Here is a 72089-nt window from a genome sequence, read left to right as displayed (position 1 = left end):
ATCTTAAAAAGGCCACCCATGCAGATTCTTAAATATAAGACTTATCTTCTACTTCCAATGAAGCATTAAGTAATGGAAATCTCTGTAGAGGTATTGGGTTAGCTGAAAAAAAGTTTCCCATAGGAACCTTCTGAATAGTTCTTAATTATATCAATAGTCATTATTATATCAATCATATCAAATTTCTTTTTTCTTTTTTTTTTTTTTAAAGCAACAAACAACCTTAACATTTGCAAAGGAATGACCAGGGTTCTGAAGTTTGATTAAGGGTGAATTGCCTTGAATTGCAGGAGAACGTTAGAGAATATTCTGTGTATTGTATTTCAAAAAGTGCATTCATGATTTCCCCACTATGTTGCTTTCATATTAAATAAGAGATGAGAGCATAATCCTGTGTCCCTACTTCTCATTTAAGTTAACATCCTTCTTTCATGTGCTAGCAAATGGAAAGCATTCAGATATATTCTGTTGAATACAATGCTGGGAGACTGCAAATGTGATTTGGTTCAGCAATGGTATTGCTGCTACTTGTTACTGTGACAACAGAGCTGCAGCGCTCTCTGAACGGTAGTAAATCTCCTAATTTTAAGTATTTAGAAATTGTATGCCCTCTTGGGTTCTTTGCTAGTTGTATCAAGTGTCCAGGTGAACGTTTTCTCTGTGTGCACCTTTTCCCAGTTGAATGTCATGGTAATAAGATGTCATTGTGCTACTATATGAAGCCTTTCGTCCCACTGAGTTGCAAGCGAAATCTTCAAGCTATAATGTCCGTCACTGGTTCAGTGTAGGACAGTATGCTTCAGGATTTGAGAAGGACAGTACTGCTGTAATTTCATGGTAGGTGATAGAAGCAGTAGGTAGTGAGAAACAGCACACATTGAAGTCTGGGTGTACAAAGTATAATGAAGTGCACAGGAAATGGCTCAGACTACAAGGGCTAACAAAAGCACATTGGTTGGAAGAAGGATACATGAGAGTTTTCACAATCACGTGGCCTTAAACCTTACTTTGAGCAGCAGAGAGCCCCCATAACTTTAGAGTTAAATGGGACAATGATTAGTTACTCAGACTCTCTGTTTTAGGATGGAAGGAACTGCTCATGATCTTTCTTGAAAAAGATAATGCCAGTGATTAATCACCCTCTTTCTGATTTATGAAACATCTGAGATCTAAAGATAGACCTTCACATACATGGAAGTCACTCAGAAAGGGCCAAGTCTTACATAGTTTATATATGTCTCAGCCTTTTTCCTAGTAGGGTGCATATAGTTCAGCATATTTCTTTGGCACAAAGCAGAGTTTTTAAATTTAGTAGCACAGTTTACTGAGAAGATGTGAATTTCTTAAATTTTCCCTGCCTTTATGTGCTACTGTAACAACAGCTTTTGAATGTGGGAATCGTTTACCTCAAAATAGGGAACAGATTACTGCTATTATTGATGACTGACTCTGGTGTCCACCCACTAATGCAACAGCACTGTACAAGCTCCATGTACAGATAAGGAACCATTAGATTCAGCTTTCTGAAACTGGAGCAAATGCTTCTAGGTCAACTGATGACCCTATTTAAAGCCAAAAGCAAAATATCGATTAACCTTAGTCCTTTTAATCCAGGGGTCAGTTTTTTCATGTAAACTATTAAGAGTCATCTCTGTTTCTTATAATACTGCTTTTCTTGGTTTAGGATGGAAGGTACCAATGTGGCTTGTCTAGGTAGGAAGTGTAAGACAATATTAGACCTGGGGGCTTTAAAAAGAAGAGCGCTTCATTCTGTTCTGAAAGCCGAAGCAGGATCCAGTCCAACAATACTGATACATTGCTGTAGTTTCGGATAGAATTCAAAGTAGAGAGAAACATGTCACATAATTTTCCTAAAGCCACTGGCACTCTTTTTACATTAAAGACTCCAGTGTTTAGCATCTGTAAACTTGATAAGTACACGTAATGTGAAATGTTCTCTAAACCCATATCCCATTCTACTCGACTGCATACAGCAGCAAAGGAGATGTATGAAGACTCTTAAATTCAGAGATATTTTAACTTGGATGAACAAAATGCTGGTTAGCATGGGTATCCCTCCAGATGTGAAGGGCATTAGGAGGAGCAGATTATAGAAGGACCGCTTTTAAACTCAAATTTCCATCTGCTTGATATAGTTTCCTGCTGCTCCACTTACAGCAAGCTGGAATATAAAATAAGTTAGATTAAAGCCAAGCTCAAATGCAATTTCCACTTAAGTCAGTGGGAATTTTTGCTTGGACAAGAACTACAGGATTTAGTACACAGGATTTCATAGCAATTATTTATTTTAGTGGGAAGTTTAATAGTAAGTGTAATGGCAAACAAAGGGGAAATAAGTTCGGATAGGGGATTTGTCAGAAAGTTCCTGTGTTTGCATAAAAAATTATCCCAGTTATTTTACCCTTTTTTTCCTCTTGTAACACCTGTGTTGTAATAATCAAAATAAAAAACAATGTTGCATTTTAAAGTTAGGTCCTTTAAATTTTTTCTTCTTCCCTTACTACTCACATTTCTTTTCCGTTTTTTATTATCCTGCCCCAATGGGGATTTTCTTTTAACTTTGTTATAATATAATTATTAGTGTGTATACATGAAAAGACCACTGACCTTTTACTGACTTGTGAGTCAGAGAATTAATAGCTCTGCATACGACCACCTGAAAATAGTGGAAAAATTTCCCTTAACCTGCTTTTCAGGTGAACAAATGGTGAAAATCTTACTCGGTATTTTTTCCTCTTTTATTACAATGGATTGCTTCTCTTCTATAATTGTCTCAGATTTTCAAGTTGTATATTTCGATTACTAATCTATAGAGTTATACAGATAATAATATAGGTAATAATATAGTCATATGTTCTATATTGGTTTTAAAATGCAGACATTTTGTGCATTTTGGAGGACATAGCCTCCGTAATTGAAGTTATTTTGAACAGATTGGTTAAGGTCAGTCTCTGAAGTTGTGAATATCTTCAGTTGTGAATAGTTTCAGCGAAATACCACAGGAAATCCAGAGTCAGTCATTCCAGTGGTCATGCTGGTGGGAGCATAACAGAGTGAGGGAGAGGATCTTGCAATTGTGGGCACAAAATAGGTAAGCATATATGTAAACATATCTGGAGGAAGAAGGAGGTTATGGCTTTCCTCTGTAATTTATCCAGCAAATGCCAAAACCAGCATGAGGACTTTGGATTTGCCTCCCACAGTGACCTTTAGGGTAAAGTGGATTAGTGAAAATTTTCAGAAGTAATTCCTAATTTTAGAAATTATGACCACCAATAGCTTTCTCTGAACTTCATGGGAACTAAAAACTCCATCCCCAAGATGTCACTAGTTTCAGGCACGTATGGAGACATCCAAAAGTGGAAGTCACTAGGGTAAGTTCTGGCCTTAACCTCTGTGTCTCTGAAACCGTTCCATGTAACAAGTAGAGGTTATGAAAAGTGAGAGGGACAGGGAGATATCGTGGGAGAAAGATATTTGGCAGTGGCATTTGCTGCAGAGAAAAAGAAAATAAGAAAAAAAGGGACACAAATAGCAAGGAGCTGTTTGGGCTCAATAGAATGGGGAGCAGAGCGGTAAAAACATCACTTTCCAAATGGAACAACGTCCAGTCTGTCTCGGCATCCATTTTCCAGGTGCATTATGTAGCCTGTAGAGAGCACTTCCATAATAAAGCACCCTACCTGGTGTCTGGGACTGAGTTTATAAAGTAATATTTCATTTGCATGTTATTGATTTGATTTTATTTTTAACCCTTCTTACATTGTTTTCAGCAGTGTAGGGCTTTATTTACAGACAGCCAGACTTCTTGTGAGTCAGACTTGCTGAGAACATAGGGGTCTACCAAGGAAGTGTATCCCTTAGCAACAGAAAGCAAGTTAGGGTTCTTCAAAACTTCTCTATTCATGTTTTCTCCCATTGTTAATAGGTCTTTTTCAGAGAAATTGGCTCACACTTCATTTGGAGTGCTTTAGACCCAAATGTTAGTCAGGTTTAATGAGACAATTTTGTGAGTTTCATTTGACACCAGACAGTTACTGAAAATCATGTACAGGGTTATATCAATTGTGCCAAAGGCATATATCTCCTCAGGAAAAAGGTAGGGGGTGAGAGTTACGTCACTATTTTTGTAGGTATGAGCTAATCTACTCAACTAACACATAAACTGTGGGCAGAGTACACTGTAATTTAACTTGTCTTCATATGGTTTGCATTAGTCAGGCTTTAGGCATTAAGAAACAGGTTGTCCTGTCAGATGTATCAGTTAAATGATTTTAGCCAGAAAGTATTCTAACACTACAGCAGTTACAGCAGCTGGGCATATTACCTTTCTGTTTCAGTGACTGTTTTACTTCAAGCATACAGCAACACACACATGGCAGTTAAAAGCAGGCATGCCATGGCTCTCAGGTCTTATATCCTGAGATACTGTGTGCCTTTCTTTAAGTGACCCTCCCCACTCGGCTCCTCATGGTTGTCACTGCCACCATTCCACCCTTCCTACAGCATCCCCTGTACTTCTTGCCTGAAGTCCGACAAAGCCAATGGGTCCTGACAGCAAAGGATGAGAGAACTGGTTTCCACTGGTGCCAGTCTCCCAGAAGGTGGCCCAAGGCAAGCCAGTCTTAGAGTATTCCCATAGATTTCCCATGCAAGGCAGTGGTTGTTAGCACCCAGAGCTCATACCTTGAGCTGCCTGGCTTTTGACATTGTGTGTTTCCACACCGATGGTGGCTGATGAACTCCAAACCACTGTCCCCTATTCATATTTATTGTGCCCATAACCCAGACTCTTAGGTACATGTTTAATGAAAAAAACCCAGACAGTTAAAAGATAACGAGCGACTTCATTGTCCCCTGTGTATAATAAATCATGTGGCAAAATCACTAAAGGATAAACTGGCTGAGTAGCACTGATAAGAAAGAGAGAAACTGAAGAGGAAAATAGTTCTCATAAATGGAAATAAAAAGATTATTTTGGGTGCCTTTTCTTGTTGGTGGCATAATTCACTGCACTATTTAATTGTTTTCATTCTAAATAAACCTGTTAAATTTTAAATGGTAAAAAGCAATCCCAGTAAGCTAAAGAAAAACAAGTCTTTATCTAACTATATTGCTTAGTTAAATGAAGCATGCTACATATTCTGACTTCAGACCTTTCTTTAAGTGTCTTTTCTGGGTTGTTGATTCAGTGAATACTTAATTTATTTTCTGGCACTTTTCCTGAAAGGAAAGCCAAGGAACATCATCTGAATAAATAATTGTGGTTTATTTTGGCAATATCTTGTAACAGCTCAAGTGGTCAGGTATTTTGTTTTTTAACTGAAGCACCCTATCATCTTGGAGCCTGACCAACGGCTTTCTGCCACTTCACATAACTTAGTTGTTTCACTCTGCTACCTGACCAGATTTTTGCAGTTCATGCAGAGGACTTTTAGCTAAATGTTGCTGTTTATAGTTTAAGATGTCTGTCTTAAAAGCCATAAATCTAGCATTGGAATCATAGAATGGTTTGAGTTGGAAGGGACCTTAAAGATCATCTAGTTCCAGTCCCCAGTGTTAGGAAGAGTAATGTCTTTGTGGTCCACTGAGGGATGTGGCTGATATACTCACAGGCATTAACTTTCTGGCAAATCTGGAAGTGATTTCTGTGGAAAACCTTTTAAAAATAATAGGAAAAGGAAAGAAGCCACAATACTATCTATTCAGGTAGTTTTCTGTAAAATGATCCTCCCCAAACCCTCAGATTTGTGTCAGTTTTGAGCCAAAATGCTGATTTGTAAATTTATTTCACCTGAACTTGGAAAAAATTATTTCCAGCAAGAAATGGCAAATCTTTTCTTCGAGAAATTCTTTGTTTTCCACAAAGAAAGAAAGAAAAACACATTCCTGTTGCAATATCAATTTTTTATTGTAGAAAAGTTTTCATTAAAAAAAGTAAGTAGGCTTTTTGGTTTATGCTTGTGTAAGTGCATTTGTAAAGGTAAATTGTAAAGACAATTCAGTAAGCAAGTGATTGCATATAAACAAATAAAAGTAGGCTGAAAATCTGTCCTGCTGCAGACCAAAGCTGAAGATACTCTTGAGGAAGATGGTTGTTCTGAGTTCCAGTTCTGGCTTCTAACATCTGTGGATTTTACCTGGACTCTTGTTATGTGAAATGAATCAGCCACCTCTGGGACTGTGTGGGGGCTGGGGGACAAGGTTTCACCCAGGATCTCTTGGCAGTACCAGGCCTAAGAAATGGGAGCCTTGAGCTGAAGGGACACAGAGTATTCTTGCTGTAATCTTGCCATAAACTAAGAATTGTGCTAAGACTTCTTGGTAGAGCCAATTTTTTAAATGGAGCATCGGCAGAAGCACCACTTTGCTATCAATGTCCTTCCTTTGCTTCTATTTCTGTGGAGAGCCTTGGCAGAAAAGTCACAGCACAAGAGAATGTAATGATTCCTTGGGCCTTGTTTGTTTTCCCCTTCCCATCTCTATTTTTTGCTTTTCAAACAGAGAGCTATAAAATGTGAAACTGAAACTGTGTACTTTCAGAGATTTGTTAAAGAAATCCGAATTTAATTATTGGTGAGTTCCACCCTGGCATAGCATGAAATGTGACTGCCTGCTTAATGCAATACAGGTCTGTTTGGTTTTGCCAAGATGAGAGTTCCTACGTAATAAAACCACCCATTTTCATAAACAGGAGGAGTAAAATGATCTGAAGTGATATATGCTAATCTCAGTGGGTGAGAAGACCAGCAGGCCTGATCTTGGCAGTCAAAGGAGTTGAACTCCAGGTCTTTGACCCTTTGCAGGCTGTTTTGCAGAAGTATGCCTGTGCTGACCATGATCATACACAGGATGACTTTGGTTTGTGTTTACTTTATCCTTAAGTGGAAGTGTTGAGAGGCAGCTCCTCTAAGTTGATGCAATGCTATTCAGAGATGCAGGAGGGGATACTTCGCTACTAAGCATGCTGCTTGAACCTCCCCTCCCCACCTCTGCCAAGAAATGGCTGCAGGTTGGATGCAAACACCTGCAGGCAAGAGTTGGGTGGGGAAGTACTAGGTGGGTTGTACTGACCCAGCTGACAGTGTACTGAGATGCGAGTCTGGAAGTCTTGGGCTCTGGTTCCAGGTCAGGTAGAAACCTCCTGGGTGAAATCAGGCAAAACACTAAGGCTTTGCCTCCAAAATAGACATCACTGTCCTTGCTGGTTTTGTTGCTGGTAGTGGTTGGGGTTTTTTTGGTTTTGTTTTTAGTAAAAGCCGGGGGTGTATTTGGATGTAAAGGACTTTTGGGGAATAAAGAATATTTATTTTGGAGGCTGGGGCTGGGATGCATTTTTTGATTTTTTTCTAATCCCCTGAGTTGGGAAACTGAATCTTATTTTTCCTGGAAGACAGGGGGAGGGTGGCAACAAGAAGCAGCGTGTTAAGCCATTAGTCACCAACTGCTGGAGTACAAATATTGACAAGTGCAAAGGTTTGGTGGTCTTGCTTTTCTGCATGAATATTAGCAATCTATCACACAAAGCCTGCCTGTGCTTCCAGGAGGCCTGTCCCTGGGTGACACGATTGTTGCAGTGTAATACGGAGGTAAATAGTTAGACATGGATAGCACAGCTTCTACTGAACCTACATTACCCAATGTCTGGTTATGAAGAGTTTTGCCTTGCAACACAAATATAATAAATGTTAGGGTTCTAAAATCAGCAACTTGCTTTCCTGCATCATACTTCCCCCTAAGGACAATCTTGTAGGTTCACACCTGATCATTTGAGTGTGGTTCTCAGGTCTCCAACTTTGCTTTAAAACATTATATTCTCTGAGGGACGTCCCCCAGGAAGAATGCTGTAACTATGTTGTTCACATGCTAGGAACAGAATCACTGTGGGAACAGCAGTTTTCAAAACTTAAGCACCCTGCAGTGAGATCTGTGAAAGGGGTAGTCAGTGGGCTCTGAACAGGGATCTGTGAGCAGAGGGGTAGATGGTAGTCTCAAAAATCTTGTCTGTAAAAAAAAAAAAATCTTGAAAACTTTCCACTGTTGCTAAGTCTGGCTAAGCTCCATCAGCTTGCAACACTGAGTCATTATACAAGATGAGTCACTGGATGCCGTAGGCAGTTTCAAATTGTTATTGATGAGACCTGCTCAGAGCAAGGTTAGAAGCCCTGGTGTTGGAGATGTTTGCAACCTGGAAGACAGGTACAGCCAAGGAAAGAAGTATAATCTTGGTCCATCATACTGTATACCCTCAGCCAAATTGCATACTCATAGTCCCTTCTGCCCATATAATTCCAAAGCTGAGCATCCTCTTCAAATATTGTGCTGTCACCTCCTTTCTTTCTGAAAAATCACAAATCCCTTTCTGCACAAATCTTAGTTTTTACCAGACTCTGAAACTCTGGAACCACTGCTTTAGTCTCCCTTCCTAAAAGCAGTACTGCTGTGACAGGTATATACATATCTGCACGTAGGTAAATAGCTGCAGAACAAGGAAGAACGGCACCGATTAAGACTTCCACTGACAGCAGTTAAAATCACAGTTCTTGTTAAACATAATTCCAGCAAGTTCCATTCCCTTTTGGTGTTAGCCTCTTCTGGAAGCCACACTACATATGCTTAGCTGGGCAAATAGCTCCTTGGTGTCTCCATCTTCCCAAGCTTGAAACTTGGATATCCATGATGTGGCCAGATTTCCTGGTTGCTTTTACTTTGACAGTATGCATTTGTTATAGATGGTTTACCTAGCTATTTTAGGTACTCCTCCTCAGGATTGCTATACATAACTCTTCTGTGTCCTTAAAATCTAAGGAGAGTTTTCTGGTTTCAGCTAAACTTTTCTAAATAATTTAAAATTGCCATTCTTAGAAGCAATCCCAATGAAGTTAATTGATCTTCTCTGAGTAACAGAGAATTTAGCTTGTTCTTGTGCAGGTTGTATGTTACATTCTTGTCAGCAGAAGCATTCAATAATGAAAACATCCATTCTTCAGTAGGCCTCCTGCGTTTTACTGGGTTTTGATCCATAAAGTTAATTCACTCCATTTAATTTCTTTTGCGAAAAAATGTCTTCTTCAATCAGCTGTATTACATCATCTGTTACCTATCAGCTTTCTGATAAATGTGTACTTAAGGGCCATGATCTATCTTTAGGAGCAGTGCAATGACTCTTGTGCTTATGGCCTTCCCTTGTGAAAGTAGTCACATTAATATAAATGGAAACTTTGCCTGAAAAGGAACTGAAAAAAACAAGTGAAGAGTCAGGATTTGGCTGGTGGGATGATTCGTATGCATTGGGTCCTACATTTGCATCCATTACAGTTGTATCACTGGAATTTAGGATATTGTCTCAATCAATTTCTGGTGATAAAGAGCTGGAAACATGCTCCTCTGCATGTCCTTACAGTAACAGGTAATTAGATTTGTGTCTGCCATCTGTGAATATCCCTGGAATTATTTTTAGCATGACTTAACTGTTTAGAGTTGTGGTGCTGAGAATCAACTGTTTCCAGTATATCATCCAGTGCATTTTTGTCTTTGACGCATCAAGTTTTAGACTTGGTGCTAAAAACATGGAGCAACTTTGCTCATAGGAGCAACTTCGTTCATGGACGTGCAAGTCAGGTATACAGTGACTGTTCCTGAGATCAGGCCCTAGGTTTTTCAGACCCAGATGGGAATGAAACTGTTTTTCTCCAGTGAATCTACTATGCTGTCCTACCCTGGGCAATATTACAATACAGCATATCATAGGGCACCATCCTGAGGTGGGAAGGGACTCTAGTTATGGAATTTTTGCCTGGGACGTACATCTAGAAATGAATATCTTGGTCATTGAATCTTTCTAAGTTTCTATTTCTATAGTGTAAATCAAATCCTACTGCTCATTCTTAACCCCTGACATTTGTTGTGAGGCATGTTCTATACAAAGCAAGGTTGTACAAGTTTGAGGGCACTTGGGTGCAAGTTCTGTCAAGGTGGCTATGAGGCTTTTCTTTATGAGCAGGCAGTAGGGTTAGTATGGTTTAGTGGTGGACTTGACAGTGTTAGATTTACAGTTGGACTTGGTGATCTTAAAGGTCTTTTCCAACCTAAATGATTCTATGATTCTATGGTTTAATTTTTCTTACTACACAGTGGGTTGAAGCTCATAATTTTTAATAGGTTAAAAGACCCTGTGCATTTGGAGCACTTGAAATATGTCCTTACACTTCAGATCTGTGCCCTTTCTGGTTGTTCTAAATCTGTTCTACACCATCAGGCTCTTCTCCCTGGGATTACCCTAGTTAGAGTTCACTGTTGATTATATCGTGTAAGCACATTGCACCAGGTAACTCCCACCCAGAGGGAAAAAAAACCCCAAACCCACACAAGGTTTTAAAGTGTAGAATTTGCTAAGGCTATCCTATCAGAAAAGGGACAAGGACAAGGTTTCTAGGGCAATGAGCTGGGGTTATTACTGAGACTCACTCAGCAACAACAGTGATAGAGCAATTTGCTCATTGTCTGATGTTCCCCTTCTGAAGCGAAGCTAGTAATACTTTTTTACCTCATCCGTAACTCTGAAGGGAGGAGCAGTCTCGAGGATGAAATCCCAGACTTGCTGGCAAAATTCCTGCTCAGTGAGTAGAATTTTGCACCTGTGCTGCACATTTTGCTGTGGATAAATTCTGTATATTTGCACACAAGTTCCTACAATTACATACATGCCTTTCCATAGCAATTTTAACAATATCTGGCAATATGAAGATGATGAATGCCTCAGGAAAAAAAAACCCCAACATGTGGATAAGTAATATATTGCTAGAACACAGACCACCAGCTTTGAGACCACTTCATTATCCAAGCCACATTCTCCCAGTGGAGTTCCAAAAGGATTTTCACGGAAAGCTCTGTGCGGCCTCAGCAAACTTCATCATTTTAGAAATGACACTTGCGTCTGAGTGCTTTGCAAATGAAAGAAAGCAGGGAACAAAGTCTCAGACATTTTGCTTACGTGGTACATTATGGTTAGTTTTGCCCCTTTTCCTGCATTTTCAGTTGGGCAATCAGTTTCTTGGGAAGTTTTGTGGCTTTTTCAAGAGGCAATATCATGTGTTGCTATTTATAACTGCTCAGGGTTGTGAAAGCAGAGGATTTATCAGAGAACACAGAGGCTGATGGAAACTATTTGCAGATCATAGCATTTGGTAGAGGGACAGGGGAAATGTCCTTCTCTGTACTGCAACATGTAGATTTTCAGACCTGCAGAGGACACAAAGCATTGTGAAATGAGACAGTAAGAGCATGGAACGAAAAGAGCTATACATGCAATGCACAGTATGGATCACATCATCTATTAAAAGTCACAGCATCTATAAATAGATCAGATCTTGAAGCTGAGGTAGACAGTGACCAGTGGCTATTGTGTCAACATAGGTCAGATGTTAACAGCTAGGGAAAATTCAGATCTGTTTAGCTGTGGTTTAGCTGTTTGGCTCTGCCCTGCAGCAGGGAGAGGCAATGGGTGACCTCCTGAGGTCCTTTCCTGCCCTTATTTCTGTGATTCCAAAAGCTACATGTAAATAGTCCGTGCTGAACTCAAAAAGCCATCAGGAGAAAGATAATGGCTGTGACAAGACCATTCATAGCTCACATACTGGTTTTTGTTAGCATAACTACGGCAAAGCTAAAATAAAGTCAATGATGCAGAGCTTTATTTGAAAGAAAATCTCAGTCTCACAATTATTTCCTGTATTAGTGAATGATAATGGAATAAACATGGAAATGGATGCACTTACATAAAAGAGGAAAAATAGAAAGGTACTTAAGTGAAATACTGCTGTTTTGTCAGTTTAGCTACTTACCATACCAATATGAACATGTACTATAAAAGCAGCACTGCTATTTCCCTCATTGCTTGGGTTCTCAGGCTCTACAAAATAAGCTTGTCATGAGGTCGTTATTACCTATTACTGCTTATGTATCATTGCAGAAAACTGCACTCATTGAACTAAAATGTGAGCAGAAGCACTGGCTACTGTAATGTCCATACAAGTAATGGTGTAGGACATAACAAGCAATTCTTGTCATTTGCTAACCTTTATGAGTCACTTAATAAACATTAAGATGACTGGCACCCAGTGCTATGCCCCATAGCATACCTTACCGAAAGTGGACAGCGCAGAAAATATATCTGCAAAATAAGGTATCTTATGATATAAGGGACACCTCTAATGCTGAAGAGGGCTTGACTGGACTAGCACCTGCATGGAAAATCCATTAAAGCTCCTGTACATAGGAATATTTGACTAATCTGAATGATGCTCCAAAGTGCAGTGGTTGAACATTATTTATCCTCCTGCATGGATACTCTTACTCAGAATGAAAGTAGGTTAATATAATTTCTTCTCTTAGGGCTAGATTCAAGCAGGGATTTAGGAGTGTATAGCTCAAGTTATCACCAAGGCCTGTGTCCCAAGTGTAAGGAGCATTACCTGCTAGACAGGGATATCTTTCATTTAACACTTAGGACTGAAAAGATTTGGACTCCTTATAATTTGGACCATTTTTTTTACAAGTACTTGCCCTGGCTAAATTCCAAGTAGCAGTTACAAATAGATTTAAGGAAGAGGGGAAGGGGACTTGAAAGACATGAAGGATGTCCTCTTGTGAAGACTGTAGATATCCTGAATTTAATTCTCTGCTTAAACATAGCTTTCCTTCGTCACCTTGACACATCAGAGTTTCCGTCTCCTTTCCTTGGAGTTTAAAGCAAAGAGAAGGATTGGTGACTGGGAGGTAGGTATTAAGTGTAGTTTTCAGAGAGCAATCCTATGAAGGCATCTTCAAGAATGTCAGGTTTCCAGAGGTTATGTTGGGGTATTAAAATAAGGACCTGAGAGAGCTGAAAGGCCAGGCTGTATGAGAGATGGTAGTGCAGAGATGATAGTGGAAAGAAAAAAATTGCTAATGGAGCAGTGTGGCTCAACAAGTGTTTGGACTGTATTAGGGATAGAAAGAAAAAGTCTGCAGAGGAGAAGAGACTATAGAAGTTGACAGGTGACTGCTTGAGGTCCTAAATGATATTAGGGTTCTTCCAGCAGGCGTGCTGGATCTGTCTCCTCCTCTGCCATTTGTAGCTCTGGAACTAATTTTACAGATTAAATAAAGTACTTTGTCGACTTGGTGTGTCTGGCACTGAATTTGTAAATCCATCCTTTCTATTTCAGTCAGGCATGACTGGGTGAACAACCTCTATAACTAAAAGAAGTGACATGAATAATTCTTACTTGAAATAAGGTCAATGTTATCCTCATGTGACTTGAGCTGTGTGGAAGGAACAAAGACCTACATCAACTGGGTGCTATTAGCAACACTGGGTGCAGACATGTTTTGTCGTAAGTCTCAGCTAATAATTAAAGAGTCAGTATGATTATCTCAGTTTTTACAAGAACCACAGTATTCTTCACAGAAATGTATTTCAGCATCAAATTCACCTTGGGGTGAAAGAAATTTTGTCATTACAAAGCAACTTTTGTGTTATGCCCAAAGCTCTGCATTCATAGTGCACATTTACTAAAAAATTTGTTAGTATTCATATTCTGCTTGGTCTTTGTCATCACAAAGCCTAATCTTTTCTTGTCACATTAGAATGCAGTTTATGGATTTTTTTTTTTTTTGGTTTTCTATTCCTTTATGTACTTCTGACTTCCCATTTCAGTATGTAACATAACTGATTTAAACTACTATTGTCAGCTACCTTTGCTATACATATGATATTTTAAATGTAAAGAAAATGGTAATGGTTGGTGCAGCCTGCTGCTGTTTTCAGATAGCATCAGAAGGGAATGCTTTTTTAAAATATACAATCTTAATCTAGCTTAATTTAGTGTGGAAAGCTTATTTTGTCCTTACCACAAAAAGAAATGGACAATTCCGTAGATTATTTTTTTCTACAGAACGACAGAATAGCACCGGTGGCCATAAAATAGCAAAATGCAGTATGTCTTGCTAGTAGAAAATGACAGTATCTTTAGCAAAATGAATTTGCATAGATTTTTCTTTGATTGTTAAAAGTATCCTGCATTAAACAGTAGGTAATCTCTTTAGAAATGCTTAAGTTCCCAGTTTCACTGCCATATTATACTTCTGCTTATCTGTCAATAGGGGTTCATGTTCTGCACTATGTCTATCTAAATCTACTTAGAGAAAGGAATGATAAGGCAGGTGTATTACATTGGAAGACCTACATTATTTTCTTCTCATCTTCCTTACTTAACTGTAACCATTCTCAGCATAAATTAAATAGCATAGGTAGGAAAACTTGTCTTTCTCATATATACTGATTTTTCATTCTATGTATATTATTAAATCCATGCTATACAACTTTTACAAACATACCACCAGCTTCAAAAACACAGCTTGTGGAAAGCTTATGATCTACTATCCAATTGTCTTGAAAATTCTCTCTACCATACAGTCCCTTTTGTTTAGCATGGAGAAATGTTATGTAAGAATTTTTTAATCAATTGGTGTTTTGCTTCAACTCTTTCAAAATCTGCAGCTATTAATGGTATCTGTTAGCCCAATTCTTAGCCCTAGCTGTGTGCTCAGTACAGGACTTCGGATATCGGAGAAAAATCCCTTGTCCATTTACTGCCCAGTCCAGATGGATGGTGAGTTAATCTGGATCCCAGCCCTGGGACCTGCAGGGGCTGCCCTTGACTGCAGGGGCTATGGCAGGAGCTGAGGATAGTGACAGAGCAGATGCATAAGGAGCACGCCTTCCATTGCCCAAAACAGTGTTGGGTGACTCACAAAAGCAAAATCACGGATAACCTATGGGAATCACAAAGTCTGCCTAAATTTTCATGTTACAAAACATTGAGGACATGCACCTTTGAAAGGCCTGTGAACAGATTGCTGCCAGTTGTGAGCAGCAGTGGGAGGCCAGGTGCTGTGTGTGCTGGAGCGCTGCACTACAGTTATCTCAAACCAGAGGATGCAGTCACTCCCTCCCTCCTCCTCTAAGGAGCTGGGGTAAAGCAAGAAGGCAAGATCTGCATTAGCCTCAGTGGCTCCAATATTTAAGTGGTTTGGCTGACACTGTTGTCTGTTTTTTGTACAGAGGAGACTATTGCCAGGTAGCAGCCAGCAGGAGGGAGGAGGATGTTATGGTTATCAATCTGTCTGGAGTTCAGAGGACACAATGCTATTTTTGAAAGTGCTACCCCCTCGCATCAGTGTTTATTAGCATATTCAAAGGTTATGCTAAGTACATATAAGGCATCGCAAGGCCTTGCAAGAGAGATCAGAAAACGGTATTCTGTATTATAGGTTTAGTGAACCTTCTCAGATTACCCAAGAGAAGACATCTAAAATATCAGCTGGTCTGGCAAACGTGTGGAGTAATTGGTGCTGGTTTATTATGGGAACCGCTTTCTATAACTCCCAGATTATCTTCACATCATCATATTAGACTATTTTGGTGAGTTTACCAAGGCTGGATAAAAGAAAGCAGACGGAGATATGGGTTTGTGTCTTTTGCTGATTTTACAATATTTGTTGATGAACTGTTTTCATTACTGGAATCTGGCACAGGTCATAGAAGACTGTATTTGAGTAATCTTTTTTCTTTATTATTGATTTAACTGTCTTTTTCCCTGGTTGCATAAATACAGCTAAAATAATTACTTTTACATTCTGTTTCCCAGTGGTAGCCAGCTATTTCCAGTGACAGTACTTAATTTTTTTTTAAGTCTAGCAGATTGCACAACTCTGGCTTTACTTCATAGTCTTTCTAGGCATAGCTGTAGCCATTAGCAGCAGATTTCAGCTCTTGTATTCTAAAGGCCAGAATTCTGGCCAAACTCATCAGTCACTTCAGTAATGTGGGAATATGACCAAAAGGCAATTTTGTATCCATTGAAAATAGGACAGGAGATTAAAAAGTTTTGAAGAAAGGCAGAGAGCCATTAATATGGGTTGGAAAGTAAATTCTAGATATAACAATTTATAAAATTAAACTAAAGTGGGACGTATTTGATTTTAGGGAACTACAATGATCTAGATCCTTTGCACCTTTTGATTTATATAAGCCAGTTTACATAAACTGGCTCCTTTGAAGATGTGGGAATTAAACTTACATGTAAGCTCTGTTTTTCTGAAGAATTCAGTGAATGTACTTTTCCTTAAAGCAAGTGGTACTTTTTAACACTGCTCCTTCTTCTGGTGACAGATAATATTTTAGTGATTGGAGAATTACAAATGAAAAACTGAGTTAATGTCTTTTTCTTTTAAGAAAGCTACTGCTCTGCTAAACGGATTGTTCTGCACTTTCCAGGGTCCTGCCACCAGGGTCCAATGCAGGGTAGTCAAAAGTGGAACTTGCACACCCTAACTGTATTTAGACTGGTTTTCCAGAAAAGAAACCGAGTCTGATCTCTGAATTTAACCTCACATCTATACAATACAACATACTGAAGCCATTAGCTCTTTAGTGCTAAACTTAGCGATGAGGAATTCCCTAGATGATTTTTGCATTCCAGGGATGCTACCACACAAGATTCATGGGGATGTGAGGAACATTCAAGATGCTTAACAAACATATATACACAAAAATTACATTATTCCCCAAACTGCCTGGTGAACTAACATTCTCTTCTAACATCACTAATTAGGTCTTGAAAAATACTGTGGTGTCACAGATGTTACTGCAGAGGAAACCACACTGGCAAACAAGGAGGAAATAGTAACAGCACGTTTGTTAATTTAACAGAATAGAAGGCTTAACCCTTTTAGTGTTACAACAGGGTCTGATGTTTTACGCTAAATGTTTTCACCCATTTCAAGGTGTTAGTACTTTTCCCCTGGAAAGAGGTTTGGCAGAGACTGGCTGGACATTTCACATAGGCTCCGTTTCATTCTGTCCCCAGGGCCAAATGCAGCTGTATCAAAAGGTGGATCTTTGATTAGCAGAAGAACACCAGATCACAGGTTCTTTGGAGTGATCTGGCTTCAGAGTCTACTGATAAAACTCAGAGCAAAGTCTAGCTCCCCAGACCTGAGGGAAAAAAAAATCTGTGATACAAGTAAAAAATAGTCATGCAATATCATTTTCAAAAATATATGCAAGAAGTCCTGGTGGCTACCACAAGTTTGTTTCACCGCTCCATGACCCACTCAGTCTTGTCTGTTCTCAGAATCACAGAACCACAGAATGGTTGAGGTTGGAAGGGACCTCTGGAGGTCATCTGGTCCAACCCCCGGCTCAAGCAGGGCCACCTAGAGCTGGTTGCCCAGGACTGTGTCCAGACGGCTCTTGAATATCTCCAGGGATGGAGACTCCACAACGTCTATGGACAACCTGTGCCAGTGCTCAGTCACCCTCACAGTAAAAAAGCATTTTCTGATGTTCAGATGAACCCTCCTGTGTTTCAGTTTGTGCCCACTGCCTCTGGTCCTGTCACTGGGCACCACTGAAAAGAGCCTGGCTCTGTTCTCTCTGCACCCTCCCTTCAGGTATTTGTGCACATTGATGAGATCCCCCCTGAGCCTTATCTCCTTCAGGATAAACAGCCCCAGCTCTCTCAGCCTTTCCTCATAGGAGAGATGCTCCTGTCCCTTCATCATCTTCATGGCCCTTCGTTGGACTGTCCTCAGTATGTCCATGCCTCTGTTGTACTGGGGACCCCAAAACTGGAGGCAGTACTCCAGGTGTGGCCTCATCAGCGCTGAGTAGAGGGGAAGGATCACCTCCCATTGCCTTTCTCTTCTGTTTTTTTCCTTAAACCAGGATCAAGGGCATTGTACTTTCCGACATCTTTACCCCAATTTGATAAAAGATATTTACTCTTATATAAAAATAAAATAACGTTTTATTGTCAAACTCCTGGGGAAAAAATTATTTAATAGCTGTAGATTGACATCTGGAGCAGCCCATTGGAAGTATCTTCTCTGCCCACAGGTGTAGCAGAAACCATTGAACTTTCACAGTGGCACTTCGTAGTTTAGTCCCTAGCTTGGGTCAAGACAGAGGACATTGGAAACTCTCTAATGCTCATTTATGTACTTCAAATGGTGGAAAATTTGTTTCTGCGTTTGGTAAGTTATTCCTTTTGCTGTGCCCCTTATTGGTAATCTGAAATTGAAGCTTTGGCTTCTAGCCATTGTATTTTTGTTTATGTTTGTATACCAAATTAAAGACTTCTCTCCCTGTGAAGTAATACAGTCTCCTCAGGCTCCCTGTAAAGCAGGTTTTCTGCCATTCCTATCATTCTCTTTAGGAACCTTTCAATTTTATTCCTTTGAAATATGGACACTGGGCTGTACTATTCCAGTCATGGTCTGTCTGCTGTTGTGTGTGGTGGCATCAAATATACCTGTACTAGCATGAGCCACAACCCAATGCTTCTGTCTTTCCAAATCTACCCAGAAGTTAGCTAAAATACAACTGCTGAGGCACAAGATTTTGCTCACCCCAAAAATGTTGTTGGTGGGCTGGCTGACTCTGAGCCCCCTTGTCGCGTCCCAGCTCTCTGCGTGTCAGTGTGGAAGCACACCACACATGGATAACCGATGTCCTCCATCTTGCTCCCTGCAGCCGTGCCGCATTAGAAACGTCAGCAGTGTGACCACGCTGTGCATCAGGGTGGTGCAGGCGGCCGGGGTTCCCCCAGAGCAGGCTGGGCAGGGCCTCCCGGACAGGACCAGCCCACTGCCCCCAGCCCGGGACCAGGGCAGGCTGGGGAGCACTGGGACAGGGATATGGCCAGGCTGAGATGTCAGCCTGCAGACGGGGGCCAGGATCAGGCCTAATGAGGGGAACCGGGCTTAGACAGCCCTGGGATGGTCAAGCTCAGGTGGGAGGCAAATGGCAGAGGCTTGGCTCAAAGCAGCTCCCACGGAAAGGGGGGTCAGCCCTTGCTGAGGCCCCCAGCAGTGCTGCCTGGCAGCCTCTTCCCGCAGCCACCAAAGGGACCCTGAACTCCCAGCCAGGTCTCCGGGAGCAGGGACGCTCTCGGGGCTGTGGCAGCATACCAGCTCTCATCATAATAGTGGGAGCTGAGGTTCAAACACTGACTTTTGCTTTGTTTAATCTATTAATTTATTTGGCTGTCTCATTCCTGAGCCTATCGTCACCTGCCTGGGTGAGGACTGAGTAATTACGCCTTTTCCCATTGTTAGGTCAGGATATACCCCACTGCAATGGGAAGGACGCTGGAAATCCCTGTGCCCAAGGGTGGAGAACATGCGTGAGAGGAATTAAGCTTGTGAATGCTGTGTTTGCAGGGCAGACATACAATTTGGTGAATCTGGTTGTTATATTGGCCAGCAATGAAACTAAAACCTCAGGGCACGTCATGCCCTTGGAGCTGTGGATTTTCAGCGAGAAAATGTACAGGGAGACTATAGTGCCCATATGCTCTCATTCCAAGTTCTTAATTGATCGTGGGTGCTATTTTTGTCATCCACACCCACCTGCCAGGGAGATAACCAGGAATTAGTAACTCCCATGTTGTAGCAGGTCACTGGGAATGCCTAAGTGCCATCAGCTTGGGCTGGAGAAGAACATTAGGCAATTCAGGAAACATTTGGCAAAGCTGTTAGTAAGGACTTCTCCCTTCCCCAATCACCTAGTTGATATTCATGATGCTAATCAAGATATTAGCTGTACCCGACTGTCTTGTCTTTTCCAGGCTGATGAAATGCAGTACTTTCTTCCTGCTAAAGGAGGCAACAAGTGACAGGTTGTCACAGAGGGTGTGGAGTAGGTCTGTGGAAGCTGACAGGCAAGTCAAGGTGTCTCATAACATGGCTTAAGCTCAACAAGAAAAATGCACTAGACTACCTCTCCTATTTGGTTTTTGGTACACAAAATTTGTGAAGTTCACTTTTAGCATGTGGGTGTACTGCCATTTTGGGTAGGGGTGGGGAATGCAGTGCTAACTTATTTTGAGAGTAGGTGGTCGTGATACAGTATTTCCTTGTCCTTGATCCAATCTCCTTGATTGTAAGGCTGCACCCTGGTGCTCATCTCTACTGTCTCTATTTTTCATCTCCTGTCTATTGTTATGGCTATCACTTACAATAAAAGGACATTGATTTACAAAACACTTGAACTTTATTAACAAGGTATTGTTGTGGGATGATGAAGTCAATTGAGAGCTCCATAGGAGGAAGAGGCGACTTGATGGAGTGTGATGTACATATGGGCCGCTGGCAATGGCTTGCATGCCTCTGTAGTTCTGGGGTTATATTTCCTGTGGTTGCTACCGTATTCCCTACTATTGTTTCCAATAGTTCTGTCTTGTGTTTCATTGTCTGGATTGCACCCAGCTGCATGTCTTTCAGTACTTCTTTGCCATTCCCAGAAGGATGGCCATACTAGATTTGAGCAGAAGTCCAGTTACTTACCATCCTCCTTGTGGCAGCAGTAGATGCTTCAGGAAAGTCCATAATAATAAGACACTTCTAGAGGTATGTTTTCCTGGGTATACCATCCTAACTTGCCACAGTCAACACCAACACCGTAGGATTTCCTGTTTCTGTTGGTGTATTGTTGGCCTCTGGACATAAGCTCGCAAAATACACACTCACCACTTTTTTTTTCCTATGGTTCAAACATTCACCAGAAATTTTGCAGCGGTGTAGAAAGATATTGCAGAAATTTACTCCCTGAGGTCACAGGTAAACTGAAAAAACAAAGAACAGATAATTGTTCCTAGTCCTTTTATTTCCCCACTTAAAAACATATATTTAAACCTTAATTAGAGTCTTGAAGCAAACAATCCTTTTAAGGCCTTGGGTGCTGAGTATTTTTTCCCTACTGTGCAAGATCAGCATCTTGTAAAACTTCTCCTGGGAATACTGAAGTAAAGGGATAGTAAGCAGAGGAAGTGTTTAATGAAGGATGTTAAACTATTCCAGGCAGAATCCTTGAGGGAATATCTTTCAAGAGGAATCCCTAAGTGGCAGGAGACAAGCTGGGAAAATATGCAGCCAATATCTTTTACAGCCTTCTGAGAAGGGCTGGTGGAATAATAAGAGGAGCATTTTCCTTTCTTGCCACATTCAGTTTCTTCCTCTGTGCTGTGCTGGCAAAGTGTTAAGTATCCTGTAAAATACTGCTTTTAAATACATGAATGCTAACAGGTTTCTATGGCTATAAGCCACAGGACTCAGTGTGGCTACCTCCAGTGAGTTTTTATAGGCTTCTGCCAAGTGACCGCTCTGGCTCCCTCCCCTCCTCTGCCTCTCCAGTGGTGGCTCATCACCGTGTGTCTGCACTGGGAGATCAGACAAGACCCTCAGTGGCCATGGCAAGCTCCTTAGAGCACCGTAACATTACAGTGTAGATGTTGCTGCTGCTTCCCATGCCCTAAATAAATACTGCCTTTATAAGTCTTCTATCACATGGCAAGATAGGCAGAGCATAACCCGAAATCTGCATGGCACGATCCACTGCTCAAGTCTGTGTCTGAACAAAAAAGGTGGGTTTCTGATACATACACAAGACAAGTTTACGGATCTGTGACTGAGTTCGTAGCAGAAAAAAAAAATCCTCTTCTAGTTCAAAGCCACATAAATTAGCTGGGAAATAATGTAATTTAATTTCTGTAAGCTATCTTAGGTGTCTTTTTCCTTAGTTGCTTATATGTGTATATCACATTTCATACCACACATTCATTCATGTAACATAATCAATAAGTGTGTTTTCTGTGTACCTATCATATAATTTGCTCCTCTACTTTTCTATATAATGTCATTACAGTAAATTAGTTTTGTCACACAAATACTGCATAATACACTTCATATGGTTTAAATATGTTTCATTGATGGATTGAATCCCATGCTTTAGAAAGATCAACAAATTGCCTTGTACTATATCACTGACGTGAAAATGCTGCCATCCCCAAGCACTGTCTTCTCCTCTTGCATTTATCCTATGCTTTTGGCAATAATAAAGGTGCCTTTGGGGGTTATGTGAGGATAGAGGACACCACTCGCTAGAAATTACTGAACAGCTTTAAAAGAGGATTTTAGTGAGTTTGAGGAACCTTATGATCCATTTTCAGGAAACTGTTTCGGTTGGTTTGGGTTTTGGGTTTTTTTTTTGGTTGGTTGGTTGTTTTTTTGTTTTGTTTTGTTTTGTTTTTTTAGGTAGTGGAGAATCAGAAAAAAAGCTTGCCAGAGAGGAAATGGAAGATGATTTGGAAGCATGTGAATGAGCTGGAGGAAGGACAGGATCCCCACATTTTCACTCATAGCTGTTTTCATCAGCTGGGAAGGTAGGGGCCAGAGATGCTCACTCAAAATTTAAGTACAGTAAGCATTACTTTGAATTCAAGGTTATTGTTCAGGAATTTGACAGAAATTAGTGTAAGTATCAAATGTTTAGCTGAGTTTTGTTTCTTGTAGAGTAATAAAAGTTCAGGCATCTGAGTGAGATTTTGGGCTCCATCTCTGTGTTAGGGCTGGACCTGAACCAATGCTGGGCTTTCAGACAATTCATTGTACTTCTTCTTTGCATCTCCATCCAAGACAATCCATGGCTTCCTCTCTGCACCTTACTGACCACATAGTTCATGTTCATTGACAGGGAAAAAAGTGGGAGTCTAGCAGCTCACAGTATAAAAAGCCTTTTAATATCATTGGGACTTTGAATTATGGACAGCAGCATTGAAAAAGTTTACCAGACACTTACTTGACTGTTGAATGTGAGACCTGCATTCAGATAGCTGTATCAGTGAAAGTCACCATTTCCACTGCTTTGATGTGGCCCACTTGGAAGGATTTGCACTGCTAGAAAGGAGGATACCAAATTATCAGCTGGATGTGTCAGTGCCAGGTAGATATGGGCATAGGGCACACGTCTCAACTAGAGCAAAGTAAATTCTCAGGGTGTAATTCCTGTGCTTAGATCAACATGTCCGTTGTGATTGCACCGCTTTCTCAGCCGTGACCCTGCAAAGCAAACTTATTTTCCCTGTTGTTTAAGGCCTTTAGAAAATCACTGTGGATCCCAAAGCACAAAATAATATGTAGTTTAGATATTATACATCTAAATACACATGCACACAGAGACCCTGATCTTATCTATGTTCTTTTCTTCTTAGTGCATAAGTTTACTTTCATCTGCACTAAAATGTGTGTTGTTGATACGAGACAGATTAATGGGATGATCCACTTTTCTCTGTAAAATCAGCCTATCCTCATCATTGATGCTGTAAGTACTCCTGGTCACATATTTAATAATACACATACCCTCAGACAGCTTGTTGCTGAAACAGCACCTTACTTATAAGATGATTTTTAAAATGTCGATTTATCTTTTCTATATTTCATGGAAAAGGCATAGGATTTTTTAATAGAAACATCAAGAAAAAAATCAACACGAATCAATCTACTCTATGTTCAATGTATTATAATCTATTGAGATTCTGGCCTCTAGAAAAGCCATAACTGCCAGAAGAAATATACATGTTTTTCCTGAGACTTTACTGAGGTCACATGCAAGATTTCAATGGGCTTTTCATCAGGCAGTTTGTTCTTACATTTAAAAGGCATAGTAGCTCCTGGGATATAACATGGCCTTAAGGATAGACTCCTGGGCCCCCAGAATAGACTTGTACCTAAAGCAAGCCTAGAAACCCCAGTGTAATCAACTTTTCAATGTGGCACAGATCTCTTCAGGTCATTCCCCATCCTCAAGCCAGAAGGCATAATCATGTAATAATTCCTAGTTAAGTGAGGGTGCGGTCATTTGCTAAAATCTTTGTTTGCAAAACATAAACAAGTTTTTCTTCCTCAGGGAAGAGACAAAAGGAACAATTTTAAGGCTGTTTTTTTTTCTTATTCATGTCACAACGTCAGACCATTTAGAGCACAGCAGTGCAGATAAGAGCCCAGATGAAGTTTCCATTCACCACCACACAGTGGGGAGACACGCTTAGTCATGGGTGTTCTCAGAGGGTTTTTCTATTCCTTCCATACACCCAGAAAAAAAAAAAGATATTTTTCTCTGAAAATTGCTGAAGAATTAATCATGTAGAGGCTCACTTTCCATAGTCATAAAGCCTTGAACATGTGCCTAGCTGCTCCAATCTCTGGATATGGCAATTACCTGGTATCTGCTCAAATTATCTTAAGTCAAGGTAAGTGTTCACTGAAGATATTAGCTGCTCCCATCTGGTTTGGGCACCCACATTCCCAGAAGTGCTGTTGCTCTGTGATCTCCAGGCTTGACCTCCCTTGAGGTTGCCATTGAACCTCCACTGGCTTTTTGGCAGTACATAGCTACTTACCCTCTGACTCGTAAATCCCCAGAAAGGCAATGGAGGAACTGCAAAGTGAGATTGATCTGTTGTGATGGGTTAACCCTGGCTGGATGCCAGGTGCCCACCAGAGCCCTTCTATCACTCCCCTTCCTTCTCAGCTGGACAGGGGAGAGAAAATATAACAAAGAGCTTGTGGGTCGAGATAAGGATAGGAGAGATCACTCACCAATTACTGTCACGGGCAAAACAGACTCAGTTTGGGGAAACTTAACTCGATTTATTACAAATCAACTGGAGTAGGGTAATGAGAAATAAAACCAAATCTCAGAACACCTTCCCTCCACCCCTCCCTTCTTCCTGGGCACAACTTCACTCCCGGATTCTCTACCAACCCCCCAGCGGCACAGGGGGACGGGGATGGGGTTTACGGTCAGTTCATCACACGTTATTTTCTGCCGCTTCATCCTCCTCAGGGGGAGGACTCATCACACTCTTCCCCTGCTCCAGCGTGGGGTCCCACCCACGGGAGACAGTCCTCCACGAACATCTCCAACGTGGGTCCTTCCCACGGGCTGCAGTTCTTCACGAACTGCTCCAGCATGGGTCCTTTCCACGGTGTGCAGTCCTTCAGGCACAGACTGCTCCAGCGTGGGCCCCCCACGGGGTCACAAGTCCTGCCAGAAAACCTGCTCCGTGGGCTCCTCTCTCCACAGATCCGCAGGTCCTGCCAGGAGCCTGCTCCAGCGCGGGGTTCCCACGGGGTCACAGCCTCCTTCGGGAACCCACCTGCTCCGGCGTGGGGTCCTCCACGGGCTGCAGGTGGATATCTGCTCCACCGTGGACCTCCATGGACTGCAGGGGGACAGCCTGCCTCACCATGGTCTTCCCCACGGGCTGCAGGGGAATCTCTGCTCCGGCGCCTGGAGCATCTCCTCCCCCTCCTTCTTCACTGACCTTGGTGTCCGCAGAGTTGTTTCTCTTACATGTTCTCACTCCTCTCTCCGGCTGCCGAATACCGCCGTCCCAACTTTTTTTCCTTCTTAAAAATGTTATCACAGAGGCGTTACCACTATCGCTGATTGGCTCGGCCTTGGCCGGCGGCGGGTCTGTCTTAGAGCCGGCTGGTATGGGCTCTCTCGAACACAGGGGAAGCTTCCAGCAGCTTCTTACAGAAGCCACCCCTGTAACCCCCCCCCGCTACCAAAACCTTGCACACAAAACCAATACATCTGTTTATTTAGTAAGAATGACATTTTGAACTGAGCCTAATTACTGCAATTTTTGTGCAAGAAAGGCAGCTCAAAAGGTCCCTTATGGAAAAAAATTTATGTTGTGGGACAAAAATGTCCCTCTTCAAAAGCAGATTATGGTCACCAAGTCTAGGGGTTTTATTTGGACATACCAGCATCCTGACATGCTAACATTTCATAGTCAAACAGACAGTGAAAGAAAGAATTTAACATCAGCCTCTATGGACAGATGATGAAAAACATGAATTAAGGTCAATTAATCCATTGTGACAATGAATTAGGAGTAACTGGAACCTTGCTTTGGCCACAAGATGAGTTGTAGGAACATTGGTTTGTCTACCAAATTAATGCTTTAAATGTATATGAATTAAATCATACAAAAAAAAAAAATCAGCATTTTAAATAAATGGTGACCTCCTTTAGTTATAATGTTTTTCACTCCTTTTGCTTTTATAACTAATCAGGCAAGACAGTCGTTCCACAAGGTCTTTCTCCATTAAACCCCCTTATCTATCAGTTAAGTCACCATATTGTACCTGCAACAAACAGACTCTTCTTCAGTTTTCCCATAGGACATTGTAACCCACAATAAAAAAATAATTTCAACACTTACGAGAAAAGATATCAACAGTATCTTTTTTTCCACAATACTTTAAGAGTCTGCTTTTTCTACACACTACATGGAGTTTTGAATTTTCTTTTCTGTATTGCCTTCTGAAAGGTTCGCTGGGGAAAGATACTACTGGCTAGTTGGAAACAGTAAAGTATGTTTGAAAAGGTAGGTTTTAATTACAATAGTGTTTTTTTGCTGAGCTGCATGTGGTTTGTGAAAAGTGATGTCATTTGGCCAGCAAAGAGATTGGGAGCCCTGTGTCAGAGATGGTAAAGCTGTGTCCACCCTATTCAAACACCAGGACAAGGACTTTGAGGTTTAAGAGGAATAGTGTAGCATTTGTGCAACATGAACTGAAAGATGTGCAAGTGTGATTGATAGCTACTGTGAATTCTGGTGTTAACTTTTAACTTACGACAATCACCTAATGGCATTGATATTTGTTGCTATTATGTGGCTGGATAGCTTGCTATCAGCTCTTGAGGCAGAAAAAAATTAAAAGAAGAAAAATATTGCTTATCAGAAAATCAAATGTGTGGACAAGCGGTAGCCACCAACAAGATCCTCAGAAGTGCATGAGTGTCAAGATCTTAATTAAACTTTAATTACAAAAAAAAGCAAGTAATATTTTAAATCGAACAAAGCTTATGTCCTGCCATGAGGGTGTTTGGAACTGTACAGGACAAACTGACTCCAGTTTTGTTTTAAGGCTGGCACTACAACTATTTATGTGTGTAAATTATTAATTTTATGACTTGATATGAACACGTATTTTACATTTTATGCAGCCAAAGTAATACTTAGGCAGTATTTGCTCAGAGTAACATCTGGCCAACATCCTACAAAATAGATGAATTTTGTTAGGAACATTAATTTAAGAGAGGAAAACAAATCTTTGGTATAAGTTTTATTAGCAAGCCATTCAGAAGAGAATTTAGAGAACAGTACTTTCATGGTTCTGCATTAGGAGGAAAAATTACTTTAACTTGATATGGTAAGTGATGAATTCTGCATGCTATGATTAGGAGGACAGCTCTAGTAATTATATATACAATAAGATGTCCAAGTCCATGAACATCTGTTCCTAATCATCAGACTCAGAACATAGAAAAACCTTACATTTGTGTTCATTTTGTATCACAGAAACCCAAATCCAAAATATTTTATTGTGATCTTTATGCAAAAAATGTCAACCCCATTCTTAATAAAATAAAAAGAAAAATCAGCAAAATATATGCCATATTTTCATTAACATAACCAAAAAATTCTTTATGATACAGATAAGCATTTAGGTAGGCAGGGGTACCACATTATCCATGGCCTGGCTATACACGACATGTATAATCAGTATTTGTTATTTTTTTTTTTTTGACAAAATAATTGTATTGGTACAACTACTGGTATGGATATAATCACAGCAATATGAATGTGCCTTATATTTTATAGGATTTATTCCCTTTCTGATGCAAAAAAAGTTTATACACTAGCATAAAGCACCTTTGCAGGTATATAAATGCACCAATACTTGTAGGATAGAAAAGAAAGGGCAGAAATACACTGCTTTAATTATCTTAAGTAATCTAGAGGAAGATATTTTGACCTCTCACCTAGGCAGTTTTAAAAAAATCTTGTTTTCTGTTTGTTTTTTTGTTTAACTTGGATCATACTGCATTCTAAAGACAAAGTAGAGGACCATAATTCTTGAGAGATAAGGCATGAGAGTTAAACTGTATACTCACTGAGCCGCTCAAAAATTTTCCAGTAGTAGATAGGGACTTCCTAAATAAAATGGCAAGGAGATGAAATAAGAGAAAGCAGTATTACCACTCACCCATACTGAAGACAATGTTTTTGTAGCCATATCGATCAGAAAGATGTAAGAAGAACCAGAATTCTGATTTTCTTCCCTTACAAGATCTTTCACTGTTCTCTGTTTCAGCAACGTAAAAAAACCCCAAAACAACAAAGAAAAAACCCAACAACAAACCAACCCGGACCACTCTACTATGTTACTGGCATTTCATCAGAACAGTAACTGCTGAAAGCCAACTGTAGTTTTCATTGCCAGCTAGAGATTTCCCAGAAATAAAGTTTGCTTGTACTGAGAATTGCACGGTGGAGGCTTTAGTAATAAAATCCAGATAATAAACTACTGCTCATTGATTGACTAATAGAAATGGAAAAGTGGAAAGTCTAATCCCTAAAATTGTCCATCCCCAAAGATTCTCTTTCTTTTTTTTTTACTTTTTTTTTTTTTGAGAAAGAGGATTTTTGTTTACATCATATACTTATTTCTTGTTTTCCTTGGAAGCTGTGGAAGAACTAGAAATGTGAAAACTCAACAACTGCAAACCAGCAGTGAAGATATTTTAAACACTTTAAACATTTCTGGCTTGCTTCTTCGCCTATATTGATGTTAAATGACCAGTTAATGTCTTTGAGAAAGACAAGACATAGGAAAGATTTCAAAGCCTGTTCCTTTCAGTAATGAAATCTCTTTAATGTTGAGAACTTTGATTTCTGGTCTGTCAAAAATTATGTTTCTGAGGGCTCTTTGACTTGAAATCCTTGGCAATGAAGCTAACTCAGCTGCGGCTCCAGTCTTCTGATCGGTGGATTATTGCTTTCCTGGACAGATTCTCTATTTTATTACAATGCACCATTTGGGGCAGACTTATTTCTCTGTCATCAGGATTTACTGTTTAATCACAGTAGCACTGAGATACACCTGGTAGCAAAGGATATGGTTTCTGTGGAGGAAATCAGTTTTAAGGTAATCATAATGTTATCTATGGTAATTTTCTATTTAATTTCAAATGTAACTACTTGCCCTAGATGTAGTTCTTAACTTATCACTCCAAATCAAAAAGGTAAGACCTCTCTAAAACATGGAGATATATATATGGATGTCTGTACAGTCAGATTCCTTTAAAAGTCATTGAATCTTTGTTTTACAAAATTATACTAGCAAAGTTTACTGCTTTCCCTTGTTTGTGCTTCTTTCTTACAACATGGAACTTCTCTGTTTGCCTAATGAAAGTCTCAATAGTTGCCTTTTTTTCCTCATAGCCATACTTACTTCCAAATTCTTGATAGTATGATAGTTGATAGCCATAACATTAAGTGCCAAGTGCTATATTGTCAGACCGTGCAGTAATTGCATTTACTATGCAACTTTGACTGCTCCACTTGCATTCTGCTCCCTTGCTAATGCCTAGCAGGACAGTTTTGAACAACCCATGGCTCTTCAAACAGCTGACAGCATGCCACAAACAGTCCTCCAGAAGAGATGCAGGACAGGCCAGTAAAAGCTGCAAGTTTAAGGCTTGGCATATCTCAGGGACTGCTGGAACAAGATACAGGCACTTAATCCCATCAGGAAGCTGGGAATCTTACTTCCCAAAGGGCCACTTTTACACCTAGAAAGCTTTAGAAAAACTAAGAGATTAATAGCGTTGTTTTTTCCCAAGACTAGGATTTGGAAGATACTTACTGGTGCATCAGTTACGCGTGGTCACAGCCTACTACAAACAAGGCAATCTTTAGCAGATGTTAAGCTGAGTCAAAGCCTGTCCTGAAGTTTTATCGCACGTTAACTAACTCTGAACCCTAGTGCAGGCCACATGACTGTGGCAGTGAAGGAAAGATACCAGTGAGGGCTGAGCTATCAAAGAGTTCACCCCTGCCCAAAGGGGTCAGTGCTGACGGTTCCCATCTCACGGGACCTGACCCGAGATAATTCAACTCCCCGACCTGGCAGACAATAACTCTTTCTTTATTGTTTTGCTCAGGATTGCTTTTCTGCCACCTTAGCAAATGGGATTGGCCGTGGAGGAGTCCAAAGTGTGCCAAAGCAAGTGCAAAGAGGGGTGTGGGGGAAAAGGTGCTGAACGAGTTGCTAGATCGGCTCAAGCTGTGACACGTACCTTTGCCTTCACACCTGCTTTCAGTATGACATAATATTAAGGGTGCTGACAAAGGAGCTCCGGCAAGTCTCACTGTTGTAGTCAGAGGAGACACCACACCAAAACATGGCTGCTCTGCCAGGAGCTGCTACCTGCACAGCAGGCAGAGAAACGGCACAGGTACCGACCGACACCTCAGCTGCTTCTGTGTAAAACTAAGCCCCCAGCGAAGGTGGCCTTAAGGCTCTGGACATCGCACTTTTGAAGTGGCTGAGGCAAAACCAGATGTTCCCTTGTATCAGCCCTGTGGAGGAGAGGTCGAAACCTGCGGCAGAGGGGTAGGAAGGGCAGGTGGGGTTAGCCACCTCTCAAGCAGTCCTGGCAAGGTGTGCTAGCACTGGGTGTCATCCCTGTACAAATACTGCCTGCCCCTCGGTGAAAGGGGTTGTATAACCATACCAACGTCGTCAGAAAACTTCCTTCTGTAGGCAGGGCTTCAATTATTGTCTTACTAGATCGTGAGACATCAGCTCTACAAATCACACTGCGAGGTATTAAAAATACTATTTTTCAGTTTCTCACTGATGTAAAGAATACTCTTCCCCTCTTCCCTTTCTCTTGCTGGGGCCTTTGCAATTCAGCTCTTGGCACCGAAGTGGACTGCCTCTGCGAAAGGAAGAATCCGAAAACAAGGCTCAAAATGTTTAAAACTCTCTGCCCTAAAAAAGTGTGAAGCGGTTCATCTGTAAACTCTGCTGTCAAAAAAAATGCATTGGTGTGTAACAAGCTATCCAGGCTTTACTGACACTTACCAATTATTCTCATCCTCTAAAACAAATCTTAAAATCATTCTACCAGCATGATAATCTCCTCTTTTAGTCTACTGAACTCTATTAATATGTACCATGGAGGCAGGTGTAAGCAACAGATACGCAGGACTCCTCAAAAGTCTTGAAAATGAGATTCTATAATGGGAAATAAGAAAATATAGAATTAATTTTAGAAGGGAAAATAAAAGTTTCTACAGCGTAAGGGTAAACAGAGCTTTACGTGGCAGAGGGATAGCTCATATATAATTGAATGATGTAGGATTTTTAATTAAAATGTGGTGACGCCTTTCATGCCTGTGATACACAGCACAGTAAACAAACTTTGTGCATGTCCAAAGGTGCAGGTGACATTGCAAATTGCCTTATTTCACACCTTCATGCCTTTATTTGTGACCTCTGCAACAGCCTTCTATTGTACGTGCTACGTGATAGCTTTGTTTGGGGAGCTGTGGATTGGTCGAAAGAAGTGCTGGGGAAGGTTCAATGTCTGGTCCTGCTGCGGTTCACTATTCCTCTGGGTGGTCCTTGTAAAGGAGAGTATACATTGAGGACTGCTTTGCCTCTTTATTGGCAAGTTCATGGCTTAGCTTGTGAGTTACTGCAATTGCAGCCCAGCATCTCTCCACTCAGCTTTGGTACCCCTAAGGGGAATGAGAAAGCTCTGGCAGAGCGCCTGTGGGCTAGGCAGGAATTTGCCTTTCCTTGGTGATGATGAAAGTGTGTGGTAGAGATTGTGACTGCTTAGGTTACAAACTCGTTCCAGTATAATGATATGGAGACTATTGCTGGGTGCAACCTGTATGCATGGGGAAAGAGTTTCTAACCTAAGCAATCACAATCTCTATCACACACCTTCATTGTCACCACGCTTCCCACAAAAGTCAGGGACAAACATGAAGTAAAATAGCACCAGTAAATAAAAATAAATTAAATCACTATTCTTGGGGCTTGTTTCTCCTGGTGTTTTACCTTCACGTGGAAAAGTAATGCATCTGACTGCTAACGCAAATGCTAGGTGTGAAAACCACATCATGCTTCAAGCTAACAAGCACACTGTCCGTCAAAAAACCTGATTTGCCAACAAAGGGCAGTGGATGCCCTCCTGAGGAAGACATGACTTTTTGGTGCTTGTGGAATAGAAGTATTTACAACTCTGTGAACATCACTCTGCAAGTGGGGCTGGGGACTTAGCTTTCTAAGACACATCTCTAACTCTCTAAGGTGGCTTTTTCTGATGCAGATCTGCCTAACTCATAATGCCAAACTCTCAAAAGGAGAAGAATGGAGCTGTAATGACCAACTTCAGCTACAGCCAGAAGATATCCCTGTCAGCCCTCGACTTGTCAACGTGGCAGCATTACACTTGGTAAAAAGGCTAGATGTTCAGGGTCTACAAATACTTGATTCTGGCACAGGACCGTGTGCATGCATGTACATGTAAACAAGAAAGAGGGGGAAAAATCCAAGAAAAATCAAAGGATTTTGGCACATCTTGGCTTTTACATGACAAAAATGTGTGAACAGTACAACAATGCAGCAATAATGTTTCCTAATGTATCCAAATTTCATAACATTGACATTTTGCAGTTGACTTAATCTTGTATCCCTTGCTGATTATTATAGCTGCTCTTAGCTTACCATGCCTGACTGATTTTTCAGATAAGCATTAAGGGATTAATAAGATTCAGAATTGCATCTTATTAATTATAACCACACTTTAATGTGAAGTGTGTACCTAAATCAAATGAAGTCCTTTGACAATCTGTATCTCACCGCACATGAATTTATCTGATGTAAAAGTATTGCTTGGCTCTCGACGGAGCTGTCAGGGAATAACTCCAGCAGAGGAGACCTGTGCTTAGTGTTGTGCACCGGGGGATAGGTACTGCTGGATTCAAGGAGAACAAACGTGGGATACGTGACCCGCTCCTGCGTGTGTCGGGGCCTGGAGTCTGCAGCTCAAGCAGCGTCGGCAACACGGGCTGCTGCAATCCAGGCAGGATTCGCGACTTGAAGGGGAAGAAAACAACCAGCGTGGACTTTGCCTTTTTTGGGGGTGCAATGTGCCGGGTTCCAGCTGAAACGCGTGTAACTCCCGTGCCGTGCCCTGCCGCCCTGCCGCAGCGCGGGACCCGCCGCACGGCCGGGCCGCCCTCCACGCAGACCCCGCGAGGCGAGGAGGGTGGGGGGGCTCCGCCGGTGGGGGAGCAGCCTCCCGTGGGGCGCGTCGTCCGTTCCCCACCCGGACACACGCACCCCGCGTCCTGCGGGGATCCCCGGCGGCAGCGGGGTGGCAGAATCGGAGTGGGGAGTGCGTGATGGCCGGTAACTTCAGTGACCCCGTGTCCCGCAGGGTTTCCAGCCCGGTTTGTCCGTAACGTGCCTTTGCTTTAGTTTTGGTTTCTGCGGAGGCTTTGTTTGCTTGTTTAGCAAATCGTGGGCATGTCGCGTTGTGTTGTGAGCGGAGCTGAGTAGTTAGTTACTTTTGGCTTTCCACGAGGCATTTTTAATCGAATGCGAGCTGTTCACTCGGGGACAGACTGAAGAGCGACAGCGGGATCGTATTTCGTGGCCGGCCGGTGCAGGGACAGTGTTACCGAAAAACGGTGACGCCGGGGAAAGGCGCGTTTTCGTTTGGAGGCGAGGAACGAAGTTAGTTTGTCACGGTTTGACTCAAGCTGTCTCGGCGCGGCACGAAGTCGCCGACAGTCCGGGAGGTGTTACCTGCCAGCAGAGCCAAACGACCTGGTGGGCCCTTTGGGGTAATAATTCAGGGAAATAGTATTTTATTATATAAACCTTTTAAAAAATAGCGCATTCCTCGCCCAGAAAAGCTGTACCTGCCGCCTCATGAAATACTTCCGCCTGGTGCTGAAACTGCCACTGCGGGAGGCGGATGTAAGAGGCGGCAGGAGAACTCCGCGGGGGCACTTGCAAACCTCACTCGGACTAGTCCAAGAGCCCCGGAGGCCCGGCCCGGCGGAGCTGGGCGAGGCGGGATGCCGGTGCCCCCGGCCCGGCTGCGGGACGGCCCGGGGCGGGGGGCGGCAGCGCCGCCGACATGCGAGGGGAGAATTCCTCAATGGCGCTGGCCACGCCCACTCCCCGGGGAGGCGGGGCTGGCGGGACCGTCGGCCACGCCCTCCGCGCGCACGTGTGGAAGCCTCCGCCGCTCGTTCCCCGAGGGCTGGCCACGCCCCGCGACAGCCCATTGGCTGCCTGGGCCGTCGCGGGCGGGGAGCGGGCGGGGCGAGCCGCGCCGCGCCGTGCCGGGCGGGCTCCACCCACGTGCGGCGGCGCCGCGCGAGCGGGCGGTGTGGCGAGCACACATCCCGCACGTAGCCGGCGTATTAATCAGCGCGGGGCCATCTGCCGCCTCGGTCCATAAATCGGGCGGGGGCTGCCGGGCGCCGTTCCCGCACGGCCTCGGGGCGCGGGGGTGTGTCCCGCACGCCGCTCGGGCGGCAGCGGCAGCGCGGGGCTCCGGCCGCACCGCCGCCCCCGCAGCGCCGGGCCGCGGAGCGCAGCCCAGCCCCAGCCCGCCGCGGCGAAAGTTTCGCCTGGCCACGCGCCGCGGCGGAGCCCCTGCCCGGGTCGGCCTGGAGCCGGCGGCGGCCCGGCGGGCATCGCCTCCCGACGCGGGCGCCGGCAGGTCAGCGGCGCGCCCGTCCCCGCCGCGCCATGCCGCTGGGGCACATCATGAGGCTCGACCTGGAGAGGATCGCCCTGGAGTACGTCGTGCCCTGCTTGCACGACATCGGCTTCTGCTACCTGGACAACTTCCTGGGGGAGGTGGTGGGGGACTGCGTGCTAGAGCGGGTGAAGCGGATGCACCGCGACGGGGAGCTGGCCGACGGGCAGCTGGCCGGCCCCAGCCGCGGCGTCGCCAAGCGGCACCTCCGCGGCGACCAGATCAAGTGGATCGGGGGCACGGAGGAGGGCTGCGAGGCCATCAACTTCCTCCTCACGCTGATAGACCGGCTGGTGATGTACTGCGGGAGCCGGCTCGGCAAGTACTACGTGAAGGAGCGATCCAAGGTAAGGGGCCGCGGGGCACCGGCCCCGGCCCCCGGCCGGCCCGGCCCGCCTCGCAGCTGCTGGTGGCACCTGGCGGAAAGTTTCCCCCGGCTCCCCCCGTCCCGCGCCCCCTCCGTGTCGCGTCCGCGGGTGTCCGTGGCTCGGGCAGCCCCGCTCCGGGTGGCGGAGGCGCCGAGCGCTGCCCGGGGGACGCCCGCGGCGGGCAGCCGCTCTCCAGCCCTTGCCGGCGACGGCCGGCCGCGGAGGTCTTGCTGGAAACGCGGCGGCGGCAGCGGGGCTGCCCGCTGCGGGTCCCTCGCCGCGCCGGTGCCGGCGGCGCTGCCCCGCGCTGGGTCTTCGCCGGGCTCCTCGGTCGCCGGAGCCCGGCCGGGCCCTTGACTGTAGCCCCGTGTGCCACCGGGGATCTCTTGGCAGCCGTCCCGGGGGCTGCAGGCGGCACCCCCGCTTCCCGGAGGTGGGGCGGGGGAGAGCGCGGACGGCCAACGCGGGGCGTACCCCGCCGACAAAGTCGAGCCTTGGCCGTGACTTTCCTTCGGAGGATTGTTTCAGGTGGAGGGAGAAGCTCCCTACCCCCCGCCTTGTGCGCGTACAGGGCTCGGATCCGATTATTCGGTTGTTTGCGCCCATGTGATAGTGTTATCCAAAGTAGTTTCGATGGTCCAACTCGTGCCAGCGTCCTACAGCTGAAGAGGTTATCGTTACTGCATTGGGTATGTGGCACAAAATACGGGATGCTCAGTTTGAGCACAGCAACCTTTCTTTCTTTTAAGAGAAGAGTTGTTTTTTCTAGGCTTGCTTTCTCAGAAATGGGGAGGACACTTGTAGTTTTCTTTCCCAACGAAGTTTATTTGCACTTGCAACGTCATTACTTCAGTTTGGGATAACTTGGCTTTTCTTTCCTTGTCTGCTTTGCTGTGGCAAAGTGGACTGGCTTGAAACTAAGTTTGCTTCATTGTCCCGAATGCTGGAAACGTCCCCATTTCTTTACTTCTGAAATATACTTGAATTCTGCAATACATAGAACATTTTCGAAACATCCACTTTTAGAGATATGCCAGAAATAGAAACGATGAAACTCTTAGAAAATTACAAAAGTGAAAGTTTAGGCATTTCTTTGGCACTGAACTAAGGGGATGTGTGAGTGGTACTGAGATTTTTTTTTTTTTTTCTTCCCAGAAAACGAAGAAAACTGTATGGCAATGTTTACCAGTTGCTTGGAAATACCTTAAAACCTATGCAGGCACGCCCCTGCACCTTTCCACACAGTGGTAGGAATAATAAAAGGTTGAAACATTGCTCCTGTGTTTACCTCCACCGGACTACTGATCAATTCAGTTAAAGCTTGGGTAGATTTGGCTTAAAATGTGAGGAGACTGGATTTCACTTATTCCTGGTGGGAGCCTGGTGTTAGGAGGTATAAATAACCATTCTGCTTTGGCGTGCCTTTGAGGTCATCCTAGTTCTTTCTCTGGGTGCCTTCTGTTTGCCTGATTACTGCTGAAAGTGCACTGCTGCATTGCATTGGCTACCTGGCAGGGGAGGGGTGGAACAGGGACTTACTTTAAAGTTGGGCTGGAGTGAAAGGAGGTTGTCCAGCATTTTTACAAGGTATTTGGAGAAAGAGTCAACTGGATGTGTGAAGGCTGTTGGCACTCGCTGGGGAGAAGGGTCTTTTGGGGAGTGACCTTGGGTTGTAGAGATTATTTTAAAACTGAGTTGTGGTGTTCTTGCAGTCATTTTTGTACAAATAGTCATAACAGACAGGACGGAACTTGTCTTATAAGTAGATACCAAGCTACTTGCTATAAAGACAGACTTTTGGCCCTTGCGCTTTAGCATGGAAGATGTCAGACTGGAAACAGCACATGGAAGTGCTACACAACAGTCCAGGACTGAAAGGGACTCAGTATTGTTTGTAAAACTAAATGCGGAGGAATTTCCATCAGAAATTAATAGTAACCAATCCCCTTATTATAATAAGTACCATGGATACGTGTGGCCCTGGAATAGCAGCTGCCATCTGTAAGTGAGATGTGGGACGCCTTCAGCAGGAAGATTAGTCCTGTGACTAACCAACTGACTACTACAGTGCATGCAGGTTCCCACGTCACCTATAGACCTTACCCTTCCACCATTAAACGTGCCCATTTTGCTTATCTTCTGAAGTCTTGTGAATGCATACACAAAAATCCCAAATTTAAATTTAGTGTATTTCTATTTTAACCGCTAGATTATACACATAAATGGATGCCCAGAAACTTGCGTGGCTTAACATTTGGAGGGACGTGGGGTGTTTCTGAGCAACTGGACCAGAACTTCTTAGCTGGACATGTGCTATTATAATTTATTGTTTTGGGATATAGGTATTAGATGGAGCTAAGGGTCCAGAGCAATTTGTTTAAAGTGTAAGCCTTTGGCTACATGGTAACTCCTCTTGTCATGGAAATGAATCTATGTGGTATCAGCCTCATCATTATTTAGAGCTTTATGCTTTTAAACCAATAGTATGACTTTAATCTTCAGCCTAAGTGTTGGAAAAGGGGGAGAGGTTTGCTTAGTAAATGAACTTCTGTCAGCTTACTGTCTGCTTAGTGTGATGTGCTTCATGTTGTTTTTGTAGCTACACAAACATAGGAAGACAAGAACGACTTTTGTCCAATAAAGGAAGCTTTCCTTGTACCTACATGAGAGAAATGAGTCAGTCAGGATTTTGCTGTTTCCAAATTAATTTCAACAGTATTACAAGAAAGTTAAGATTGCATCAAAGAGAATGGATAGAAGTAAAACTTTACAAGGGTGCTGGATACTTTTAAGAGCTGTTGGTTGACATTTGAGGGCTGATAATGAAATGTAACCTTTCATCTTTGCAGACCAGTGATCCAAATCTATCTTTGGAGTAAGTCATATTTTAAAATATTAGCTGACATGGTTAAATGATCAAAATAACCAGGTAACGTTCTTCTAAAGGACTCTTCTGTTGACAGACCCAGTGCACCGCTTGTTGGCTTCTCCATTCTCCTCAACTAGAGTTGCCATTTTCTAGTAAAATAATACAATGGTTCCCCTTTTCTAGCAGATAAATGGCTAACGATATCACTGGGGCATCGTTGACCCAGGTTCAGTCTTCTCCTCAGAGTGAGAATATTCACATCCTTGTACAGAAGGACACTCTGGCCTGAGGGCAGAGGTCACTCTGATTTTGAGGACCTGTCTCCACCCTGCTGGAGCTTCAATGCTTGGTGGAGAAAAGCTGGTGGATGGTTGGGGCCAGGAAGCAAAGCTGCAGCTTGGTCTGTGAGGCCAGTCACCTGGAGTGCCCTCGGGTCAGGTGGTGCTCTGGGGATGGTGGGTGAAAAGGTGATGGGCTGCAGCTTCTGACTCCTCAGGTCCCGAAGTCCCTTCCTGGGGTTAATTGGCATTTGCGGGGGCTTGAGGGGGTGCCCTGTAGAAAAATCCCTGTATTATAAATAAATAATTAAAAGCAACAACAACAAAAAAAAAGGCAGAAAAATATTCCAGAAGAGAAGCCATTTGAGAAATTTCTCCTTCAAGCCTTCAAGACATGAGAAATTTATTTATTTATTTATTTATTTAAATTTGGAAGCTGCAGATGTGCCAGGTGCTGTGGAGTTTAGGATATCCATCCCTTTGGCAGCCTCAGATGCTGCAGAGCCTGGGGAGCCCTGAGCCCTGGAAGTCCCTCCTGCAGGGAGGCAGGGGAGGAGGGCTGGCAGGAACCGCGTCTGCTGGCTGGTCTGTGGAAATGTAAAAGCCGTGTTCGTGGCAGGATTGCAGGGTAGCTCATCTGCTGTTGGGAGGCTGTGGCTATTCCCCCTTTCACATTTTGTCTCTGCTGGGGAAGGGCGGCTCTCCCCGTGGTCAGGCAGGGTCCCAGAGTGATGCCATCAGCGCCTGCTGCCCTGGGCCACCTCGGCCGAGTCAGCGCTTGACGTGCTGCCAGCCAGCTCCGTTGGTCCTCATGGGCAAGGGGTGGAAGGTGCTTTGAATTGGCATGTGTGCGCTCTGTGTGGACTCTGCATGCCGGTCCTGACAGTGGCGTGTCCTGCTGTGAGTCACTAGTACCCTGTTGGGTGCCATCATGGGTTGACATCCACGTCAGGGCTGCCTTTGGGGACCCTGAGCTCATCTTGCGCCTGCTGGACAGCAGTGAGCCCCACTGGTTAGAAAATAAGGCAAGAAGTCATAATCCTAAGAGCTGACCTGTGCTGAAGGAAGCCCATGACTGATGTTTTTAGCTTGGAACCCAGCTGCTCCCATTCAGTGTCAAGTATATGGCCTGAAGTTAAAAAAATGTGTTTTCAATATGAGATTAGTTAATTTAGAAGTCCCTGTGGGATGTGAACCCTCTTGAAAACTTACTTCAAAATCTCTGTGTGGGCCTTTCACTTTTTTAATGGGATGTTTTCTGCATCCTCTGCTTGTAGCCACAACACCTCCCTGCTCAACCCATCCTGGTGGGACCTCTCTGACTGTCGCAGGAGAAGCAGGTCTTCTGTGGTGGCCCTTCATGGCTAACGAGTGTTTGCTGAAAACCAGAGCGGGTCCTTCTGCCTACCACATGATGGGGTGTTCTTAGCTAGGTTTTGAAACATGGTCTCTCTAGCAAGTTTTTACTAAGATTTCTGTTCCTGAAGATTGAAGACATGCATGAAATGTCAGAGGCTTGGGTTGAGTGGTCTTCCCAAGTCCCTCATAACTCGGGTAATGAGGTGAGATATTTTTACACTTATGTATGAAGAAAGTTCTGTTCTATAGCATTCAAATTCTGTCTCTTGCAATTAAAACACAGAGTGAAATGCTGCATTTTGATTTGAGGTGTGCATGTAAGGAGCAGGATAGCAGAAAACTGGCTATAGAGCTGAAGAGCAATACTGCCTATAGAAATACACTGGGTTTTTTTTCTATGTTACAAAGGATTTTTGATACTTGTGTAGCAGCATGCCTTGCAATTAGTTTACAATGGGAGGTCTGATGAATACCACCATCCAGAAGAAATATGCATAATTTCTCTTTCTTCTAATCAAATGCACATGTTCTGGCATAATGGGTGAGTTCAAATCTGTTCTTCTGGCCGGCTGCCGGCAGAGTCCAGAGCCACTGGAACTGTAAATACAACAGACAAGTCGTTTTATGATATCAGACTGAGGAATTCAGCATTGGCACAGATCCTAGAGTGGTTGCTTTGGCTCGGTGTCAAAGCTGATGTTTATATCTGTGTTTGTCAAGCAAGATTAGTTAGCCTGGTTAATTATACACAGGAATGTATAATTTTTACTTGACAATCAGAGCATTAAATGAGTATAAACCTGGGCATATTAGCTCTTGTTTTTGTTCTTCATCAAATTATTCTCAATGACTTTTTGAAACTTTCAAGACACTTCTCTGAAAGAGGCACTCAGAGAATCTTTCAGATTGCTTCTTCACTCAGCAGGGACAGGGTATTGGAGAAACGGGTCAATATTTTACAGAGAGCGATGCACGTATCTGTAAGTGGGTTCGGAAGTGTGGGTGGCCTCTATGGAATGGTGTTTGAGCTCATACTTGGGTGTTGAAGTTACAAGCAGCTTGAATTTGGTACCTGTTATGTATCATGACTCTTAAGAACCTGACTGTAGTGCACTGGTAGACTTATTCCATGGTAGGCAGTGGAAAAAAGGTGCCATCTTCAGTGTGCATTACACCAGAGCCTTTGGCAGTCAGGTGGCTGCTGTTGGTCCTCCTTATCCTCTCATGCAGGAGAAGTCTGTAACCACCCAGAAACCTTCCTTACACTGTGTTAGGAGCCTGTCCATGTGCTTTACAGTCATAGTTGCAGGGGGGAGGCAGAAGGTGGCTAATCCTGTAAGAGAAGGGACATAAGTCTGAGCTCTTAGGCAATGTAGAGAGCAGAGTGGTCTGTTTATCCTCAGTTTGTGCACATGTTTATGGCATCAGGGCAGATTACTTGTCTTTTTTTATATCATCTGTAGTTTTGCAGTCAAGCAGTGCTTAATGAGTCTTATTAGACTCTGGAGTTACACAATGATGGCAAAGGAGTGAATTTTTCCACAATCTGTCCCATACTGGTAGTGCATTTTCCTCAGTACCTTCTTATCCATTGCCATGACTGCTCTGGTACCAGTCCTTTCCAGCACCACTGCGTCAGCTCTTAAAGCCAGTGGCTTGCAGTGGTAGCCCTGCTGGTGTGCCTGCCTATATCCCTATTACTTGCAAGCCCTAAGTAAATATGTGCCTCTCAGTTTGTTTTTGTGTGAGGGCTCACTGCTCATTAAATGTCAGTGTAAACCTTCCACACCTGTGTGGGGAGGGACACTGTAATACAGGTGGCATTAATGCCTCTGGGTAAGGGGAGTGTTTGTCCTTTGGACTGGGGGGGAGGGTGTGTGTATACAGCATTGCAAGGCACAGTATCCTTGGGAGAGCCGCAGGGGAAAATGGCAAGATTCAGAGTTCAGTGCCCCCTCCCGCTGAGCTTGCATTTTGGGAGGGAGAGGAGCTGGTCCTTGCTATTAATATTTGTACACAGCCTTTTCCCAAGGTAATTATTAATGAATAATTCAGTTCATTACAGCTCACTGCTAATAACAGTATATGTTTAAATGGACATGCATTGATGCTCATAACACTGATGCAGAGCAGCATGTACACGATAAAAGTGAACTTGTTTCTTTGCATTAAGGATTCCAGCTGTCTGTGTTAATCCCAGTGTCTTTATTTGATTTCAAAGTAAACTATTCTTTCTTTGACTTCCAAACTTATCTGGATGGTGGCTCAATGTAATACAGCCTTGCCTTGCATGTTGCTTCCTGAGCAATTTGCTTGATTTAGTACTCGGAAGCATCTTCTCTTTCTCCTATGTTGCACAGATTTATTTATTTATTTTTTTTTTTCCTGGGGGGGGGGGGTGGGGTGGGGATGTTCAACAGTATCTGTACTCCCTCAGCAATTCCTTTCCGTATGTGGAAGGGGTGGTATAGACGGAGAAGATAAAACCACAATGACCCAGACATGAATACATTTTTAATCGGGTGAAATCTTGATGTTTGCAGAACAGACTTGACACACTTGGAAGAGATCAATACTTTTATCAAATGTTTCAAGACGACTCATACAAAGTCAAAGTACTTTTTTTTTTTTTTTTTTTACTTTTTGGGTGGTATTAACTTTTTAAAAAGTTTTCTTCTGCTCCTGTTTCAGTTGGATTCCCTTCTCCCATTGTGTAATAGGTCAGGGGCAAGTGGTCCTTTGGCACCAGCAGGCCACACAGCGCTCATCCATCTTGCAGTGGATGGCTTGTGAGAATGAGGAGGTCAGGAAGGGAAGCCTGTGAATAAGTGTTGCTGGTTTTAGATTTATGGAGGAGGATGTGTGCCTACCAGCTCGAGGGAATTTGAAGCCCTGGGCTGGATTTATCATGACTCTAATCCTTCTGTCACAAAGCTGAAGGCTGAAACAACGTTGTTAGAAAGCTGCCAGCAACACAAGACTCCCTAAGCTTCTGTGAAAAGGTTTTATTGGATTAGTAGAGGAGCTCTCAGGTAGAGGTGTTTTGGGAACTACTTCTGGTACCTGTGCCTAGGGCAGCTGATGGCCTCTGTGGTGAGCTCCAGGGTGAATAACTGATGCATTGGCACAGAACGTGGTGGTGGGGCTTGACAAAAGATTTTGATTGATGCATAACATTACATAGCAATTTGTTTTAGACCTTTTATTGCTTTGAAAAGAGATGACAGGGAGTTAGTCAGAAAACCAAGAAGGTCACTAGCTGTTCAGGCAGTGAGGTGGAGGAAGAAAACAGATGATGGAAGCTCATGCCAAGTAGACTATCTATCTCCAACTGTTTAAACTATTCACAGGCATGTCATCCCGTCAGCACACACCACTCCTGACTGTTCCTGCGAGTGATTTGGAGAGCTGTAAGCCCCATTTCCCCTCCATCACTCACTCACACATATGCATCTACTGTCTCTCAGTGACAGAAAGGAGCTTTTCCCTACAGTCATTTTTCTCTTGTCATTGTGCTTTGATAAGATTAGTAGACAAAGAAACTTCGTGCTGCCATGCAAAGCACTTAATAGAAAGCAGTTGATTAAACAAGCTACTTGTTGCTCTGATTTTTCACAAATAAAGTAGTGCAAGAGATTTTGCTGACCATACTGATTCCATGGAGGCTTACTAAATGTTCATGCCACCAGCCACCCAATTTAAAATGAATAGTATAAATTGCAGGAGTACAGCATAGCACACCATCTGCACAGACTGGAAACTGTTTGTCCAAAGCTTTGTCAGCTGAAAATGTCAGGGTAGCCATGTCTTTTGCCAAACATCAGGGAATTGCATCCTACTTTGTAGAAAAAAGATAACCATTTTGAGTCTCCTGTATATCTAGATCATATGAATCCTTTGGTCACAATAGACTCTTTTCTGTGCTTTCTTTTTGGACCTGAAAATCCAAACAAGAAATATGTTTGCATTTTTCTTGTCTGTAAGTCATAATAATAATTAATCATTGCTTATGTCTTCTTGCACTGTAATTTTTTTGTACAAATTGATAAGGCAAATGTTTTTAAAGTTTTGGCCCCAGTTCAGCAATTCACTTAAGTACTTTTTTTTAAAGGCTCTTTCAGATCAATTGGACTGAAATACATCCTTTGGTGCTTGGCTTAGACTATGCTAGAATATGGTTAGAAAACTTTAGGAAAAGTTGCAGTGGTTCTTGTGCTGTCCCTGGTCTTTGTCTACACTTTGTCGTAGATTGGAAATATGGCCCACCCTTTACATGGTGTCTTGGACGGGAGCAAGGAGCCTTACTTGATGGAAGTTATAGATAGCAGTTAATCTGACCTTTGCAATTGACTGTCTTGAGGCAAACCTGTCTTATATCATTAACAGTAGCAGTTATTCCAGTAATGCATACAGGGAGATAGGTGCTAGTCAGTGCAAGCTGGGGAATGCCACCCTGAATGGGAAAAGCCTGGGGTGCGAGGCACCATTGGACAGCAGGCTCTGAGGCAGTGGATGCCGGCATGGAGGCTCCTGACTGCCCTGAGGCTCCAGGGAGTGACGAAAATCTCTTGCACACAGCCCCTCACTGGACCATGTGGGTGGGGAAAAAAATGCAGAACCAGGGGAATTTGGGAGAGCAGATATTTAAAAAAAAAAAAAAAAAAAAAAAGAGGGAGGGGGTAAGTGTCAATTAGTCCTCAACTTGCCTCTTCCTAGGTTGTTAACAGTCTTAGGGTGTTGTGCTTGCTGCTGAAGACTATGTATAACTGCACCTTCCCCTTCTGATTTCCCATAGGGAATCTGGTAGAAGTGGTTTGAGAAGTAGAAAAAGGAGAAGCTTCACTGTAAATGCTGTAGCATGTCCTGCTGTTAAGGCATATAAACCAAGGCATATGACTAGATGCGCATAAACAGAACAGAGTCCCCCAGGATGTATCGATAACTCTGTTCTTTACAGTATTCACCAGTGTTTCTGCTTCCCTAAATTAACTTGTCTTCTGTCTTTCATTGTCTGTGGAGCATGTGCGTGGTGTCTCTGAAGCAGGCCAACAGGAAGGGTCACTGCCTGGTTAACTGTTTTACAGACTTCCTTTTCACAGAGGAGCAATGAGAGGATTTGCGAATGCCGGTCCCCATTGGCAAATTTATTATAATTCAACATTTGATGTTCGTCAAAGGCTGAAGTGTCAAAGTTGTGCATTTTACCATTATATTTCTCAGGGCATAACTTGATGTCTAACCGGTGGCCTGAAGGCTCAGTGCCAGTCTGACACTCACAGTGATAATTTCTTGGCAAGGATGAAAATGTAGTTGACTTGTTTTCTGTTTGTTTGATACACTTAGATAAGATGTCTGCAATTGAAACAAATACAATATTTTTTTCTTTCTTGGTTTAATTTTGTCTTTTGCTGGCACTTGGTTCAAAGCCTGTTTTACTGCTTGTCGTCTGTAGAAGCTATTGCTGCTAATTATGAGCTGTATTAGTACAGTGTCTTGGCTGCAGTTAGGAAAGGCACCGGTTGTGCCAATGGTGACCTACTTCACCCCCACACCTAAATATGCGTATATACCCCTATAGCTCTGACTTGCCACCGCAGATCTGTCCTGCCTTCCCCCTCTGTGTTTCCCACTGCGGAGAAGCACTTGTGCTCCACACCTCTAGCAAAGCCAGCTGCAGCCCCTCACCAAGGGGTTTCTTACCCCCACTCCTACCACAGCCTGTCGTGCCTGTGCAGCCGCCATCTCTCAACTCCATCCCAGGGAACAGAAGAGACGGGGATGAGGGCTGCTTCCCCTGGCTGCCCAACCAGCTGGCATCCTGGGAGAGCAGCACCCGTCCAATCTCCAGCTTGGCTCACCCCCAGCCGCCCCTGTGGTGGCTCCGAGTACATGCTGCTCTGGCTGCCAGAGAGGAAAGGTTTTGGAGAGGAAGAGGAAAAAGGAGGGAGCAGAGCCAGAAAGACCACTCCAGGCTTTCTGCATCCTCAGGAAACATCCTGAACCCACACCAGAGACACCACCTCCCTGCTCAACAGTTGCTGTGCTTCCTGCAAAAACTACCTTAAATGCCGAAGAACATTATTACTTTAAGGCCCAGTCCTGAACTGGGTCTCGAGAAACCTCCCAAGGGCTGTTGCTTCAGTGAGTTGTGGTGGGAATGGCTTGGTAAGGCTGCAGAGGGGACTGCAGCGAAGCAGGGCAGCAGGTGCCAGCGGGCCGGAGGGGAGGCTGGGGAGGGAACCCGTCCGGCATGGCTGTGTCCCCGTGCAGGGCCACTGTCCCAGCCGGCGGGGTCGAAGCCCGTGGCAGCGGCCGCAACGCAGCCAGCCTGTAGGGTCGGTCTCTTCTGTCAGGTGGTGGCAGCATAAATCCGTGGGAGAGGCTTGACCAGTGGGAAAAGAGAAGTGGGAATTCAGCAGTTCAAATCCGGAGTCTGATGTTGCCCTGCAGCTGGGTTTAGGACCAGGCTTCCTTGCCTATGAGTTGAGAGCTTTTGTGAATAGCTTTAGGATGTGCAAATGTAAGGCTGCACAAATGTAAGGCTGGAGCTCAATTTGCTGTGTGTGCATGTCTGCGTTCATGCATGCTTTCTTTGTTCAGAGTTGCCTAGTTTCTGTCTACACAAATCTTACTGGTGCAAGTACCAGCTGTGTAGGTGGTGGGGAGGGCAGGCACTACAACCCTTAGAAGGATTTTGGTTTTTTTCAACCAATACATTTTATTGCTTAACCTTAGAACAGGTGTATAGTTATATTATTACAAAATTGCCTTGAATCTGAATAGCTTGTTTCCCTTCCTCTGTGGAAAGATGCTGTGTCACTGTATACACATTCATCCCCTTTAATTGCACCCACACTAGAGAGATTGCGCTGTTGTAATGTACATGTGTAGTCAGAGCAGTACAACTTTATGTGCAGGCAAAGCCTTAGAGGTGAAGACTACACATGTTGTTTTAGCATAGAAGAAATTATTTCTCATGGTAATTTATTATAGGTAATTTTAATGAGTTTTATCCATAAATATTCATTTCCACAAAATCCTCTGCAGGAATAAATATACTGTTAGCTAGGCAAGGTCCTCTGAAAAGGTGGTGGGGGAGCAAAAGACAGATGGAGGGGTGAGTGAGATGGCTTCCTTCTGAAGTTAACGTAGGAGATAACTGGTCTCATCAGTTAGCCTTAATTTGGTGCCACTGCTGTGATAACAAACACTTGAGAACTGTTCATCTCTCTGTTTATGTAGCGCAGGAATGTCTTAGCAGCCTCAGAAGTTCAGATGGCTCTGACGGTTTTGGGAGGACCCTTTTGAGGCATATTCGGGGTACCTGCCAAGTGTGATGGTGCTCGTCTGAACCCTGCCTTCCTCTCTGGCAGTGGAGAGAGACTTTCACTGAGCCAAAGGGGACAAAGAAAAACATCTCCCAGGTGTGGTGCTGCCTCAGGAGCGTGCGAGGCCGCCAGAGGTGTCCCGGCCGGTGGCCCCACGGGGGGACCATGTCCGCAGCTGTGGCCTCCCCGTCCCGTCCGGTTGGCAGCTCTGCTTCGAGGCGGTGGCGGGTCACCTCCTCTGCCTGTGGGCACTCGGGGCTGCTCCTGGGAGCCTCCGAAGCAAAACGCTCACGGGAAGCCTTAGGGGTGCTGTGTACCGTGCGTGAGCTGACAAAAGTCTTGTGGGCAGCATTGCTCGCTCACCCTGGGCCCACAGGCTAAAAATAAATGAATAAAAGTAAAAAAGGGATGTTGGCCAGCTCGGGCAGCTCTGACACCAGCAAAACACAGTTTGCCTGTGTTGTGCCTGTCTTCCCTGGCCATTATTAACGCACCCACAAGAGCATCAAAATATGTAGAGTTCTTTAAATGTTGCAGGAAAAAAAAAGCCGTGTAATCCTCTGGGTGATTAGTAGCAGAACCGAAAAGGTCTTAAGTGCTGACAAAGAATGAAAGGCTGGAATATTTAAGGAACTATGAACTTATCTTTCTACCACACAAATGAGGATATTCCGCAGAGGATGTCTGTGCTGGTTACCATGCCTTTACTCCTCGCTGAGAACCTGAACATACAGGGAGGGTCCTTACAGATCTCCTTAATGAGCCTGCACTTACTTATGAATTTGCTTTCCTGCGGGGGTGGCGCTTGTCACCGTTTCCCCCGGGACTCATTACAGGGGATGCTTTCTCTATCTGCATTGATTGCTTGGAATGCTTTCTCGTTAGTGCAGCTCGTCCAGGTTTGGCTCTTGGGGGAGAGTTGGGGACTGAAAGAGTTTTCTGGGTGATGAAAGAGGGATCCAAGAACAGGCAAAAATAATCCTAAAATTTAATTAAACAGAGTATTTTTTTTGAAGTGTGGGAAATAAGCCTGCGTGTGCAGCAGGAGGGGGAGGGAGACCAGTAAGAACCAGAACAGAGAAGCGCCTTGAGCGTCTGCGTGCTGCAAGCGTGGGTTTCCCCCTCTTCCCTCCACAGTGTCTCTGTGAAGTGTACTCTGGAGTAAATTTTGCGTTTGATCGCCGATCGCCTCACGCTCCGCACGTAGCCCTGTCGTTAAGCCATCATCTCACTGGCCTGAAGCCAGGGCTCAGCGGCGCAGGGGCGGGAGGTCTTTCTAAACTGAAACAGCCTTTATTGATACATTGATGCACTGCGCATGTTTACAGCTGCTAATTGGAGACTTCATCTGAATATCCTCGACTCAACTAATTTACTGGCAATAGCCTTTTAAATTTCAGGTCCTGCCGTGACGGTATGCCTACTCTTCACAGCACGCTGATCTCTTCTGAAACTGTATTGTCTCTGTGTGCATGCAAGGCACAACGTCTGAGTCACGTTGCAGCCTAAAATGTAGCTTTAGGTCAGAGGAGGATGTAAAATAAAAATCTTGCCTGATTTTACCATTGCAGAAGATGAGAGAAGCACTGGGGAACAGGAGAAAAGTGGTGATTGACATATGCGCAGAAATATGTGGATTAATTGAACGTACAAGGAAGGAGGTTAATCCTTTTAGTTATTAGAAGAGACAAAGATGCTCACTGCAAGGACAGTTGTGATCCTACGGCAATTTTAGATTTGTTTCCTTAAATTTCAGTATTCTGTTTTCTCCTGGCCATGCCCAGAGGCTGAGCACAGAATTTGGGTGGTGGTCTGAAAGCAAGAGGTGTTATTTTACTTGGCTTTAAAAAAAAAAAAAAAAGGCAACGTAGACCATATATAGAGGAAGATGAATGCCTGGGACTCTTTTGCTCAGGAAACCACAAGTCAGATTTCTTTCCTCAGAAGCCTGGAGAACTTCTTCCTTGGTCGGGTCCTTTCACAGTTTCCTGAATTGCCTCTTCACTTTAGGATCTCAGGGAGTATCCAGCAATGGGGACAGCTCAACAAAACTCACCACTGTCTCCAAAGCTTGGTTTGCAAATGCTCCCTATTCTCTTGGCAGTTGCAGACAGCCACTGCTGACATGAGGCATAGCTGTTCCATGCCTTCCCACTTCACAGCGGCACTGCCCTGGCAGCCAGCATGAACTTGAAGGGCATCCAAATTTATCTCTAAGTGGGTGTTCTACTAAGAAAAGAAATAAAAAATAGTCACAAGCTGAAGCTGTCCTTCATGTTAATAGGACTCTTCAGGCCATGAAGAACTAAATTTTGTTGCCAATCATTAGAAAAGCTTCCTAAGCCCCATCACAGATTCATTTAATAGGGAGCTCATTTTTAAAGCAGCATCAATCTGTGATCTAGCTTCCTTACAGACATATTCCATAAGATTTGAAAACTTATTAAGGGCTCCTTAAGCTACCACTAGATAACATGCCAGTCATCAACAGCTGTGTGGCATGGAGATAATCCATGACCGGAGTTTTCATGGGTAGTTCTTTGTTTCTACCCTTAGTTCTAGAAGAAATTTAATAAGCAGGAACAGTTTTCCATCTTATGGTAATTAGAATAACGTCAGGTAATAATATCCTTTTGTTGGTAAGCAAAGATAAACCAGTATATCTGCATCTTTTTCCTACAGATGAGAGCAGTAGTCTTTCCCACAATTCTCACTCTCAGGCTGTTCCTCAAAAAATTCTCCAAAATGTGCCCCCAAGCACCTGGAAATAATACTCAAGCTACAATGGTGCATACGAAAGACCAAAGAGAATAAAAAGGGAGAGATGAGGTTTCCAGTTCTTGGAAGATCTGAATCTGATGACCAAGGTCACATACATGCAGGGAGAAGCAAGTACCAGACTACCTGGCTAAAATGCTGTGCATGGGAACAGGATTTTTGTACAGTTATAGGTACTTGCCCAGCAGGAAAGTATTATGTAAAAAAAAAAAAAAAAAAGTGCTGATGGGCATCATGAAAACTGCATTGTGCTCCTGAGATGAGAAATTTTGAGAATGAATGTATTTTCACTTCCTCTAAAACTGTCAGGTTTGCTGATAGAATACAAGAGCAAGGAGCAAAAGTAGCTGTGATCATGTCAATCTGTCCAAGATATAGTGCTCCAGAGATGAGTCACCTACTGGTACAGGGTCCTGCTATCAGTCTTTCATGGTTTGCCATGGCTCATTCGGCCCTTCAGTAGACACTTGTCACCTGCATCCAAGTCACCTTTGTTGCGTAAGACTACTTCTGCAAGCTAATGAAGCATTCAGCAAACTGTGCTTGTAGCTGAGTTTGTGGAGTTTGATCTGCTTTGTGTTTCATGAAAGAAGGTAAATGCCCCAGGGTTTTTCTTGTTATTTCTGTTGGCTTTTTTGCTTTTTTGATGTCTTCTGTATGGCTTCAGTTCAGGCCTCCATAGGAAGATGAAAGTTGGAAGTGAAAAGGTGCAGGTGTCTTGCCCTGCCAAATTCTAGCACTTTCCCCAGTGTTTCTTAATTTCTAAAAATAGGCTCCTTCCTCACATATCTTTTCCCCTCTCTTGCTTCCACCTCTGAGCAAGAAGCTGATCAAAGAGGAGGTGGCTAGGTTTAACTTTGTAAATCCAACTGCTGTTTGACTGAAGACTGATTATCAAGTTATGGGTGAGGAAATGAGGTACTGGTTTCTCATGCAATACTGCCACTGAAGCCCACTTCATGTTTTGCATGACTGAAGCCAGCAGGGTTTTGTCCCCCCTTGGAATTGGTGATTCCCTTTCCAACAGGCACAAAGCTGATGTCTCTGATTTTTTGGTGTTTTAACATGATTTTCTTCCCTCTGTTCCCTCCCATCTCTACAGAGTATTAAATTAGACCAATTTTCCTAGTTCATGCTTCAGTATAGCAGTTGAGCGTTTTAACTTTCATAATTCAAACAAACAAATATTTAATAAGTTCATGAATATTTTATACTTAACCGTTATAAGCTACACGGTAGAAAACACTTGGGTGCAATTGGGTGCAACAAGCAAGTACTTAAGAAACACCCCGTTGTGCCTGTGTGTCAGACAAGCCTCAACTGAGAATCTCTTGTCTTTGATCATGAAATGTCAGACTACTCATGTTCTCTTAATGTAGAGCATGCTGTGTGCCTTTCCCTTTCTGGCTGTACAGACTGTGTGCGTCTACAAACTAAAATCAGGTTGAGTACAATATGCACTCAGACCTAAGTCAATCAGGCGAATCTGGTAGTCCTCATTTCCTAAAGTCTGGTCAAGTGATTTTTTGTTTGCGCTCGAGTTCAGGACTGAGAACCACATATTGGACTGAAATTTGGGAAACTTGGAAGTGTGCAGCCAAAGAAAAATTATTCTGAAAGTTTCAGTGTCTATAGCACCGTTAATTCTTATTAATACCTTGGTTTTCTAGACAACCATCATGGTGATATTGTAGATCAGTATTGCTCTGTGTCTATATAGTACCTTTCATCTAACAGGCTTACCAGTAATTTCTGAATTTAACTATTTAATGTACAAGCTGTATGCAGAGATGAGCTACACTAGGGATCAAAAGTAGCAGCTGTTCAATAATATACAGGACAAATCTGGTACAGAAAATGGAAAAGCATATTGTGGAGTCTTTACCATAATCTGCAAGAGTGGTTGGTGTTGGCAGGATAGAGTTACACAGGTCAGAATTTTCTCTGGTGGTTGCAAAGGTCATACTAGTTCTGAGAGAAAAATATGGGATCAGTATAGAGTTACAATACCACCTATACAGTCTGCACTAGGAGTACACTGGGGCCCTGGCTTAGTGCTAGCAGGCACGGAGAGCATCTCCTTTTGACCTGCTGTCATCACTCCTTCCTATTAAGCAGTGTTCATTTCTACATACGAGTGTCTTCAAGCTGAGGTATTATCTGAAGCATTTTGTTCCAAGTATCAGTCCACTCCAGCACTGCTTATTTTATGAAATGTAGCAGAATGACGCCTCACAGTGTGGTCCTGGCTATCAGCTAAGAGCATTTGTTTTTCTCCTTGCTAGAAGCACTGGGGGACAGGGAAAAATCCTCTCTGTGGAACCGTTGTTTTTTATCTGCCTCCAAACTTTGCTGGTGTATTGCAGTTTGACTTGCAGATTTATCTGGCTGACTTAAGTGTAATACTTAAACTGAATGATGAATAACTTATTTTTGCAAGCTTCTGTGCAACGCAGAGTTTACTGATGATTCCTGGCTCCTTAGTAAAGCTGGTAATTACTGCTTGTTTAACTGGTGGTTGGTTTGCACCCTCTCGGGAAACCTAACATCTCTGAAAATGACAGTGCAGAAACTGCATTTTTGACGATTTCCTTTTCATTTCCAAGTTTTGTAGGCTTTAATTTATGACTGTTGACTAGACCACCAGAGCACTGGTCTTCAAACTATGGCGTGTGTGTGTGTGTGCAACTGCAAAGGCATGCATCTTTATATCAGAGTTTTTAACTCTTCAGCTGTTAAGACAAACTCATCTATTTTAACTTAAAATAAGGCGGGGGGTGTCTTGCTGAAATTTGCTCTGAGTGCTTACGCTGGGAAGTTAAGCCAACTAACAGCCATTGTAATGGATTCTATTGCCAAAAAAAAAAAAAAGTTAGGTACATTCCTGCTCATTACTGCCTGCTATAGTTAGTTTAGGTTTGGAGTTGGTTAATGAAGGGAGATGCTTCCAAAAACAGTGTGCTCTTCTGGACACAATAGCCAAAATTATAGAAAACATTTTTTACTGATGCCTCACTTGCTCACCTGGTAAATGGTTTGGTTATTATGATCCAGCCTCTGGCTTTTGTAGCTAGCCTGTGCACTAAACTGGCAAATACCAGTGCTCACCAATTACTCAAATTAAGTCTGGGTCACACATCTCATCTCCTCTTTCTTGTTTGCTTTGAATGAATCCAAAAGTAGTGCTAACAGCTGGAATCCCTGCTGTGGCCAGCTTGATCTGCTCTGGAGCTGCTCCAGCCGGTGCTCTGATAAAGCTTGATATCATTTCAACAGGCTCTAGGAGGACCAGAATGATTTCCCTTCATTGTTTGAGGTTTCATTCAAATAATCGCCATGCCAGGAAAAAGGATATTTCACTTCTGTGTTTCTCCCTTCGCTGCTGCTACTAGAAAACTTTTTTTCTCATTTCTTAAAATTAAGCTAGAGTGTGGCCAGTGCATTTGGATTCTGTGGGAATTGTTCTACTTCTTCATCCCCAGGGACTCTGTGTGTTGTGGTTGCAAAAGGTGCACACCGTAAATAAATAAATAATGCATCAATGTCTTGGAGTCAAAGCACATGTTTTGCTAAGAGAACATATTATGTGGCGGAGGCCAGGGAAAACTCTGGCCTTCTGCACAGATTTTGGTAGTAAGTAAAGCACCTAAATATCTTTAAGGATCTGGCCTGCAGTTTATTATTCTTCAACAGCTTTTTGATTGTGGCATTAAAAAATAGTACTAATATTGGATTGATTTTTAGGCAGTTCAGTAATCTTGGAGTAATGTCTGCTCTCCAAAGAGAGATTTTGTGTTGTACATTGACTTAAAAAGGAGGTATTATCAGTCAACAAAGTTTTATTCCCACTGTGCATCATCCCTCTGGTATGATTAGCAGAGCTGTGCTGAGCCAGGCCTCGTGCTGGCGGTGTAGACGTGCATCCCCCTGGCAGCAGCTGTGCTCGCTGCATAGATGAGCACCCTGCTCCCTTGGCTCTCCTGGCACAGCCCTCCTCTGTCCTCGTCTGCTGGAATCCCTGCCCCCTCTCCTCTGCGCTCTCAGCTCTCAGGGACATGTTCCCCAGCGTACGAGGATCAGGTTTAGCAAAGGGTTACTATTTTAATGGTTCGACCTAATCCAGCTCCCTGTGTGCATGGGATGGGTGAAGGTGCACCCGCGTGAGCTGCTGTGCTAGCAGCTGGGATGGGGGGATGCATGAGGGGGATTATCCTCGCCAGTGAGGGTGCAGCTCCCTCTGACCATTTCTACATTGCAGGTACAGCTGACTTGTGATTTCCACCAGGCTTATGCCCCTAACAAACTTGTTTCCGGTGCTAAGCTGTAGGCTGGTCCTTACTGCTGTTATCAGGCTGATAGTGAAATGTTAAGTTCAGCTGCGGAGCCGTTTGTAACAGCGGAATGACAACAAAGCAGACAGGACCTATGGCAAGGCATCTAGCCAACTGCCAGGTGTGATGGAAGAGGGCTTACTACTTGGAATTAGAGGTACTCACTCTTGTGCAGCATAATCTCCTGACTCTGCAGGCCACCAGCCCCCAAGCAGCCGGAGCCCGAGGTGTCAGGGTGAGGAGCGGGCTCGGGTGACTTACTGCTGCCTGCCAGTACTACTCTGCTGGTGCTTGTGGGGAGGAAGGAAAGTCAATTCATGTATGACTTGAAATGCAGAGCAGTGTTTTTGCAGCTCTGTGTGTACACCTGTCCGAACTGGGCAACTCCTGTGAATAGGTTTCGTTCTTAGGAGCAGAGGGTTGAAGGGATCCACTGTGCTGGCTGGCAGTAACTTCTGTCCAGGGTGTGTTGGCACAGTAAAATAACCTTTGTGATTAAAGCAGCATGTGCTATGCTCTAGCTGGTCATGTGTCCCATGAGAACATCATGGCTTTAGCATGTGCTTGGAAGCAGAAAACAAGACCTCTGGGGTTCCTAGATAAAAATTTTAATTGCTCTTACTAAAGCCTATACTGTCAGTCTTCAGTGCTATCAACTGTGCTTGGCAGATTATTTGGGGCAGGTCGTGCAAGTGGTGCACAATCACATCCTCATTCTGTGGGACAGGCGTGTATAATACTCTTGTATCCAAAGTTAGGATGTTACGGCCTGGGTGAATGGAAAAGTAGATGGGTAAAAAACAAATGGGTAAAATGGTTGGATGGTTGGGCTTGGAGGGTGGTGGTTAATCAGTCAGTCGTACTATACCCAGAGGCTGGTAACAAATGGAGCACCACAGGGATCTCTCACGGGACCTGAGCTGTTAACCACCATTATCAGTAACCCGAAGCAGACGGCAGAGTGCACTCTCATCAAGTGTGGACATGACTCCAAACTGAGGGGGACCAGTTGATGTACTTGAGGGCAAGGCTGCCACCGAAAGGGAGCCAGATGGGCTGAAGGAACAGGCCAACAGGAACATTACAAAATTCAACAAAGACAAATGCAAAGTCCTGCCCCTGGGAAGGAAAAGTCCCTTGCAGCAGTACAGGCTGGGGGCTGCCAGGCTGGGGAGCAGCTCTGCTCCCCAGGGGAGCTGGTGGTCTTGGTGGGCAGTGAGCTGAACGTGAGCCTGCAGCGTGCCCCTGCACAACAGCATCCAGGGCAATACTCACAGGAGCACAGCCAGTAGACTGGGGAGAGTGATTATTGCCCTCTCCTCAGCCCTAGGGAAACCACATCTGGATACTGTGTCCAGTTTTCCAACCAAACTTATTGCATCATCTCCCATCACTCTTGCTGCTAATACTGGCAAGCAATGAAAGGAGATGTCAGAAGAGCGGGAGCAAGATTTCTATTGCCACATCTTTAGTAAACTCCACAGAAGGTGTCCCAAGTAGTCCCAATAGTGAAGAAGTGACTCTGAGACAAAGATCTGGTAGCCTACCAGCAGTCTCACCTGCTCTTCCCTGCATCCTGCTTAGACCACTAATGGTGTCACCTCAAGTTGAATACATTTTGGCTGTAAAAACCCTTTTAAGACCTGTTGACTGCCATGTGGTTTGGAGTAATTCCTGTTAGGCTTATCTTATCACTCAAGGTGAAATTTAAACAAACTGAATTAAGTGATTGTATCAGCAAGTCCGGAGATGATCAAAGAGAGAAGTATGCTTCTGAAAGCTGTTTGGTTAGTTCTGTGGCTTAGTCCATGAAAGCAAACATGCACTGCCCTGTGCAAACACAGCACAAAGGAGTTTAGATTTTTGCAGACTTTGTTCTGTGGACTTTTACACACACCTCCTGGGGACCCTCACTTTGTGTTGGACCATAGGGGTGTGTATGACAGGGATTGGAAGATATGAATGGAGGAGGATGGTGATCATAAGGCATGGCATCCTGGGATTACTTTCTACTTTCGTTATGACTAGCAAATCAGTTTTGCAATGACTGCTCATCTTTAGAAACGCAAGCAAACTTTAGCTGAAACTGCCTCAAAGTCATGTACCTTCTATACAGAACAATAAGCTTGTACTATACATACCAGTGTTTTAGTTTAATTCATTTTTTTTCTCCTACTTTAGTGTATATATTGTGAAATATGAAGGGTATTTATTTCCAGTTTTCAATTTCACACTGGCTGACTCATCCAGTGAAAGAAGCTTGTGCAAAGATACCTTCTGGTAGTGTCTGCTGTAGGTTTTGGATTGATCATCTGAAAAGTACTGAGGCAAACTGGTAGTGGGAGGATGCTTAGCAAAGAAAAACTGAAGGTGGGCATCTTTTAGATTTTTTTTTTTTTTTTTTTTTTTTTTTTTTTTACAATCTTTATCTTTCATTCAGGCTATGGTTGCTTGCTATCCTGGAAATGGAACTGGGTATGTTCGTCATGTGGACAATCCAAACGGCGACGGGCGCTGCATCACCTGTATTTATTACCTGAATAAGAACTGGGACTCCAAGGTGAGTAAGCCATGGGGTTGAGGCAGAACATGAAGGAAAAAATAGTTCAGAAACAGAGCGTTGGAGCTGTCAGTTGCTTCTGTGAACTCTGGTGAACTTTTGAACAGCTGGTCTGTTCTTCATCTCTACATTTATTTTCTTGGTGTTTATGGCAACCCTTTGGAAATAAGAATCTGAACTGTTTCCTTATTCTCTCTCCCGTCCCACACACATACTGTTTTGTTGCTCTAGAATAAAGCTTCTAAGTACTGGGCTGCTGGCTCTTGCACTTTGTTTAGAAGAAAGAGCAATGAAGCACCAGAAAGAAAAACATAATCCACTAAAGAATAAGTGCATTCTGGGAGCAGAATAAGATGACAGCCCAAATTTGGGACTTTAGTGTTCTTGATACTGTTCCTTCAGCCTAACCCGCAGAAGATCTTCAGGCAGTTGCCTTTGTGGTTTTCTTACTTAATGAGTGATGGGGCTTAGTAAGAGGCATGAGTACATAGCTTGGTTTGTCCTCTCCATCTTTGACTCTACCAGTGGGTCTCTTGACAGGGTGGTGCTCTTGTTTCTGCCTGTAATACTATAAGGCAGTAAAGTCAGCCTTGAATTTACAATACCTTTAAGTTAGAAACAAAATAAGGGTATGTCACATTGCAGGATGTCTCTACACTTCTGTTGCATAATGTGGCACAAACCATTCACATGGATTATCTATTGAAAATTGCCCAATGTTTTTTTTTTTTTATCTCTCTAACCTGTCTTGGACACTTTAGGTGGATGCTCTTTAAGCACATGTAAATACTATGAACCCCCAAAAGTGAGTCCAGATTGAGACAATGCCACTGAAAAATGCACTGTTGGAGAAAAACGCATTCCTTTACAGAGGGTATGATAGTGAAACATATCAATGGAATAAAATGAAGGAGGACACGTGGGAGGAAATGCAAATATCCAATTTATTTTGTGCACTGCACTCTTATTCTAATAGTGAGGAAGCACCCAAGTGGAAGGACCCAAGCTAACTGAAATCCAGTACACTGGCAGAGAGGATTATGTGGGTGTGATAGTAATTTTATGCAAATGTATGCTGGAGGAGATGCAATATAACCATGCTGGCCTTTGAAAGCAACCGTGTTGCCTTAAACCTGACCTAATAGTTTTACTGAGGTTTGCATGCCACATGGGGGTACTAAGTCAGGTCAGTGCTGGGCTGACAGCATCTTCCCTGCACTCTGTGGTGCAGCATAAAAGCCTCCAAAGAGCCCTCTAACAGCAGCAGGGAGGAGGCAGAGTTCATCTGCATCTTTTGAAGTTTCTACAGCACATGCAGATCACCAGACTTTTTCTCTGAAACCTGTGGCACATGGAAAGAGAGAAATGATGTGGTAGAGAAACCAGGCTATGTCATAAGTAGGGAAAAGACTGTCTGGGAGATATAATGCATTTATGAGAAGTTTTATTACAAATCCAACAATAGAACAGGCTTCACTCTTCCCAGGATGTAGAAGTTAACTCTTATATGATCAGATGTGGGCCCTGAAATACCATAAGCAGTATCTAGCAATTGCTGGGAGGAGAGTCTGATCTCAGGCTGGTCAGGTGGAGCAGCCTTACCTGCCTTGTGGTATTCACTGGTTCTAGAGATGTGGAGCTCAGAAGTTTCCCAGTGTTTGTTACAGGGCCAGTGTTGTCTTTATCTTGGTTCATTTACTTTAGCCAGATGTTTATGCTGAAACATTACAAACTGTTTGGGAAAATCAAGGTGGCCAAGAGATTCAGCGTACAGTTTTCCGGTGTTGTCATATAGCTGTCTTGGTTATCATTAGATGTTTATTCCCCATTTGTTGTGTGCTGCGGCAGGAGAAATAAAGTCATTGTTTGCATGAATGTGTGGGTGTTTATATGAATAAAAAGCAACCTTTCCTTTTCTTTCAGCTGCATGGTGGAATTCTTCGGATATTCCCAGAAGGAAAGTCCTATGTAGCAGATGTTGAGCCGATTTTTGACCGATTACTTTTTTTTTGGTCAGATCGAAGGAACCCACATGAAGTCCAGCCTTCTTATGCAACCAGGTAAGTAGCATATTTGGTATTGATATTTGGCCAGGAAAAAACAAAGCATCTCTTCTACCAGTATTTGTATCTAAAGTTATGGCCATCATGTGTATGTTTAAAACACATGTGCAGAAAAACTAGCTAGATTTTGAGTGGGTTTTCTGGTTTTGAGTCACTTGGAATTCTCTCATCAAATGAGGAAAACCAAGCTTGAATGATAAGATTCCTTGTGTGATGGAAAAAAAGCCCTTTTACCATTGACAGGAGAAATCTTCCAAGCCAAGCATAGCTATTTAGCTGGGAGATGCTGGGTTATACTTTTGCCCTCATAACACTATAGGGATTCTTGGGGCTACCATCTGTCAACAGGCTACGAAAAGCTGATGTGACTCAGGGCAACCCCCAAGCTGTCTACAGACATTCCAGAACAGAAAAACATGCAAAGGTCTGGAAGCTACTTTTGCTCTCTGTTACCAGGGCCTGTGAACTCTTTTGTGGCTCCAAGCAGAAATTCTCACCTATATTTCTATCTTACTGGATAAAATACGCATTTAAAATGCTGTCTATATTTGTCTATAAACATGCGCCATTTGCATCCTATTTTTTTATCTACTAATCCAGTTTTGGTTTTTGCTTTCTCTGTGAGCATAAAACGCCAGGTCTCTATTTTAATAGCAAAGGTTGAAACAAACACAATATTTTTTTCTTTTATAGGTATGCCATGACTGTGTGGTATTTTGATGCTGAAGAAAGAGCAGAAGCCAAAAAAAAGTTCAGGAACTTAACCGGTATGATTCTTTTATAAGTGTTCACCAAAAATAATTTAATGCATTTTGATGTTTCCTAAGTTGGAGACAGACTGGGAATAACTCTGTAGCTAGATGGGTATGACACTCATTTTTAGAAAGCTTTTTCATCTTTAATCACTAGTCAGTTATTTTATGTGAAGTGGAGAAGTTGTGACAGAAGAAGATTCAGACCTGGCCTCAGTATCCCTGATGAATGTGATGGGGGAACATGGGAGAGGCGGTTTCTGATTTCTCTCCCAAATGGCTGCTGAGATTTTGTCCCACCCCAGGTGGCTGCTCCAGTCACTGGGAGTCTCTAAGCAATTCTTTTGTTATTTGGGAAGTATATTTTGTCTCCTCCAAACTTCGTTTAGCATGAACTCACAAGACTTACACAAGCAGTTTCATAATTGTCTTCTCTAAATGTTCTGGCCGAATAGGGCCTGTCTTCTATATTAATGAAAGGCAGTTGGGGCCTGCAGTAATGCAAAAGGGATTTGTCTTTAATTTACAAGTAATTTCTGAGTGGGAATATTCATAATGACCTTGGAATGTATAGATTATGAGTTGGAAAAAAACTAAGTTTAGAAATATATGTAAGTGCATCTTTTGGCAGGCAGTTGCTAGAGTAGCTGTGATCATGGTACACTTCAAGAGATACCTGCATTCAACTGGGTCTCACATATAGCTTAAAGTCAGCCCAGAGACACTTCTGCAGAAGCCTGGAAAGAGGTGACCCCAGCTTTCCTAACGGCAGCCACACTGCCTGCTACTGTACTCATACGCTACTGGCACATGAGTAATGGACTGACTTGTCCAGATGTGCTCCAACACCCTACCCGGGGCCATGATCAAAGCTTTGGTGTTTGGAGCAGTTTAAGATCTGGTCTTCAGGGACTGCCTCAGGCAGTTCCTCGAAATACAGTGTGGACAGCACTCATCTTTTTTAAAATGTGTGCTATGCAGCCGGGAACCAGCAAAGTTGTAATTAGTCAAATGTGTTTCAGAACAGACTGTTGTCATCTCTGTCGCTGGTATGCAAAGCAAATACTGGCTTCACCCTTAAGAGGGATCATGAGCAAGGGGCCAAGAGTTGGGGAGAAGAGTATCACAGATCTGGAGTCTAAGTTTATTGGGCTACTTAAATACTGCATGAGTAGTCTCCAGTTTCAACAGGGCAAACATACAAAACCTTGGTCAGACTATCTTGTTAACATGCTGTGGATTCATACAGCATTTGAGTCCATGTAGTGAATTCATATTATAAGTCTGAAATGGAAAGTGCCGTCCATTGAAAACAAACCAACTTTATTCTGTTTCTGAGTTTTCAGATGAATGCCGTCAGAACTCTCTGGCTTAACTGCCTCTCCTTTTTTCATCTATTCTATGTAGATGCAAGGAAGAGAGAAGCACCTCTTAATGAAGACTAATCAACTGTTCCTGAACTCTTTTGTGAGGAAATAAGATCCCAAAGATGACTGCCATTTCCAGTGAACAAGGGCAAATTCTTGTTATGTACAAGAATGCACTGGTTGTGTCTAGCATGTGCATCTTATATTGATGGTACTTAAGGCAGCCTCCTGTCATGCCTGCATCTGGCAGAAGGAACACTTGTTCTCTATTTGCCTTTTGCTGGAAAAAGTAACCAGGGTTAAAAAAAAAAAAAAAAAGAGTATCACTAAGCCTAGTAGTAGTGGCTCAGTCACCTGGCTTTTGAACACTCTTGTAACCCAGACAATGATCATTGGAACTAGTGGTAAAAACCCGAGTCTTACTTGCACTTTATGGGGGGGGGGGAAAATAATCTAGCTCAATGGGAAGGAGCTTCACAAGTTTAAGAGCTGTGGCAGACTGCTAATGGGTAAGGAGAGATACTGGAAATGTGAAATTAAGCCAGATTTTTGTAGAGCATCTTGTGGTCTGTCCCACACAGGCCTGTCAATGTACTGCTTTGCGCATCACTTTGCTGCATAGAACATTGGCAGAACATTGGCTCAGCTCTTTGATAGCATGACTTTCCAAACAGATTTTTGTCTACACAGTCATCACATTTCCTGGATTTTGTTTGCTTTTCAAGAGTCAGGTTCTAGCTGTGCAGTTGTGCTGCCCTTTCTGTCCCAGGACTGAGGGGGAAGTAGTTATGCATCTGTCCACAACTTTGTAAAACCATTTCCTTTCTGTTCTGAGCGGGATGGGTTGTACATTTTCTATTTTCACGGTTTGGTAAAGCAACTGTTTTCTCCCAAAAGTTTGGTAAACTTAGAAGGCTGATGGCACAGAATGCATTGGCACTAAAGGACAATGATATGTAGAGTTAAGGGTTATTTTCGTGACTTCTCCATCTACTATGTTTTGTATGACACAGATATGAATCTGGAAGGAAAAGGTATGTCTGGCAGTCTGACAAATGTATGATAAATAATGGGTAACCTAGACTTGATTCCTATGCTGCTTATCCTTAGTTAACACACTTGTTTAACTTTGCATGCGTATGTAATCTGAATGAAACAGTGATTCTGTTTCAATTGATCTGTTATGCCAGGTAACTACTTCTGCTGTGTCCAAGCCATGAGTCAAATGGCAAAGCACGTATTTTTTTTTTCTCCATTTTGTTTTTTAAACTTGTTAGACTCAATGAATAAGTGATGAGCTATCTCCAATCTGCCTAAGCTTCTACAACCAGCACTTACTATGCAGTTCAGAATAGCTCTTAATGAAGTTGGGAGCTGGTGGTGGATGTATTTATCAATCACACTAATTGTTCTCAACCTAATACACTCGCATTCATTTTTGTCTCATGTTGTCAGTGCGTATGTCAGACCCTACTAAATGTTCCAAATAGATGCCCTCTTCAGTGTCCCATATTTTCCCCATGCCACCTGCCCGCAGTGGTGAAGGTGGTCTGTCTGAACTGCTGGCTCCTGCACCAGTTCACCACGCTGTGCCAGGCTGTCATGCTAGTGATGGGTCTGCGGGCCAGCTCTGTCGCACTTGAGCTAGGGAATGAAAAGGTAGTGTGCAATGGCAAATATTAAATGTCAGTGACAGAAGGGTAACAGCTGCATAGGACAGAAAAGAAATAAATTTCATGACATAAAAAATGGTAATAGAAATGGAGTATTTTTTTAAGCAGTTCTGTCTCTTAAAAAAAAGGGGGAAAAAAAAAAGCTGAGCATCCTTCAGCCTGTCCTTGAATTCTGAATGTAAATACAGTAGTGCTAAGAAACTCCTTGTTCTCTCTGGCTTCTCCCAGAGATCCAGCTATGGTCTTACGGGCTGGACTTTGTTCAGCCTGACCACTGTGCACCTTAAGAGAGGAATATGAGGGAACATGTGTGACAAATATTCTTATAACTCAAGACTAGAGAAAGACAAATAATCTGATAAATGTCCTTTAATGTTAGGAAAAACACTATTCCACTGCAGTTGCTTCTAAGTAGCACAACATAGACTTGAAGGAAACTTAACAAAAACTTGAAATTCTCATTCTGCAGTGTTCATGTGGGAGGAGAAAGAGTTAGGGCTTTTCCCTAAGAGTGAGAGGTAACCCTTTGAAAGATGGGAGATGATGAAAAAGGGGGGGGGGCACAGGATTATTATTTAAAAAGGTGGGGGGCACCCAACCTGTTTTATTGCTATGCAAAGTTGATAATAGCATGTAAATTTGAAACTCCCACTTGATTTTTAGAAGGGGCAAAGACAGCTAAAACAGAGCAGAGCAAGTCTTGCTTTGGCTTTAGAAACTGTAACCTTAAAAAAAATGCACTATAAAGAGATGTTAGTACACATCTCATGGGAGCCTAGAACAGTGGAAAGATGATGGGATGGGAGGGGAAAGGCTTTGTATAAAGGTTGGAAAAGAAAGGTACTTCAGTTACCGCTATTGCTACCACCTGGCTTCAGCTGTGGTCAGCAACACATGTGTGGTGGATGGAGCATAGAGCAGTATAGATGCATTTATTGTAAATAAAGTACATATTTTCATTTTTAGCCAATATCTTCCTGATCTAGATAGAGAGAGCAATTATTCTGTGGCAGAGAGCATTGTCTTTGTACTTAATTATACGTGTTAATAAAGAAAAAAGTTGAGGGCACAGGATTTTGAAACCAATTCCTCAGTCCTCTGTTCCAGACCTTTACCCTGTTTTTAGATCAGTGGGATGATCTCCTTGCAGACGCTGTAGTTTAAATGGGGGGGGTGGGTGAAATTGTCTGAAGAACTGTGGGGCGAAGCGGGTTGCTGCAGTAGGGAGGGCATTTCAAGAGAGTCTTTCCTTGTGTTTTGTCTTTACGGCAAACGATTTCAAACACCTACAGCTAACAGCACTTGTCACCCAGTTGTGAAAAAGAGTGTTTTCTCCTAGGCTTTAATTTTTAGTCCTCCAAAAGTTTTGTTGGGTTTTTTTTTTCCCAACCTTTAGGTAATGTGCCTTCATCATTCATATCTGTGAAGATGTTACATGCCACATGTGCATGTCATGCAAGTTTTTCATGGCTCTTTAAGAAATATGGTTGCCTTTCCAAATGCAATTGTGTTGGAAAAATACACAGAGCCACCAAGCCACAGTTTCCGACAGGTGGTTTTTGTTGTGCAGGGAGGAAAAAGGCCAGGAGACAGTACTGAAAATCAAGAGACTATTTTTATTCTTAAACCTGTAACCACTGGCCTTTTGAGCAAAGTAGCCTCTAATAAATCTTATTTTCTTAAGATTACTTCTGGTTCCATGAGGAATGGCCTTTGCAAAGTAGTGTCTAAAAATATCCACTCTTTTTTTTCCTTCTCTTTTTTAAACAGTTTTAGTCCTTTCCTATTGCGTTTTTTAAAATGTTGGAATATAATATATGTATTTGTTGTTGTTGTTGCAAAATAGCTGGCTCTAACACCACTTGCATCTAGAAGAAAATGTATCTATTTGCAGGCAAATAACTAGTTCTACTTTGACTATGATGTACTCCCAGCAGCTATCTGAGAGTGAGTTATGGCTACATCTTCTCTTGTCAGGTTGTATGCTGGTCAACAATGCTGGCACTTTGCATCAGATCGATATAGAAACCTCTAGTAATATTTTACCATACATCACATTTTGTATTCCTGTTACTGTTAAAAAAAAAAAAAAAAAAGTGGCAGGAGTCAATAAACACTGGGTCATGTTAAATGTTGTCCTGTGCAAATCTTTTCAATCTTGTGTCTTACCATGGCCAGGGTTGGGGCAGGTGGGTGAAGTGCCACGCAGCAGGATGAAGGGTGGTAGCACTGCACAGAGGTGACACCGAAATCCACGGCTGCCGCTGTCCTCCGCTGTCAGGGAGAGCTCTGTTGCCATCAGCTTGGCATGTTTCCTTTGTCACTTCCTGCTATTTTGAAGTTATTTACCTTGCTAGTGACCCTCTTCTTGAAATGCCTATTTGTTTTCACACTCCTGTTAAACCAGATAACATTCTCACGATTCAATTGTTATCTGATAAGTTTTATTTTTAACAGTGTTCACATCCTCCCCCTGCTACTTTTCCAGCCTGAGTCCCACAGTTTTCTTCTGCAGCTGCGGGGGAGGCTTCTCCTCACTCCCGCTAGCATTGAAGTTGACTGAAAGCCAGGACATTTTCACTCATCTGTTAAAGTGCTGTGAACTTTTTTGATTCTTTTGCAATATTGTGAATAGTGGGAATTATCCCTCCCATGTAAAAGATGCTTTCTATTGTGGAGGGCTTGGATTTGCCTTTTTTTGGTTAAAGAGGGGAGAGAATTCTAGATAATTTGCCACTTTCTTAAGCATTTCTTTTACAATGAGGAGGGCTTAGAGTGTGTGGAGAAGACCTAAGGAAAGCAGAGGGGTTCCTCTTGTGATCATGCTCCTCACAAAGTAAGGGTTTGTAGGGACAGCTCAAGAAGAAGCTGGCCATTGGCCATTCAGCTGCCAAGGACTTGTCTTTTTTCTGAATGCTGACTATCTCAAAGCAAATATACTTGCAGTAATTGTTATCTTACAGCTATTTAGGGGTCTCTTTCCTTCCCCACCTACCCAAAGGGATATGGCTAAATATACTTGCACTGACAATTCCCATGACTCTTGAAAATGCATCTGATATCAGAGATTGCACTGAAAATTACAATGTAGTGTGACAGTGGAAGAGAGGTTAGTAAAAATTGATTCCTCTTTCCCACATAATTTTGTCTCTGTGGAGTACTTCCACTTCAGAGAGTTGGTAAGACTCCTATCCTCTTTCACAAAGCCTAGATAGAATTTTTTATTTTTTTTACTCTGTCTTGTGGAAAGAGGGGATAATTTCATCTGCATGTGTGTGTATTATAAACAATGCTGGAGATGCTAAATAAACTATACTAGGCCAACTGCAGTCAACAGCAGTTCTCTGACAAACCCAGTCGGTGCCAGGGTGCAGGTCTGCTCCGTTGCTGGACATCCACAGTGGTAAGTCTTGCTGCTAGAGGTGAGAGAGGTGGCAGTTTGTGGTCCCTGATCTTAGCCAACACCCTGGAGACTGATTTAGCAGGAGGGGAGTCAGAGTGTGGCTGCCTAGTCCCAAGGTTTTTGGGGAAGTGTTAATCTGGCTGGCTCTTAAAAGTCCACTGTATGGGTGGCTGGTGAGAAGCATGGAAAGAAAGACCCTGTAGTCCAAGCTAATAATGCTCTGAAGATCACTTGTGACCACATGCAGCCATTCTTAGTTCCTTTAATTTTGACATGTTCTCAGCTCATACCTGCTAAAACACCTCAGAGTAGCAAAATCAGAACGGAGGTTTAAACTAGAGCACTTGGGGGGGAAAGAGATCTCCAAACAGTAGAGCCAATGCACTTAAACAGAAGTGTTTCTGTGGCTGAAGATGTCCTTTTTTTCCCCCAACTATGTCAGTCTGATTAATAAAAAATACTATCATCTATCTCCCCTTCTTACAAGCCTTGCTGCTCTGATACAGCTCTTACTATTTAGTAACTTCCAGAATTGTGACTTAGAGCATTTTCCTGGTCCCTCATGCCCCATGAGCTGTGAAGCATTGCTGCTGCATGATCTTTCAAATACCATAATGCTATATGCAGCACAGAAGATTTCTCAACTGAGAAATCATCATCCAATTTAGCAAAGAAGCAGCAGAAGGCATGGCACTACTCAGAAGAGGTCCCTGTTGCCCTATAGAGCTGGTGGTGCTGCTGGGGCAAGCTGGTTTTGTTATGCTTGCCTATTACCAGGACATATGACAGCAATAGGTGAGAGCAGGCCTGGGCTAGCACAAGAACTGACCACAGGGCACTGGTGTGGGCTCCGGAGTGTGATGGACAAGTTTGGCCAGCACCCTGGGAACAGTGGCTGCTGGCACTGAGCTGCTCTCTGCCAGTGTATGCCGTGACCAGGCAGGTCATCCTGCCAATGTGGAAGAGCCCAGGAAACAGCTGGGTAATCTGATGCAGAAAGCTGAGTGTGGGAGCCCAAGCATTTATGCGTTTAGGGGTTACAACATGGAGCCGTGACGACCCTCTGCAGGCTTTGCGTTTGTTCCTGGTGGAGGGGATTGAATTCCCAGCTCCTGTCAGGATGCTGGGCAGAGGGAGCAGAGCCATCTCCATCCAGGCTTCTCTTTCAGATCAGAGCATTATGCAGGTAGGTATGGGAGCAGTGTGAGGGATGAGCTGGCAGCACAGCAGTAAAAACCCTGCCCTGGGAAGTAATGAATCTCAGTTTCGGAGCAGCACCTGTTGAAGAACTGCAGATTGAACTGGAATTGTGCAAAAAGGGTGTATTTTGCCCCACCTTCAGCATTAGCGGTCGCCTGGCTGAGGTGTTTGCATGCCTAGGCTGCTGGCCGATGTAGCATTCAGAAGTGCCCGTCTCTTAGGTGTGGGTGTTAGGGAGGGAACTGCTCTGGGACCTGAGGGTGTGACCTGTAGGTGCTGCAGCACCCAGTACTGTAATGCTTGCATCTTGTGAGTACTTAAAGATTCAAATCTCTCCAATGCATGGAAGCAGCAAAAAAAGAACTCCTTAAAAAAAAAAAAATTTATGAAGGTGGTGCATATGGGAACTGGTAGAAGCCATTTTCCCTTCCATGGCAGCCCTTGCAGATGGAGCTGGGAAGAGCGGGATCTTGTTCCCTCTTGGCACAGGGCAGTCATTCATGCATCTCCTGCCCCCCCAGGAGAGTGCCCAAGTGCCTTGCTCACTGGGACCCCAGGCACATTCTGGACCTGGCTACATGGGGTGGTGATAGCATTGCCAGTGCTGGTGAGCTTTACAGAAGACTGGGTGAGACAAAGACTCCTGGGGGTATCCGTTGGTGTAGACAGACTTGCCACCCCTCACAGGGTGAACCACACAACCACCCGGTCCCCACTGGCCACCCCTGTCTGTAACTCATGTCCCACCTTCCTACAACAAATGGCTGGTTTTGTCCCAGTTTTATTTTTCCTTCCTTTCTGCAGAATGAGGCTGTCCCTGCAGCTGCACCACCGCCACCGTGGCTGCTGCCCTGCCAGGGTCGGCCATAGTGACAACCTCTGCTTTCACGGCGGAGAAAAGCTGCTTCTGAAGCCAAGCCCCAGTTATCCCCGAGGAGAGTGCCCAGCGCCGAGCACACGCGCCACGATGGGAGCCTGTGCAGAGGCTGGCCGGCCCCGCTCTTCAGGCTGGGTCGTCCCTTCCCTGGCAGAGGACGTCGAACTATTAACGTTGATGAAAGATGACACATTACTGTCACCATTCCCTCTCACTCGCTCCGATAGCAGTACAAGAAACCAGCTACATCTCCGCAGTGCTGGAGCAGAGACTTGGCAGCCGCTGCCTGTGGGAAGATAAAAGCATCCGAGGTTCCGCCGGTCGTGGCAGGGGTGTGTGTGTGTGTCTGTGTGTTTGTTTCCCTGTGCAGCCAGAGGGAAGCATGACTTCCAGGGGGAATTAATTTGAGAAAAGTGAAAGTCGCTTCTCTGCTACCAACTAATGTTGGTAATATAAACCAGTTCTTCTTCCTAAAAGGACTGCAAAATGAAACCACATAGTGCATCTTTTGAAAGTGGAATAATTTAGACAGCAGTAATTTTACCATCAAGCCTTTGTTACTGCTCAGCTAACCTCCCAGGCTCTTTCACTAGCTACTGTTACTGGAGAAAAGATATGTCGTGTTTTCCAGTGTACAGAAGGGACTCATTCTCTTTTTGCCAGAACTGACATAGGAAGGGATCTATAGTCAAAATATTTACTGTTCCTTAAAGGTGTGTCTTTGAAGTTGTGTTTTTTTTTTTCTCTTAAGTAAACTGAAGGAGAGGCAGTTAGAAAAACATAGAAGTATAGCATCTGCTCATGATATAACTAAAGCTTACTAGCGCCTTTCTCACGAGGGAGCAGGCTTAGGCTCATCTGCAGCACTGTAGTAAACTGCTGCAGTCCCCAGCTCTCCTGCCAGTCCTCTGCCAGCTGTTTTGCCACGTGGCGTTACTGCATGTCAGTCAGGAGCATGCAAAGTGGGAAATAAAATTAGTGGTATCGCGGTGTTGCCATCTCTGGATTTGTTTAGCTCACCACTGGCTGCTAAGCTGTTGGGGATGAGCCCCCATGCGCTATCCTGATGAGGTGAATGGCCCGGGATGAGCTTCAGCAGCCTCAGGCAGTGTGCTGCATGACCGCAAGCATGCGTCCCAGCTGCTCTGAGACCTCGGGGTCTGGAGGGGCCTTCTGAGCCTATGGCCAAGGTGTTGGCCAGACCTAAAATGGCAGAGGTAAGAAAGGACCATTAGTGTGGAAATCTAAAAACTAAATGTAAAAACTTCTGAAATCCAGGAAAACTGCATAACACTTCATATTTAATATGAAAGGAGAAAGAAAAAGAAAAAAACAAAAAGAAAAAATAAGAAAAAAGAGACTGACACTTCACATTTGGCCAAAACTCAGGCTTGATCAACCTGCCAATACTGCTATTTCTAAGCACACGCAAAGCACCCAAGAGGGCTTGGTATTTCCCTGTAGCAGTACCGTAAAGTCTTCTGATCACCAGTGGGAAACACCGGCCTTCCTCCTCAGTGACTGCTGATACCCCCAGTAAGGCGAGGAAAGTGCTTTATTTTTTTTCCCCGAAGACAGAGAAAATAATTCACATTTTATGTTGGAAATATCTTTGTGTTTCAATATATGTTATATTCATGTGAAATAAAAGAGAAACTAATCAAGGCTTGGTTTTCTTCTTGAACTTGAATTGAAAACACTTCCAGAAAAGTAAGAAAAGAAGATTAATGGCATTTTTCTGGCAGGGAGAGAAACTGGATCCTTAAAGCAAGGAGAGAATTAGAGCTCCCATGTTGCATTTAAGCACTCTGTCTTGGTGATTAGTCCATACAGAGAGCAGGAAGTTATTATACAAAGTGATTATATGCAGTATACAAAGGGGATAAAGTGGCAATGTCATTGCTGTTTCAAACCCAGTGCAGTGGCTGCTGCTGCATTTGGTAGGACCCTTGAGTGCGTAGCTGGGACCGCACTGAGGGTGCCTGCGGGTTGCAGGTGGGTGGTCTGTCTCCCTCAAAGGGAGCATCACTTAGGCAGTGCAGCCCAAATGAGCTCAGGGGCTCAATCAGATGTCAGCTGCGGGGCCCTGCAGAGACATAGGCAGTGGAGGCACTGGAAGAAGTGCAGATCAAATAAAAGCCTGAAGTAAGTACTGAGAAAATAAGGGTTCTCATGGTGTTAGGTTAGGGGACAATCGGCAGTGGGATTTCGGGATCGCCTTGTGGATCTACGTATTTTAAAAGTACCACCATTCTCTGGCACATACAGTGGAGCATAGGGGATACAGCCAAGTTCACCAATTGCCCAGCAGGCTAGTCAGAAAAGTACCAGTAGGTGGAACTGGGCTGCAAAACATTCACCTTCTTCACCCACATAAGGAAAGTTTTAAATTTCACTCATAAAAGATATCCCAGCAGGGAAAAAGAGGTCATAGACAGGGAAACTTGGATAAAAGTTGTCCCACACAGGACCAAGGAGTTGGTCAGCTTCTTAAAAGGAACTGGGCATCCCCTACAGCACCCAGAGGTTGGTTGTGTCAGGGACACTGTGCCTATCCAGGTGGGCCAGGCAAGGTGGCTGTGCCTGGGAAAGGTCTGGTCAGGACATAACCTCGGAGTGATGTTGTGGCACGCAGTGACAGCAGGTTGCTTTTTATTTACTAGACACTGTACTTTGTGCCAGCCTGGGCACTTGTCCACCTTTATAGTGGTTCAGTGGATGCCCTGTGTTCATCACTGTGATGTACGGTAGCACATCATCCATGCTCCAAGCAAGGGAGAAAATGCTCGTTGTTAAGAGGAACCAGGGGCTTCTCCTATAAGAAGAAAAAAAGAAAGGAAGAAAAAAAAAAGACATCTGAACAGACATTTAATAGGTGAAGGAAGAGGCTTAACAGACTTAAGCTTGGCTGTCTTCAGAGAGTTTTCAAAAGCTCACTGCAAACACTTCTGTTTCAAGGCTTATGCTCCTTTATCTATGAGAAGCTAAACACTGGCTAATTCTTTAATTAGTTCCCAACAAGATGTTTTTCTCTGTAGCCAAGGCTTGCAACAGGATAATTATGTCTTTAGTTTAAAAACAAAAGTGTCAATACAGAAAGTTGTTTTGATTTCTCTTTCTTCAAATATTTTATTTCCTCTTCTACTTAGCTCCCACTCTGTTGGTCCTCACCTGCAATATCTTTCCTTGATTTGGGAAAGGCTGATTATTTTTAGCTCCCTGTGCTGCAGTCCCAATGCATGGACATGACAGGGCTAGGGCCAAGCCAGTGCTGTGATCTGTGGTGCAATTGTATGAATGCAGTTCTTGGGGCTTGAAACCCTCCCAGGGCTGGGGAGATGGAGGACTCTGAGGCACCATCAGTTGAGCCGCTCAGCTTATTAAACTGCAATAACTAATCGGCATAAATGTGGCCCTGGGTGCCCAAGTGCTACACTGCATGCCAGAGACCTACAGTTGGAGCTTTCCAACCTCCTGCCTACCACCACACTCACCTACATTTATTTTAGCCAAGTTCCCAGAGCACCAGCAGATCTCCTTCTAGTTGGTCAAGAGCTGCCTCAGTCTTGACAGTGCTGAGCAGACATCAATCTTCTGGGCCTGGGTCCCATGTGGACCATAGCAGGAGGGAGAAGAGCTGCCCCCCTGCCCTTCTCTGGTGGCCAGCTGTCAGTGCACGGAGGCAGGATGCCGAAGGTCTGATACCAGGCTTACCCAAGGAGATTCAAACTGTCTTCATTCCCCCACCAGGAGAAGATCCTGAGCATTAGGCTACACAGCGTGTCCTTGTGGTGAGGGAGTGTGACCTGACCTTTCTGATTAACCCATTGAAGCTGTTCCATTTCTGAGGGAATAAATACTTTTTCATGGCTTGAAGAGGAAAATTATCTGAACTGGCATATTGTGGCTCAGCTGTCATCAAGAAAGATGTGGAGAAAAATGTTGTCCTATCAGTCCACTGGAAAAAAATGAGTATGATCAGAGATCTAGAAAACATGACCTGTGAGGACAAGCTAAAAGACCTGGGATAGTTTCTTCCAGGGATAAGGAGAGTGGGGACAGGAGTGAAGGAGGAAGTAAAAGCACAGTAAGTCTTAAAATGTAGGAAAGGTTACTGCAAACAATAAGGAAATAGTTTTTTCTCTATACCTGTGACAGATAACACACAAATACTGGGATGAAGTTGCCAGTTAGCTCTAAAGAAGAGCTTTCTTATGGCTGGGACGCTGAACTACTGGAGTGCCTGAAGAAGCTGTGGAGATGCCATTACCAGAGTTGTGGTTGGAGAAACGTCTGCCAAGAGCAATGTAGGTAGA

At 43.6% G+C, this 72089-nt stretch overlaps 1 protein-coding gene across 1 annotated transcript; it reads left to right on the top strand.

Annotated features, from left to right (window-relative positions):
* Positions 1-34186: 34186 nt before the first annotated feature.
* Positions 34187-63319, top strand: EGLN3 (egl-9 family hypoxia inducible factor 3). The gene is made up of 5 exons (XM_052782588.1): positions 34187-34914; positions 56319-56438; positions 58362-58498; positions 59195-59268; positions 60661-63319. Exons 1-5 carry the CDS (start codon positions 34558-34560, stop codon positions 60696-60698), a joined length of 726 nt encoding a protein of 241 aa, XP_052638548.1. The 5' UTR covers positions 34187-34557; the 3' UTR covers positions 60699-63319.
* The last annotated feature ends 8770 nt before the right edge of the window (positions 63320-72089 follow it).

This window comes from Harpia harpyja, chromosome 3 (genome assembly GCF_026419915.1).
Source record: "Harpia harpyja isolate bHarHar1 chromosome 3, bHarHar1 primary haplotype, whole genome shotgun sequence".
In the NCBI taxonomy this organism is placed as follows: Eukaryota; Metazoa; Chordata; class Aves; order Accipitriformes; family Accipitridae; genus Harpia; species Harpia harpyja.
The sequence above is the reverse complement of the archived record's forward strand: the minus strand, read 5'-3'. Positions and strand labels throughout refer to the sequence as shown.

What these genes read in the sequence shown, in the direction of transcription:
- EGLN3 (XM_052782588.1), top strand. Translation starts at nt 34,558, where the DNA reads ATGCCGCTGGGGCACATCATGAGGCTCGACCTGGAGAGGATCGCCCTG. An exon ending in ATAAGAACTGGGACTCCAAG is followed by an intron (nt 56,439 to 58,361) that starts GTGAGTAAGCCA and finishes CTTTTCTTTCAG; the next exon opens with CTGCATGGTGGAATTCTTCG. An exon ending in CAGCCTTCTTATGCAACCAG is followed by an intron (nt 58,499 to 59,194) that starts GTAAGTAGCATA and finishes TTTCTTTTATAG; the next exon opens with GTATGCCATGACTGTGTGGT.